This window comes from Hemitrygon akajei, unplaced genomic scaffold, assembly GCF_048418815.1.
Source record: "Hemitrygon akajei unplaced genomic scaffold, sHemAka1.3 Scf000039, whole genome shotgun sequence".
In the NCBI taxonomy this organism is placed as follows: Eukaryota; Metazoa; Chordata; class Chondrichthyes; order Myliobatiformes; family Dasyatidae; genus Hemitrygon; species Hemitrygon akajei.
In genome coordinates this window covers 8538847-8610935 of record NW_027331925.1, presented here as the reverse complement: position 1 = coordinate 8610935, position 72089 = coordinate 8538847, and positions in this window count along the sequence as shown.

The following is a 72089-nucleotide window of genomic DNA, read 5'->3' as shown; positions in this document are numbered from 1 at the left end:
GAATCCTTCCCATGACAGAGGTGAAGAAACTGGCTGAGATTCTGTGAGATGTTTCACCTGCACGGAGGGTGCCCGGTCTTTCCCCGCCGTGGATCGGGGCCTGTTGTCGGGTGTTACCTCCCAGACCTGTCTCCTGATGCTGGGAGCCCGGATCTGACCCGCAGCTGCTGCCGACGGCTCTCCGGTGCTCTCTCCGCTCCTCTGTGCAATCGGACAGTCTGAAGACCAGGGGACAACCAGGCGCAAAGGTGAGTTCGTGCTTTAGAAAATAGGAAACAGGGATAGGCGTGGCCATTCGGCCCCTTGCGTTTGTTCTGCCTTTCCCTCCGATCATGGCTGATCTTTGACCTCAGTGACACTTTCCTGCTAAGTTCCCATCTTCGCTCATCCTTTCAATATTCCTTCTGAATTTAGAAAACTTGCAGAAAAAATCCAAAGATTCGCCGCACTCCTCATCTAAGTCCTGTCAGCTGACATCGGATTCTGAGTCTGTGACCCCTGATTCAACACCCTGTGAGGAAAAACGTCATTCCTGCCCCCACCCTGTCAATACCCTGTGAGACTGTGTCTGTCTCAGTCAGACCACTTGTTATTTCTCCACTTTTGAGACAGGCTCAGTCAGTGTTATCTCTCCGAGGATACTACCGCAACCCCAAAATCAATCTCTGAAATCTTCTCTTAATTCCCTTCATCCCACAGGCTGACTCCGGGAGGGAGACCAGACCTGTGCACAGTGTTCCATGTACGCTCTCACCAGGACCCCATATACCTTCAGAGGAGATCTTTATTCTTGTATTCAAACCTTCCTTCCCATTCAATGCTCTTCATTTAATATCGAACTCAAACAGTGAGCAGACACAACACAGCCTCAGCCATGAATTTAAAGGGCAGGTGTTGCAACAGTTTGAGCTTCATACCGGGGCCCACGGAGCAAGCAGGGTGTCACAAAGGGAGGAATGTGGGAGTGTTGTATGTCTGAGCCCAGCTGTGTGTGTCTGTGTATCAGAATCAGGTTTAATATCACCGGCATATGTGGTGAAATTTGTTGTTTTGTGACAGTAGTACATTGCAATACATAGTAATAAAAAGTATAAATTACAATCGGTGAGTATAAAATTAAATTAAATAAATAGTGCCAAAAAGAGACGGAGATCGGAGTCCTTAATGATGGATGCCACCTTTTTGTGGCATCATCTTTTGAATGTGTCCTGGATGCTGTGGAGTTCAGTGCCCATGAAGGAGCTGGCTGAGTTTACAACTTTCTGCAGCATTTTCCGATCCCGTGCAGTGGCCTCTCCACACCAGGCAGTGATGCAACCAGTTAGAATGCTCTCCACAGTACATCTGTAGAAATTTGCAAGTGTCTTTAGTGACAGACCGATTCCCCTCAATCTCCGAATGAAATATAGCCGATGTTGTGCCTTCATTGTAACTGCATCAATATGTTGGGCCCAGGATAGTTCCTCAGAAATGTTGACAGGCAGGAAATGGAAACTGCTCACCCTTTTCACTTCTGATCCCACGATGAGAACTGGTGTGTGTTACCTCGACTTCCCCTTCCTGAATCCACAATCAATTCCTTTGTCTTCATGATGCTGAGTGCAAGGTTGTTGCTGTGACACCACTCAACTTGCTGATCTATCTCACTCCTGTACTCCTCCTCGTCACCGTCTGAAATTCCTCCAACAATAGTTGTGTCATCGGCAAGTTTATAGATGAGCCTAGCCACACAGACGTGGGTGTAGAGAGAGTAGAGCAGTGGGCTGAGCACGCATCGTTGAGGTGTGCCAGTATTGATTGTCAACAAGGAGGAGATGTTATTTCTGATCCACACGGACTGTGGTCTCCTGGAGAGAATCCAGTTGCAGAAGGGTACAGAGGCCCAGGTTTTGGAGCTTGTTGATTACAGTTGAGGGTCTGATTGTGTTGAATGCTGAGCTGTAATCAGCAGCCTGACTTGTGTATTGCTTTTATCCTGGTGATCTAAGGCTGAGTGTGAGCCAATGAGAACAGTTGACAGATTGTGGTGATTGGCAAATTGCAGTGGGACCCTGCACACGGACAGGAGTTGATTGACCATGACCAACCCCTCAAAGAACTTCATCACAGTAGTCAGCGTCACTGGGCGATAGTCGTTGAGGCAGGTCACCCTGGTATTTTTGGGCACTGGTATGATGGCCAAAGTTTTGAAACGTGTGTGTGTGTGTGTGTGTGTGTGTGTGTGTGTGTGTGTGTGTGTGTGTGTGTGTGTGTGTGTGTGTGTGTGTGTGTGTGTGTGTCTTTGCACGCTTGAGCAGAGAGACAGCGTATTTGAGGCTTTGCAGTTAGATGCAGGAATATTTCCAGTAATTGGTGTGCCTCAAAAGACGGTTCACAGTGTTGGGCCGACCATTCAGATCAGAACAAAATAATTTACCCAGCAGAGTGAGCTCACAACCCACTCTTGTGTTTCAGAGAGTTATTTACAAATTGAAATGTACAATTTAAAATGTGCAAAGTAAATTTATTATCAAAGTAAAGGCATGTCACCATGAAAATCCTGAGATTTGAGTATATTGTGAATTCAGTAAACTCCAGAACCATTATAAGATGAATGAAAGATCGCCCCCAACAGGACAAACAAAACAACAACATGCAAAAGACAACAACATTCAAATACAAAAGAAAAAAAAATAAATAACCAGGAAATAAACGAACATGAGATGAAGAGCTGTTGATTGTGTCCATCGGTTGTGGGAATAGTTTAGTGATGGGGCAAGTTAATTTGAGTAAAATTATCCCCTCTTGTTCGGTACCTGTTGGTTGAGTGTAATAACTGTTCCTGAACCTGGGGTTGAGGCTCCTGAGGCTCATGCACCTTCTTCCTGATGGCAGCATTGAGAAGAGAGCATGGCCTGGGCGGTGGGGGTCCTTGATGATGGATGCTGATTTCCTGCGACAGCACTCCGCAGAGATGTGCTCAGTTGTGAGGAGAGTTTTACCCGTGATGTACTGGGCCATATCCAGTATTTCTAGTCGGATTTTCCTTTCAAGGGCTTTGGTGTTTCCATACCAGGCCATGATGCAACCACTGAACATGCTCCCCACCACACATCTGTCGAAGTTTGTCAGGGTTTTAGATGTCATTCTGAATCCACGCAAGTTTCTAAGCAAGGACAGACAGTTCCTGCTTTCTTGCAATTGCACTTGTATCCCGGGCTCGGGACAGATCCTCTGAAATGTTAATATTGTGGAATTTAAAGTTGCTGAACGTCTCCACCTTTGAGCCCCGATGAGGATTGCCTCATGGGTTCCTGTTTCCTCCTCCAAAGTCCATAACCAGTTCATTGCTCTTGCTCTCATTGAATGGGAGGCTGCTCTAAGACCATAAGAACAAGAGAGACAGAAGCAGAATTAGGCCATTTGGCCCATCAAAACTGCTCCGCCACTTCATCATGGTAAATCCATTTTTCCTCCCAGCCCCATTTTCCTGCCTTCGCCGCGTATCCTTTCATGCCCTGACCGATCGAAAGTCTATCAACCTCTGCCTTAGCAAAAGGAAAAGCAGCATCCGTCATCAAGGCAAGATGAGGTGAGGCACCTCCCACTCCATACCCATCCATTTCTGTCGCTCCACCCTCCCCACTCTCTTGCCTACAAACCTCACTTTCACTCCTTACACCATTCTCTTCTCTCTCTCCCCTCACTCTCCACTCTCAACTTCTTTAACACTCTCTTGTCTCTCATACTCTCTCCCCACACCACCTCTCTCCCGACTCTCTGCTTCACTCTTCCCTAGTATACCTCACTCTCCTACTCTTAAACCCTCTCTCCCCACCTCTCCCCTCTCTCTCTTTCACTCTCACCCCTCTCTTCCTTCCCTCTCCCCTTCCCCTTTCCCCCTCACTCACCTCACCCCCTCCCCTCTACCCACCCTCTCCCTCACCCCTTCTCCCCCACTCTCCCGCACCCTCCCCCTCTGCACTCCCTCTCTCTGGGGGTGAAATGACGGTTATATTTGGAAGTGAGTTGTCCACTCGCAGTACTTACAATGAACAAGAATGTCAGTTAAAATAATGTGAAACATGAGATCGTAAAGTCTTCATTCTTTAGATCGATGAGACCTTGAACATGCAGATGTGAACTATGATGGAGCGTAATGAAGTATTTTCTGAAGATGAGCGACATGTTTCAACTGGCAAAATAAAACATGTTTGAAAATGTTTTCAAGAATAATCGAACCTACATCAGTGTAAAATCCTCCCTATCCACCACAAATTCAGAAAGGGTTAACTTTAGCTTTGCAACTGACTCGTACGGTTAGGCAGGAAATGAAGTGCCAGTTGTTTAAAAATTGTATCAGTGTTGGATTTCTGCCTTCGGACCGGAAATGCGATTGGTCGTAATGATTTTCAGAGTCTCCAGGGCCGTCATCGGAAACCAGAGTCTCTGACCGGCACAAAGGGGGTGAGACTTGTGACTGTATCAGTGATTCTGTGCTCTGTTTACACTTATTTAGTAGATTGTTCGTATCACTTGTTCCTTCATCAATTCCTTCACTCTTTGTTTTAGACTTGGGATTGTGTTTTTCATTATATATTGTACTTCTCACTTACTGTAATCCAACAAACAATCCCGCAGCATCCTCGGGAAGTTCCCACTCCCCACTGATCGAATCCTCTCATCTTGCAGATCTCGGTCCGACTCGTCCACTCTTTATTATTTTCCATAGAGGTTGCCTGACCTGCTGAGTTCCTCCAGCATTTTGTGTGTGTTGTTCTCCATTACACCTCCTCCTCTCTGTTCCTTTCTTTTCCCATTTCCTGCACCTCTCTCCCTTCCTCCATTCTTACCCATCTCTCCCACGCGCTCTCACCCTGACTGTTCATTGCAGTCTCTCTCTCTCCCCCTTTATCACTCTCTCTCTTACTCACACACAAACCTCTCCCCTCTGTTATCACACCCGCACTCTCCTCCGCTCCAGCCCTCTCCATCTCTCCCACCTCCATGCTAGTCCACTGCTTCCTTTCTCCCTCTCAATCCCACCCCTGTTCCCACTCTCCTTCTCTCCCTCACTCTCTTTCTCTCCGCACCACTGTCACATCTGTCCTTGGGCCACGGAGAGAGGGAAAAGAATTAGACGGAGATGGAGAGGGAGGAGTGAAACTGACCGAGTCAGCAATTGATTGTATCGGCATTGGCTTAATTCAGTGACCCGAGCTCCGCCTTGCTCCCAGACTACATATCCTTCCCTCCATCCGTGCCTTTATAGGGGAGGGGGGAGAGGAGAGAGAGAGAAAGAGAAAGAATGAGAATGAGAATTTCTTCTCCTGTCCGGTTCCACTCAGCCCTGTTTCTCCATCTTCCCAGTATCTCCTGCTAAACTCCCCCTGAGTTTACCCGTTCTATCTCTCCTCCTCCTACACACTTATCTCTCCCCACATCTCCTCATCCCTTAGTCTCCCTCCTCCCTCGCCCCCTTCCCAATTCCCTCAACTGTTTCTCCCTCTTCCCAATGGCCTGATACTTCCCCTCGCCCTCTCCCTCCCTCTCCGCTGAGGGTTTGACAGTGAATCAGAGTCACCGGAAGTTGAGTAAATCCGTGTCCTTTCGGCTGGATGAGGAGGGGGCGGGAGGAATATGTTTCATATGAGTGATGTAGGATTCAGGAAGGTAGGGAGTAAGCAGAGTGTTAGTGTGAGAGTGGTGTAAGGCGGAGGGAGTGGGGAGTAATGGAGGAGAGTGAGGGGGAGGGATAGTAGAGTTTGGGATGAGAGAGGAGAAGCGGAGAGAGACTAGCGAGAGGAAGGTGAGAGTGAGAAAAGTGACAGAGAAGGACGAGATTCGGGGAAAGCGCGTAAATAGACCCTTCAATCTGTCTGGACAGTTCCACCCGTGTTCACAGAGCCAGTGCTGTTTGCACACGGTTGGAATTTACTCCTGTAAACCTTCTGCACCCACGTGTCGGGTCGGAGCTGGAGAGCTGTGAGACCTGGTATCAACACTCCCCACCCCCTCCATTTCACCAACACAATAGAGCTGGTTACTGACAACAGGAGGTCAGCCGGGGCGATGCAGACATTCCTGTTTACATCAATGGCAGAGGATAAGGGGGTTGAGAGCTCCAATCTCCTGAGAGTGAACACCACTAACAGCCTGTCCTTGTCCAGCCACAAGGACACTATCGCCAAGAAAGCTCAGCGGCATCTCTGCTTCTTCCAGAGGCTGAAGAAAATCGGCGCCTCCTGGACGACCATCATCTATTTTTACAGAACACTTCCTGTGCGGAAACACAGGATTGTCAGGATTGTCTGTTGTCACGGCAACAGCACTGGCCTCCACCGGAAACACTGCAGAGAGCTGTGAACAAGTTCAGTACATCATGGAAACTGTGGACACTGTTTACACATCTCTCTGCCTCAATAAAACAGTCCACGTTATCAAAGACCCCACACACGTCGAACATTCTGACTTCCTGAGAGATGGACCACTAACTTCACAATCTCCCTAATGCAGTGTTGTGATTAATTGGTCTGTATGATTCGTTCCTTTAATTAGTTGTCCCCCTACATTTCGCTAACCCGCACTCCCAGTCTCGAGGTGATGAATTGATCTTTATGGAAAGGATGCGAATCAAAAGTTATCACTGTATCTTCATTCATTGAAAGCAAATGTCCCAATTTATCTTCTCTCCTCTCCTCTTCATTCCCCCCCTCTGCCTGTCACTCTCTCTCTTTCTCTCTCTCTTCCCCTCTCTACCCCTCACCTTTCCCCTCTCTTACGTCCTCTCCCCCCTTCTCCACACTCCTCCGCCACCTATTCTGCAGCACACTAAACGGAAACAAACAGGCCTCTCCCAGAAACCACAAGCCTTTATCTTTTGAGAGAACATTGAATCTTTCAAACCGACGAGAAATTATACAACATCTGTAATCCACTGAGTGTGTAAAACCGTCATCACAGTGCGGGGTGGGGGAGGGGTGCTGGTCTGGACGGGTGGGTGGCGGAGACAGCAAGCTACAGGAAAGGGGCAATTGGGGAGAAAACGAGAGGAAAGCGAAAGGTTAGGCATAAACGGAGTAAGAGACAATCAGGGAAAGATGCAGGTTAGTGACTGTGTAGGGAAGAATGTTTGGAGGTAAGAGTGGGAGGGTGTAAAAGAGTACGGTTGAGGAAAAGAGGAGATTGAGGTATATGTAAAGAGAGAGTGAGAGAGACGGAGAGATAAGAAAGTTAAGGGGGAGAGGGAGAAAGGGAGAGAGACAGAGGGAGAGAGAGGAACGGAGTGTGAGAGAGAGACAGAGAGAGGGGGAGAGCAAGAGAGAGGGAGAGAGACAGGCAGAGAGAGGGTGGGAGAAAGAGAGGGAGAGAGACAGAGAGAGAGAGAGGGTGGGGAGAGAGAGAGACAGACAGAAAGAGGGAGAGAGACAGAGAGAGGGTGTGGAGAGAGTGAGGCAGAGAGAGAGAGGAGGGTGAAGAGAGGGAGAGAGAGAGAGGGTGGGGAGAGAGTGAGAGAGCAGGAGAGACAAAAAGACAGAGAGGGGGAGAGACAGACAGAAAGAGAGAGAGGAACAGAGAGTGAGTGAGAGAGAGAGGAACAGAGAGTGAGAGAGAGACAGAGAGAGGGAGGGAGAGAGAGAGAGGAAGAGAGACAGAGAGGGAGACAGAGTGAGAGGGAGAGATGGAGAGAGGAACAGTGAGACAGGCAGAGAGAGAGGAACAGAGAGAGAGAGGGAGAGATACAGACAGGCAGAGAGAGAGAAGGTGGGGAGATAGTGAGAGAGAGGGAGAGATAGGGAAAGAGACAGAGAGGGAGACAGAAAGAGAGAGGCAGAGAGAGGGAGAGAGGAACAGAGCGTGAGAGAGAGACAGAGAGAGAGGGGGAGAGAGGAAGAGAGAGGGAGACAGAGAGAGAGACAGAGAGGGAGAAAGAGGAACAGAGAGGGTGGGGAGAATGAGAGAGGGAGAGAGAAACAGAGGGAGAGAGACAGAGAGAGAGGGAGAGAGGAACAGTGAGACAGGCAGAGAGAGAGGAACAGAGAGAGAGAGAGGGAGAGAGACAGAGGCCGAGAGAGAGAGAGAGGGTGGGGAGATAGTGAGAGAGAGAGGGAGATAGACAGAAAGAGAGAGGGAGAGAGAGGAACAGAGCATGAGAGAGAGACAGACAGAGGGGGAGAGAGGGAGAGAGAGAGAGGGAGAGCAAGACAGAGAGAGGGAGAGTCAGAGAGAGACAGACAGAGAGAGAGAGGAACAGAGAGTGTGAGAGAGACAGAGAGGGAGAGATGGAGAGAGAGAGAGAGACAAAGAGAGAGGAAGAGCAAGAGACAGAGAGAGGGAGAGTGAGACAGGCAGAGAGAGGGAGAGAGATAGGGGGAGACAGAGCGAGGGAGAGAGACAGACAGAGAGAGAGGGTGGGGAGAGAGGGAGAGAGACGGAGAGGGAGGCAGTGAGAGGGAGAGAGAAACAGAGGGAGAGAGAAACAGTGAGACAGGCAGAGAGAGAGAGAGGGAGAGATACAGACAGGCAGAGAGAGAGAGGGTGGGGAGATAGTGAGAGAGAGGGAGAGATAGGGAAAGAGACAGAGAGGGAGACAGAAAGAGAGGGAGAGGGACAGACAGAGGCAGAGAGAGGAACAGAGAGGGAGAGAGACAGAGAGTGAGAGACAGACAAAGAGAGGGTGGGGAGAGAGTGAGAGAGACAGAGAGAGAGAAACAGATAGAGAGAGACAGAGACAGATAGAAAGAGAGGGAGACAGAGAGAAGGAGGGTGGGGAGAGAGAGTGACAGAGAGGGAGAGACAGTGGAAGACAGAGGGAGTGAGAGATTGAGAGAAAGGGAGAAAGACAGGGGAAGAGAGAGTGAGTGAGAGAGAGGCAGAGAGGTGATGGAGAGAGGGGGTAAGGGGGAGAGAGAGGGAGAGAAAGAGAGGGAGAGACAGAAAGAGAGAGAGGAACAGAGAGTGAGAGACAGACAGACGGAGAGAGGGAGAGATGGAGAGAGAGACAAAGAGAGAGGGAGAGCAAGAGACAGAGAGAGAGGGTGGGGAGAGAGTGAGAGAAAGAGAGGGAGGGAGAGAGACAGAGAGAGAAAGACCGAGATAGACAGAAAGAGAGAGAGAGAGGGAGACAGAGGGAGAGGGACAGAGAGAGAGGCAGAGAGAGAGAGAGGGTGTGGAGAGAGAGTGAGACAGCGAGAGAGAGACAGAGAGAGAGAGGGTGGGGAGAGAGTGAGAAAGAGAGGGGGAGAGGGAGAGTGAGTGAGAGAGAGATACAGAGAGAGAGGGAGAGAGACAGTCAGAGAGAGAGAGGGTGGGGAGATAGTGAGAGAGAGGGAGAGAGAGAGAGAGGGAGAGTGACAGAGAGAGAGGGAGAGCAAGACAGAGAGAAAGAGAGAGAGGGAGACAGAGGGAGAGGGACAGAGAGAGAGGCAGAGAGAGAGAGAGGGTGTGGAGAGAGAGTGAGACAGCGAGAGAGAGACAGAGAGAGAGAGGGTGGGGAGAGAGTGAGAAAGAGAGGGGGAGAGGGAGAGTGAGTGAGAGAGAGAGGGAGAGAGACAGTCAGAGAGAGAGAGGGTGGGGAGATAGTGAGAGAGAGGGTGGGGAGATAGTGAGAGAGAGGGAGAGAGAGAGAGAGAGGGAGAGTGACAGAGAGAGGGAGAGCAAGACAGAGAGAAAGAGAGAGAGGGAGACAGAGCGAGGGAGAGAGACAGACAGAGAGGATGTGGAGAGAGTGAGAGAAAGAGAGGGAGACAGAGAGAGAGGGAGAGAGACAGAGAGAGAGAAACAGAGATAGAGAGAGACAGAGACAGATAGAATGAGAGGGAGACAGAGAGAGGGAGGGTGGGGAGAGAGAGTGAGACAGAGAGGGAGAGACAGTGGAAGACAGAGGGAGAGGGAGTGAGAGATTGAGAGAGTGAGAGAGAGGGAGACAGACAGAGGGGAAGAGAGAGAGTGAGTGAGAGAGAGAGTGATAGAGAGAGGGGGTGAGTGGGAGAGGGAGACAGAGAGAACTGAGAGAGGGGGAGAGAGGCAGAGTGAGAGAAAGAGAGGGAGAGACAGAAAGAGTGAGAGGAACAGAGTGAGAGAGACAGACAGACAGAGGGAGAGATGGAGAGAGAGAAAGAGAGAGGGAGACAGAGAGAGGGTGGGGAGTGAGAGAAAGGGGGAGAGACAGAGATAGAGAGGGGGAGAGAAAGAGCTAGAGACAGAAAGAGAGAGAGCTAGAGACAGAAAGAGAGAGAGAGGGAGAGATGAACAGAGAATGAGAGAGAGACAGAGAGAGAGAAAGAGAGGGAGACAGAGAGAGGGAGAGAGACAAGAGACAGAGAGAGAGCGTGGGGAGAGAGAGTGAGAGAGAGGGAGACAGAGAGAGAGGGAGAGGGAGAGACAGAGGGGGAGGGAGTGAGAGATTGAGAGAGAGTCAGAGGGAGAGGGGACAGACAGAGGGGAAGAGAGAGTGAGTGAGAGAGAGGCAGTGATAGAGAGAGGGGGAGAGAGAGTGAGAGGGAGAGGGAAACAGAGAGAACTGAGAGAGGGGGGAGAGAGAGGGAGAGAGAGTGAGACAGGCAGAGAGAGAGGGAGAGAGACAGAGGGTGGGGAGAGAGTGAGAGAAAGAGAGGGAGGGAGAGAGACAGAGATAGACAGAGAGAGAGGAACAGAGAGTGAGCGAGAGAGACAGACAGAGAAAGAGAGGGTGGGGAGAGAGTGAGAGAAAGAGGGAGGGAGAGAGACAGAGGCAGAGAGAGAGTGTGTGGAGAGAAAGTGAAACAGAGAGAGAGAGGGTGGGGAGAGAGTGAGAAAGAGAGGGGGAGAGTGAGAGAGAGAGGGGGAGAGAGACAGGCAGAGAGAGAGAGGGTGGGGAGATAGTGAGAGAGAGGGAGAGGGAGAGAGAGAGGGAGAGGAAGAGTGACAGAGAGAGAGAGAGACAGAGCGAGGGAGAGAGACAGACAGAGAGAGGGTGGGAGAGAGTGAGAGAAAGAGGGAGGGAGAGAGACAGAGACAGAGAAAGAGAGGGAGACAGAGAGAGGGAGCTGGAAGTAAGCTGTAGCAATGATAGTATCACTGATGGAGAGATTTCTTTGTATGAATTTAAGAAGTCTATTAATAATGCAGGTCAGGTGTCCCCAGGAAAGAGTGATATTTGAAATTGTAATTGTATGTAATTCTCTTTTGTGAAAATATTAAATCCCCATGTGATCCTTCTAGTTAAGGGTCTATATCGTGAATGTCTCATTTATGTAAACTTATGGAATGTATGGTAATCAAGCGCTTGAGTTATATTTTGGAAAGAGTGGTGATAAAGTGTTTTATTAGAGTGGATTTTGGAAGGGTGAAATGACATTAGATTCAGTTTTAGGTTTGGAAGATGATATTCGGAAAGCACAATTAAATAAAGATGTTGTAATAGCAGTATTTCTTGATACTGAAAAGGGAAATGATATGGAAGAAAGGACTTTTGATTAGGAGTAAGGGGGACATTGTATATGTAACGGGGTTTTTTTTCTTTTTCTTTGTTACTGTGTATGTAATCAAAATGGCGTCTTTGTTTGTTACAAGTAGGAATGCTGGCGCCTGTATTAATAGTAGGAATGCTAGGTTCTTTGTTATGATAAGTGCTGGAAGCTTGTTTGGGACTGTAAACTGATTGTTGGCGGGGCTTTTGGGGAGTCGGCGCGATGGAGTGAGAGAGAGAGGACGGGGTGCTGGAAGCTGGGCGACGGTACGGACCCCGAGCGGGGGTCCCCGGCCCAAGGTTTTCGGTGATGAGAGGAGACGGAGACAGAGGAGTGTGGAGCGACTGGTCGACCACCGTGGGGGTCCCAGGAGGCGGGTCGAGGAGTTCGGAGGGGGATCGAATACCAGAAGACTTCAGTAATTGAGCTCCAACGGTTGTGCACGAAGTGGTTTGGACTTTGATAAGTTTGGCGCCTTTTCTTTTTTTTCTCTTATTCATATATACTGTATCGTTAGTAATCGCTTAGTTATAGTAATCTTTATAAATTGTACTCATTTAATCGCATAAGGTGTACTGTGTGTTTTTGGGCGAGGCGGGGACATCACACAGCATCCACACCAGCTGATTACCCAGTTTGGCGGGGCCGAAGGCTGCTCCCCCTAGACGAGAACGAGTTTGAGCGATGCCTGAGGTGACCCAGGGGTTACATTGTGGGTGCGATCGTCCGGGATTGATTTCTGTGGAAGCTGTGTGATCGCCCTCTTTAAATTGTGTCTGCGGCGAAGAGCTGGTGTGCCTTTGTGGGTGTGCGATTGCTGGTTATCTCTGCATGTGTGTTGGGTGGGGTGGCTGCTGTTGGTAGCCCGGAGGTCGTTGTTCGAGTTCCGACTAGCGCTGACGAAATGGTGGTGGTTGCATGGGTTGTCCGTACTGTTTGGAGAGTGAGGAGTGACAGGTTGGGATGTTCCAGCTATGGTGGGCTCCGCCGGGTTGTTGGAATAATGTCCAGCCCTAAAGGAGCGGAGCAGACCTCTCAGTTGTTGGGTGAGTGGCAGTGCTTGGCTGAGGGAAAGCGACAGGGATTGGTTGAAAGTTTGAGTAGGCGGGCTGGTAGCGTTGTTAGAACTGTCGGGCGAAATTACCTCGAAGTGACAGCTGCCATTTCTGGGAAAGTGTGGGAAAATGCGTGTGGTTCGACTGGAAGTCAAATGCCGCAGCTGGGGGGCTTATCATATCCGTGGCAGGAGATTGGTGGGAAGTTTTTAGGGTATCCCTTTTGGTTAGGAGGGCAGATAAATTGCTTGCGGAGACAGGGGGATCTGTCAAGGGGATCAGTTGTTCCGTTGATCCGAGAGATGTCGGGAAACTTAGAGGAGGCCCAGTGGGGGAACGGCTTGGGGTCTCTGGGGGAGCACGTTCCCAGCAATGTACCAAGGAACTCCCGCAAGGAACAGACCCTATTCCTGAAGGCTTAGAGGGACCACGCACTCAGGTGTTGTTACGGATGGATGGAAGTCAAGTTAAAGCCATCCTCGGCACCGGGGCACCGGTTAAGTTGCTGTACAGTTTGTGTTATAACCGCTTTTGGAAGCCTTTACCCTTGATGACATTGACGGCACTGGAGATTTGGGGTACCAGTCCCGGTGATTATAAAGACGACGGTTGTTGGTCAGTGAAAATGGAGTTCTTAGAGGCAAATGTGGAGGTGACTGAGGTTCGTGAATCGTTAATGCTGATGTGTCCGGACCCTGTTGAGACGGGCAGCGTTTCGGTTATGGAGAGAACCAATATCCTGTTGGTGCGCTTGGGGGCCTGCCCGGAGGAGGCGGGTGAGAGCTGTTTGGAGGCATTATCGATGCACCCAGAGTTTCGAGCTGCTTGTGCGGACGTGTGTAGCAGCATTGGGCCAATACCGAATTGAAACAAGAGCCGGTGGTGGTATGGCCTGGAGGAGTATCTGAGGGTGAGACCTTCTTAGTGGACGCTGCGAAATACCACCAGGGAGGGGAGTTGACTGCTGAAGACACCTCGGTGAGGCAGAGGTTGTGGCGACTGGCCCCTACAGCGTGGCAGACGTAGGCAGCGTGTGTGTGGATTATATTGGGCCATAGAGGCGATGGCCTATCTGAGTAGTGCGAAGAGGTTTACGGTGCTGGATCTGAGGAGTGGATGTTGCCAGATCCCGATGAGTGAGGCCGCCAAGGAGAAGACGGCGGTTAAGTTTCCTAGGAGTCTTTCCGGTCCGAAAAGATACCACAGGGTATCTCCGGAGCCCTTGCAACCTTCCTGCAGGGCATGTGGAAGACCATGGGGTTGTGGAGGCGTTTGGAATTTTGACGTATGTGGATGATCTCCTGGTATTTGGATTTGCCTCAGGAGAATATGAAGTGAGGTCGTTGCAGGAGCGGCTGAGAACTACAGAATTAGTGTTTTCTGGACACGTGCCAGGGCTGGCGAAGGTCGCAGCTCGTGAGTGTCTGTCTCTACGGAATCAAGTTTGAAATGAAGACTGAGAGACCGGAGAGAGTGATCTGGACCCATTTGAAAGATGTACAAGTTGGAGAGAACGAAGAAAGTTGTTTGACTGAGGGCCACAGCAAACTGAGAGCCTGGAGAAGGTAGTTTGCGGAGGTGAAGAAATTGCGGACAAATCATGGAAGGGGGAAGCGGTAGCTTGAAGGGAACCTGAAGATGATAATCTCAATTGCAGGAGGCTGAAGAGACTGCAGGAGCAGTGCAGGCCACGTGTTTCTGTTTGGAGAAGATCAAACAGCAGCTACTGATCGAAGAAATGAGGATGAATACGGATTCAAAGGCTGATGGCTGGATGTGTGGTACATGCTGCCTTTTGCTGACTTTCCCTCGATTGAGGAAGAGACCTTTGGCCCTTCTTCCACTGAGTCAGGTGTAGTGGGGAGGGTTAGCTGTGTGCAGTGTGGGGTATGAGTGAGAGATTGAAAGAGGAGTTGGTAGTGGACCCAAGGTATCCCCAGCTGTGTCCTAGCCTAAGGGTTTAGGTGAGGGGGGTACGGAAGTCTCAGAAGGGTTAGGGAACGCCCAGATAGTTGGCCTATATAGCGCCTAAGGAACAAGGCGTGAGGTTTACTGTGTGGGGAGAAGATGTCACTGCTTGTGCTTGGGTTACGGTGTGTTAGCAGGAAAGGTGACGAGTTATCTAATAGTCATGAGGACATGACTTTTATTTAGTGGGGGGAGAGTGTAACGGGGTTTTTTTTCTTTTTCTTTGTTACTGTGTATGTAATCAAAATGGCGTCTTTGTTTGTTACAAGTAGGAATGCTGGCGCCTGTATTAATAGTAGGAATGCTAGGTTCTTTGTTATGATAAGTGCTGGAAGCTTGTTTGGGACTGTAAACTGATTGTTGGCGGGGCTTTTGGGGAGTCGGCGCGATGGAGTGAGAGAGAGAGGACGGGGTGCTGGAAGCTGGGCGACGGTACGGACCCCGAGCGGGGGTCCCCGGCCCAAGGTTTTCGGTGATGAGAGGAGACGGAGACAGAGGAGTGTGGAGCGACTTGTCGACCACCGTGGGGGTCCCAGGAGGCGGGTTGAGGAGTTCGGAGGGGGATCGAATACCAGAAGACTTCAGTAATTGAGCTCCAACGGTTGTGCACGAAGTGGTTTGGACTTTGATAAGTTTGGCGCCTTTTCTTTTTTTTCTCTTATTCATATATACTGTATCGTTAGTAATCGCTTAGTTATAGTAATCTTTATAAATTGTACTCATTTAATCGCATAAGGTGTACTGTGTGTTTTTGGGCGAGGCGGGGACATCACACAGCATCCACACCAGCTGATTACCCAGTTTGGCGGGGCCGAAGGCTGCTCCCCCTAGACTAGAACGAGTTTGAGCGATGCCTGAGGTGACCCAGGGGTTACATATAATTTTTCTGAGTTTTTTATTTGGACGGACTGTGCAAGTACGGGTCGGCATGTTATGTTTGTGTTTCTATGAGATAGAGAATGTGATCCCACAAGGCAGTATTTGTAGCCCTCCGTTATTTAATTTTATGATTAATGATATTTTCTCTGAGATGAGAAAATGGGATACCCTGGGTAAATCACAATATACAGCTGACGTAGCTTTATAGATTAGAGGTATTAATTGCAATTTACAATTAATAGGTCAAACAGTGGGCAGATTGATGAGGATTTTAAGCTTTCAGTCGTTAAAACGCATTACGTGGTTTACAAACAGGATTAATAGACTTGCACTAGATTTTAAATTATATGATTAATATCTTGAGGAAGTGTCAGTGGTAAGATTTCTCAGTATGTGGATGGATAATAAGCTGACATGGAAGCACCTATCAGTAAAATAATTGATAAATGTAAAGGAGCTTTAAATCTCCTCAGACATCCATGTAGGTATTCTTGGGTGCAACATGAAAATCTTTTTTGACCAATTATATTTGTTTAATTTGATCTGTTCTTGATTATGTCTGTGTGGCTTATGGATCAGCTTCATCTTCAAATAAAAAATGTTTGTATGTGATACAATTACAAACTTTAAGATTGTTTTCTAGTGCAGTAATGTTGTCTCCTGTTTTGGCTTTACTGATTGCAATGGGACAAATGCCCTCAAAGTAACAGAGGTTCAAGTTGATGTCAACATACTGGATTAATTTGCGGGGGCAAGGAAATGATCATCCTGTTAAAGGTGTGCTGGAGGACAGTTGGGGACATCACAAGAAGAGTGTTTTTTGTTTTGGGTGTCTGTGTTCTTACCACGCTGGGAATATGGGTGTATTTCATGATACAATATGTCCCACTGTAGCTTTCTCTGTAACCCCGCCTTGTTTTTTCCAATGACTTCAGCTGATTTTAGTTTACACGATAGGATTCGGTTCTGCCTGAGAGTCTGTTGGTTCATCAGTATATTAATGAAAGTTATTATCATACAGTAACCATTTTTACAGATGAATCAAAAGATTAAGTTAACTGGGAATGTTGGTGTGGCTGTTTTTGTGTGCCTGAATTGCAGGTAATGATAAAGAAATGACTTATAGCCATTTATCAGCATAGGAAGCAGAATTCCTTCCCAACAGTATCGGCTTACAGTGGGTGGAGGAAATTGGTCCTTATAATTTGCTCAGAATACATTTCAGTTTTGATGAGTCTTAAACAGGTCATTCTGGCAGTAGGTCAGATTGACTGTTGAAAACTCCTCAAACGGTATTTCATATATAAAGTTTGATTCATATGTCTGCACATTATGGGCCCTGAACATCACACTGTTGAGGGAAATGATAATGTTGACTGTTTAGCACCAAAAGCTGTTAAATGTTAAGCTGCCGATATAGACCTTCCACTTAGCAAATGAGAAGCTAAAGGGCTGGTAGTGTTAAGAATTAGGGGCTTATGGCAAGACGTAGGATAATGGACATAAGGACAGACACCTTTACATAATACATAAACCTGTTGGGTTTATAGAAGAAGGGCTTAAAACAAGGGAAGGAATGATATTGACATGACATAGTAATGTCCACACTATGCTTAATTATGCCTTGTAACTAATTGGAAAACTTCATTCTGTGTCGTGTACATTTTGTCATTATGAAACTGTCGAAACGCTATTTCAATGTGAAGCGTATAAGGCTGAAGAAAAATCAAATGCAGTCTTCAGTACAATCTTTGCGAGGGTAGATAGTTTTCAGATGAAAACTATTAAATTATGGGACTGACTTTAAATCAATTCACAGTTTGAGCTGGAAAAGGCATGTAATAATTGTGTTAAACCTAAGGAAATGACATATAGGGTAACAAAGGTGAGTGGGATGTTGGATTATTGGGATGCTCTTAAATCCAACAAAAGGCAACGAAAAAAGCCAGAAGAATGGTCAAGACGAAATATGAGGGCAAACTGACCAATAATATAAATCAGGATACTAAAAGTTTAGTTTTCAGTTACATGAAGAGTGAAAGGGAGATGAGAGTTGAACTGGACCACTGGAAAATGATGCTGGTGAAGTAGTAATGGGGGACAAAGAAATGGCAGATGAACTGAATGAACAATCTTCAGTGTCTTTTCCGGCCAGCAACGCCCCCACTTGTCCCATTTAACCTGTCTCATTACGGGTGGACTTTAGGACCCGGGGGTGCTCAGGACCCGCCGCCCGCAGCTGCTGCTGAATGCCCGGTGTTTCTGTTCGGTTGACGGATGCGGTGAACGAGTTAAAATTAATCGATCGACAATTCTCATGTCATGTTTATTTCACTCCAGAAAACACTACAGCACAGAAAACAGGCCATTTGGCGCTTCAAGTCTGTGTGGAAACCTTATTCCGTTCGTCCCATTGACCTGCACCCAGTCCGTAACCCTCCAGACCTCTCCCATCCAGGTATCTATACAATTTATTCTTAAAACTTAAGAGTAAGCCCGCATTTACGTCAGATGGCAGCTCGTTCCATACTCCCAACACTCTCTGAGTGAAGAAGTTCCTCCTAATGTTCCCCCTAAAGCTTTCCCCTTTCACCCTAAAACCATGTCCTCTCGTATTTATCTGTGCTAATCTAAATGGAAAGAACCTACTCGCATTTACTGTCTATACCCCCCATAATTTTGTAAACCTCTATCAAATCTCCCCTCATTCTTCTACGCTTCAAGGAATAAAGTCCTAACCTGTTCAATCTTGCCCTGTAACTCAACTCCTGAAGACCTGGCAACATCCTAGTAAATCTCTGAACTCTTTCAATTTCTCCAACCTCTCCATGGATACCTCATGTCTGAACTTTCTGAACTAACCTCCCATGTGGGACCTGGTCAAAGGCCTTACTAAAGTTCATGTAGACAACATCCACAGCCTTTCCTTCACCTACTTTGCTGGTAACCTCCTCGAAAAACTCTTCAAGATTCATTAAACACGATCTACCATGCACAAAGTCATACTGACTATCATTAATCAGCCCTTGGCTGTCCAAATACTTGTAAATCCGATCTCTCTGAACATCTTACAATAACTTACATACTACTGATGTCAGGCTCACTGGCCTGTAATTACCTGGTTTACTATTGGAGCCTTTTTGAAACAATGGAATAACAAGAGCTACTCTCCAATCCTCTGGCACTGCACCCGTGGCTGAGGACATTTTAAATATTTCTGTCAGGGCCCCTGCAATTTCTACACTAGTCTCTCTCAAGGTCCAAGGAAATATCAAGTCAGGCCCGGGGGATTTATCTACCTTTATGCGCTGTAAGGCAGTAAGCACCTCCTCCTCTTTAATCTACAAATGTTCCATGACACTACTGCTTGTTTCCCTTCCTTCCATATACACTATGTCAGTTTCCTGAGTAAATACTGATGCAAAAAAACTGTTTAAGATCTCCCCCATCTCGTAAGGCTCCACACATAGACGACCACTCTGATCTTCTAGGGGACCAATTTTGTCCCTTACTATCCTTTTACTCTTAATATACTTCGAGAAACCCTTCAGGTTTTCCTTCACATTATCTACCAAAGCCACCTCATGTCTTTTTTTCCTTCCTGATTTCCTTCTTTAGTATTTTATTACGTTTTCTATACTCTTTAAGTAACTCATTTGCTCTTTGTTGCCTCTACCTGCTATACACTTCTCTCTTTTTCTTAACCGGATTGCCAATATCCCTGGAAAACCAAGGTTCCCTATGCCTGCTAACTTTGCCTTTAATCCTGGCAGGAACGTACAAACTCAGCACTCTCAAAATTTCACATTTGGAGGCCTTCCACTTACTGAACACATCCGTGTCAGGGAAAAAAAACTTATCCCAATCCACTCTTCCTAGATCTTTTTTCATTTCCACACAATTAGCCCTTCTGCTATTTAGAACCTCAACTCGAGGACCAGACCCATCCTTATCCATAATTAACTTGAAACTAATGACATTATGGTCACTGGACCCAAAATGTTCGCCTACACATACTTCTGTCACCTGACCTGTCTGGTTTCCTAATAGGAGATCAAGTATAGCATCCTCTCTCGTAGGTACCTCTATATATTGATTTAAAAAACTTTCCTGAAAACATTTCACAAACTCCAAGCCATCTAGCCATATTACAGTTTTTTGGAGTCCCAGTCAATATGTGGAAAGTTAAAATCCCCTACTATTACAACTTCCTGTTTCTTACATCGGTCTACTATCTTTTTATTAGTTTTTTATGCATTTTCTACATCGCTACAGATAGAAAAAAAATCCCAAATCAAAATGAAGAAAATTAATACAGTGCAAAAATAAACATACAATAATAAAATAATACAAAAAAGATAATTGAGAAAGCACCCAAATTGAAGACATGTAAAATTTGTATCCTCCCCAAGCCCCGCAACAACAAAAAAACTCCAGTCCAACCACAACTCCAGTCCATAAATCAGGACATTCAAACCCCCAAAACTGTAAATAAACTTAAAAACAGAAAATAATAATGCCTAGTACCAAAAAAAAAGAGCTGAAAGCAAGGGACCGAAAAAGAAACGTTAGTTAAGAGGAAGGGTATGAAAGTAGGTCTACTATCTTTATACAGATTTGCTCCTCCAATTCTCTCTGACTATTGGGCGGTCTATAATACACCCCTATTAGTGTGGTCACACCTTTCCTGTTCCTCAGCTCCACCCATATGACCTCTGTAGACAAGCCCTCCGGTCTGTCCTGTCTACACACAGCTGTGATATTTTCCCTGACTTGTAATGCCACTCCTCCCCCTTTCATCCTTCCCCCTCTATCATGTCTGAAACAACGAATATTCTATCATGTATAATCCTTAGGTGGGAGGTTATCTTTTTGTATTAATGTATTAAAAATAAATTATAAATTCTACCAATGAGAATTACAAATTCTCTTACTAAAGGATTCATATTCAAAATAGTATCCAACAAATCAGATTCTTGCATATATGGAAACTTAGATAATTATTTTTGTAAAAAATGTCTAACCTGAAGATATTGCAGTAAGTATGTATGAGAGAGAGAATATTTGCTAATTAACTCTTCAAAAGTCGTCAATCGACCATCACAAAATAAATGAAAATAAAAATAAACAAATCTGCAAAAAAAAATAGATCCCCTTAATCACTAAAAATTAAACAAGATTGGGAGAGAGAACTTAATATGACCTTTGTTAATGAAGATGGTCAACTCTTCTTTAATATGTGCCAATCAGCGTTTAATTCAATTTAAAATTCTTCACTGTTACTATTTAACAAAGGAGAGACTATCCAAAATATTTCCTAACATAGACAATTATTGCGATAGGTGTAAAACTGAAGTAGCCACTTTTTCACATATGTTCTGGTCATGTTCTTCATCAAAATCTTTTTGGAAATCTTTATTTTCTACAATTTCTGAAGCTCTGAAAATTAATTTACAACCTAATGTACAAACCTTTGATTTCTGTCTATACATGCAGTCCTCGCATGAACTTTATCCTCCTCCACCTCACTATCTGCTCTAACACTCTGGTTCCCCTCCCTCCGCAAATCTTTTTTACCCCTCCCCCGAGCAGCACTTGCAAATCTACCCTCAAGGATGTTAGTCCCCCTCCAGTTCAGGGGCAAACCGTCCCGTCGGAACAGGCCCCACCTTCCCGGGAACAAAGCTCAGTTGCTCAGAAACATGAGGCCCTCCCTCCTGCACCATCTCCTTAGCCACGTATTTAGCTGCACTCTCCGCACATTTATATTTACAGGGACTTTACTCCTGACGCTGGTCCCGGGACCCGACCCGTTTACAGACCCGGAGCAGATTCTCAGCCACTGGTTTCCATCCCAGGTCGCGAAGAGAGGATAAAGTTTCCCCGTGAATTTGTTCCCAGTGAAGGTGTGGAGATGGGACTTGGTCTCCGCGTTGTAAAATGAAACTGTCCCAGACTCGTAACTGAGATAAACTCCCACCCTCCCGGGGATGGGACCGGCAGGGAGATGGGACTCGGGGGAGGGGCGAACGTCATAATCCCAATGTAACACGTCATAATACCGCCCGATGACCCACAATCCGGTCTCCGGACTCAGACTGACCCGTCTCTTCCTCTCCACAGACTCTGCCGCGACTCCCAGACACCAGACCCGATTCCCCGTCACCTCCACCTCCCAGTAATGTCTCCCCGATGTGAATCCCTCCGATCCCAGCACACAAGCCCGTTTTGTGAATCTCTTCCCGGTGTCAGGGAGATTCCTCCAGGTCCAGGTCCGTCTCACACTCTTTCGATCCTCAGACACCTCGAGACACGGATTTGCCGTTTCCACATCCAGGGTGACAGAGACTGGGGGGAGAAGCAGAGAATTAGAGAGTCCCCGGGGATCGGGGTGAGACTCGGGCAGCGCGGCCCCGGGGATCGGGGGGAGACTCGGGCAGCGCGGCCCTGGGGATTGGGGGGAGACTCGGGGATTGGGGGGGGGGGAGACTCGTGCAGCGCAGCCCTGGGGATCGGGGGGGAGTCTCGGGCAGGACGCCCCCGGGGATCGGGGGGAGACTCGGACGGCGCGGCCCCGGGGATCGGAGGGGAGACTCTGGGTGCGCGGCCCCGGGGATCGGGGGGAGACTCGGCCAGCGCGGCCCCGGGACCGAGGGAAAGGCCGCGAGGCCTCAGGCGCGGTCGGGTGTCCGACATGAACCTTTCCCCTGATTTCCCGCGGTCGAGGTCCTTCTGCAGCTGTACAGGGCCCTGGTGAGACCACACCTGGAGTATTGTGTGCAGTTTTGGTCTCCAAATTTGAGGAAGGACATCTTGCTATTGAGGGAGTGCAGCGTAGGTCCACAAGGTTAATTCCCGGAATGGCGGGACTGTCATATGTTGAAAGATTGGAGCGACTGGGCTTGTATACACTGGAATTTAGAAGGATGAGAGGGGATTTGAATGAAACATATAAGATTATTAAGGGATTGGACGCGCTGGAGGCAGGAAGCATGTTCCTGCTGATGGGTGAGTCCAGAACTAGAGGCCACAGTTTAAGAATAAGGGGTAGGCCATTTAGAACAGAGATGCGGAAAAACTTTTTCACCCAGAGAATGGTGGATATGTGGAATGCTCTGCCCCAGAAGGCAGTGGAGGCCAAGTCTCTGGATGCTTTCAAGAGAGAGTTAGATAGAGCTCTTATAGATCGCGGGGTCAAGGGATATGGGGAGAGGGCAGGAACGGGGTACTGATTGTGTATGATCAGCCATGATCACTGTGAATGGCGGTGATGGCTAGAAGGGCCGAATAGCCTACTCCTGCACCTATTGTCTATTGACGCGACGAAAGCGGATGGACAACTAATGTCTCCCCAATGGTTTTCCGCTGGACCAGGGAAACATCCTCCCTCACTCCTGCCTGTTGACCCCTGAAAGAATTTTGTGTTTCCATGAGATCTCCTCTCATTCTTCGAAACTGGGAACAGAGAACATAGAGCAGTACAGCACAGGAACAGGCCCGTCATACAATGTTCACATTCATTTGTGGGTGTGAAGTGGGGGAGTGTGATGGTTTGAGACAGGAAAGGAGGTGATAATGGGAACCAGCAGGGGAGAGATGAATGGCAGATTGAACCAGGAGGGGGAGGGGTGGGAAGCCTGTGGGTGAACTGTGTGTATAGACGTAATGAGAAGCTAGAGGGGGCAAAGATGGCAGATGAAGATGACTTTGTCCCCTTTCCCACAACCCCATCCCCATCCCCCGCAGCCCCTCATTAGGACAGGGGATGAATTTGCAGGGACCCTTAAGCAACACAGGTACTGATGAAGTGTTTCAGTCTGAACCGTCGACTGTTTACTCTTTTCCATAGAAACTTCCCTGCCTGCTGTTCCCCCAACAATTTGTGTGTGTTACTCTGCTTTAAATATACTCAATTATTTGGCCTCCACAGCTGCCTGTGGCAGATTCACTATCCTGTGGATAAAGGAATTCCTCCTCATCTCTATCCTAAATGGACATCCCTATAGTCGGAGGCTGGGCTTACCGTTCTCGACCCACCCACATCCTCCCAACATCAACTCTTTCCAGACAGGTGTCAGAGAGATCTGGCGAGACCCTTCATCAGGACCTGTGTAGCTTGGATTACCAGCATCTGCAGATTTACTACTATTTGATTTTTAAACATTTTGATTAGTCAGAGTCTCAAAAGTTATGGGGAGGAAGCGGGAGAATGGGGTTGAGAGGGATAAGAAATCAGCCATTTTTTGAAACTCCTGTGAGTACAGGCCCAGAACCATCAAACGCTCCTCATATGTTAACTCTTTCATTCCTGGAATCATTCTTGTGAATCTTCTGGACCCCCTCCAATGCCAGTACATGTTTTCCGATAGAAGGAATGCAAAACTGCTCACAATACTCCGTGTGGTCTGACCAATGCCTTATAAAACCTCAGCATTACATCCTTGCTCTTGCATTCAAATAAGACCATAAGACAAAACAGCAGAAGCCGGCCATTCGGCCCTTCGTATCTGCTCCGCCATTTTATCATGAGCTGATCCATTCTCCCATTTAGTCCCACTCCCCCACCTTCTCACCATGACCTTTGATGCCCTGGCTACTCACATACCTATCAATCTCTGTCTTAAATACACCCAATGACCTGGTCTCCACTGCCGCAAGAAATTCACAGATTCACCACCGTCTGGCTAAAAAAATTTCTTCGCATCTCCGTTCTGAATGGGCGCCCTTCAATCCTTAAGTCATGCTCTCTCGTACTAGACTCTCCCACCTTGGGAAACAACTTTGCCACATCCACTCTGTCCATGCCTTTTAACATTCAAAATGTTTCTGTGAGGTCCCCCCTCATTCTTCTAAACTCCACGGAGTACAGTCCAAGAGCGGTCAAATGTTCCTCATATGTTAACCCTCTCATTCCCGGAATCATTCTAGTGAATCTTCTCTGAACCCTCTCCAATGTCAGAACATCCTTTCTTAAATAAGGAACCCAAAACTGCACACACTATTCCAGTGATGTCTTACCAGTTCCTTATAGAGCCTCAACATCACATCCCTGCTCCTATACTCTATTCCTCTAGAAATGAATGCCAACATTGCATTCGCCTTCTTCACCACCAACTCAACCTGGAGGTTAACCTTAAGGGTATCCTGCACGAGCACTCCCAAGTCCCGTTGCATCTCAGAACTTTGAATTCTCTCTCCATTTAAATAATAGTCTGCCCGTTTATTTCTTCTACCAAAGTGCATGACCATACACTTTTCAACATTGTATTTCATTTGCCACTTCTTTGACCATTCTCAAAATCTATCCAGGTCTCTCTGCAGACTCTCTGTTTCCTCAGCACTACCGTCCCCTCCACTTATCTTTGTATCATCAGCAAACTTAGCCACAAAGCCATCTATTCCATAATCCAAATCATTGATATACAACGTAAAAAGAAGTGGCCCCAACACGGACCCCTGTGGAACACCACTGGTAACTGGCAGACAACCAGAATGGGATCCTTTATTCCCACTCTCTGTTTCCTGCCAATCAGCCAATGCTCTATCGACGTACGTAACTTTCCCGTAATTCCATGGGCTCTTATCTTGTTTAGCAGCCTCATGTGAGGCACCTTGTCAAAGGCCTTCTGAAAATCCAAATACACAACATCCACTGCATCTCCCTTGTCTAGCCTACTTGTAATTACCTCAAAAACTTTCAATGGGTTTGTCAGGCAGGATTTTCCTTTAAGGAAACCATGCTGAGTTTGGCCTATCTTGTCATATGCCTCCAGTTACTCCATAACCTCATCCTTGACAATTGACTCCAGAAACTTCCCAACCATTTCTCAAGCTAACAGGTCCATAATTTACTGCTTGATTCCTTGCCTCCTTCTTAAATACCAGAGTGGCATTTGCAATCTGCCACTCCTCTGGAACCATGCCAGAATCTATTGACTTTTGAAAGATCATTGCTAATGCCTCCGCGATCTCCACAGCTACTTCCTTCAAAACACGAGGGTGCATTCCATCTGGTCCTGGAGATTTATCTACCCTTAGACTATTCAGCTTCCTGAGTACTTTCTCTGTCGTAATTGTGACTGCGCACACTTCTCTTCCCTGACACCCTTGAGTGTCCGGTATATTGCTGATATCTTCCTCAGTGAGGACTGATGCAAATACTCGTTCAGTTCCTCAGCCATCTCCTTATCTCCCATTACAATTTCTCCAGCATCATTTTCTATCTGTCCTATATCCACTCTCACCCGTTTTTTATTCTTTATATACTTGAAAAAGCTTTAAGTATCTTCTTTGATATTATTTGCTAGCTTCCTTTTATACTTCATCTTTTCCTCCTTAATGGCCTTCTTAGTTTCCTTTTGTAAGCTTTTAAAAACTTCCCAATCCTGTCTTCCTACTAATTTTTGCTTCCTTGAATGCCCTCTCCTTTGCTTTTACCTTGGCTTTGACTTCGCTTGTCAGCCACGGTCGCAACCTTTTTCCATTCGAAAATTTCTTCTTTCTTGGAATATATCTGTCTTGCACCTTCCTCACATCTCGCATAAACTCCAGCCACTGCTGCTCTGCCGTCCTTCCCGCTAGTGTCCCTTTCCAGTCAAATTTGGCCAGTTCCACTCTCGTACCACTGTAATATCCTTTACTCCACTAAAATACCGACACATCAGATTTCGGCTTCTCTTTCTCAAATTTCACAGTGAACTCAATCATGTTACGATCACTGCCTCCTAACGGTTCCTTCACCTCAATCTCTCTAATCACCTCTGGTTCATTACACAACATCCAATCCAGTACCTCTGATCCCCTCGTGGGCTCAACAACAAGCTGTTCTAAAAAGCCATCTCGTAGACATTCCACAAATTCTCTCTCTTGAGATCCAGTGTCGACCTGATTTTCCCAATCCACTCGCATGTTAAAATCCCGCACAATTATCATAACACTGCCCTTCTGGCAAGCCTTTTCTATTTCCTGTTGGAATTTGTAGTCCACATCACTGCAGCTGTTAGGAGGCCTGTAGATAACTGTAGAAATCCTTTTACCCCTGCGATTTCTTAGCTCAACCCAGAAAGATTCTGCACCTTCCGATCCTATGTCACCTCTTTCTAATGATTTAATATAATTTCTTACCAATAAAGCCACGCCACTCCCTCTGCCTACCTGCCTATCCTTCCGATACACCGTGTATCCTTGGACGTTCAGCTCTCAGAGACATGCATCCTTTAGCCACGTCTCAGTGATGACCACAAAATTATACCTGCCAATCTGTAGCTGTGCAACAAGATCATCCACCTTATTCCTTATGCTGTGTGTATTTAAGTATAACACCTTAAGTCCAGTATTTGGTACTTTTTGTTTTGATTGCACTGCAACTCATCCCAGTGGCTGCAAATTTGCCCCATCACCTGCCTGTCCTTCCTGACATCTTTACTGCTCACTATCTTAGATTTATTTCTCTTTTCTCCCTCCTCCGCTCTATCATTCCGGTTTCCCATACCCCTGCCAAATTAGTTTAAACCCTCCCTAACAGCTCTATTAAACATTTCCGCTATGGTTCAGGTGTAAACCGTCCTTTTTCAACAGGTAATAGATCCCCCAGAAGAGATCCCAATGATCCAAGAATCTGAAGCCCTGCCCCCTGCACCAGTCTCTCAGCCACGCATTCATCTGCCTGATCCTACTATTCTTGCCCTCGCTAGCACGTGGCACAGGTAGCAATCCTGAGATTACTACCCTGGAGGTCCTGCTTCTCAGCTTATTCCTAACTCCTGTAAATCTCTCTTCAGGACCTCCTCCCTTTTCCTCTCTATGTCATTGGTACCAACATGTACCAATACAGCTGGCTGATCGCCCTCTCCCTTCAGAATATTCTGGACCCGATCCGAGACATCCCGTACCCTGGCACCTGGGAGGCAGCACACCATGCGGGTATCTCTACCAGGCTCACAGAATCTCCTGTCTGTTCCCCTGACTATGGAATCCCCTATCACTACCGCATTCCTCTTCTCCCTCCTTCCCTCCTGCACAACAGCGCCAGGCTCAGTGCCAGAGACCCGGTCACCGTGGCCGTCCCCTGTCAGGTCATCCCCCTCCACAGCATCGGAAACGATATACTTGTTGCTGAGGGGGGCAGCCACAGGGGTGCTCTCCACTATCCGGGCATTTCCCTTCCCTCTCCTGACAGTCACCCAGTTTTCTGACCCCTGTAGCCTAGGGATGACTACCTCCCTGTAGCTCCTGTCTATCACCTCTTCATTTTCTCTAATAAGCAGTAGGTCATCAAGCTGCAGCTCCAGATCCCTAACACGGTCTCCGAGGAGCTGAATCTCGGTTCACCTGGTGCAGATGTGGCTATCAGGGAGGCTGGAGGTCTCCCAGGATTCCCACATCTGACACCCTGAACAAAGCACTAACCCTGCAGACATGCTACCTAATTCTACAGGAATGAAACAAAGAAAGATAATTCTACTCACCCACTTACTTCGCCAAGCACACGGACTTTTTAAACCGTTTGCTAATGTGCCCTGCTGTTCCCCCGTCCGTCCGGGCCAATTTGCCAAGGGGGAATAAAAAGAGTCGGTGCCTCGCTCTCTCCTCTTGCCGTTACCGCCTAAGCCCATTGAGCCAAAGCCCTACACTCTGCTGCCACCCACTCCGCTGCCCGCTGTATAGGGTGGTCATCTTTTTAAACTCTCCGCGCTGTCCTGCGCAGTCTCGCCGTTCTTGTACGCAAAGTTATTTTTTAAACTGCCTTCCTTCAGAATTTAGCTCCCACACCGCCCTTCTTGTCCCAATCTAAAAAAACACCTTCAGTCCTGTATTCATCAGCCTATTCCACACTGTCCACATGAAATTCAGCAAGGCCTTTGATGTCGATGATAGGCCACACTTGGAGCATTGTCTGCATTTCCAGTTCCCGAATATGGGGAGGAATTACACTGGACAGGAGGCTTCAGGAGGATGTTACCAGGACTGGGGGCTTGGGTTAAAAGCTTGGGCTATTCAGCTGTAGTGTAGGATGTTCAGGAATGACCCCTTATCGAGGTAAATAATTCATAAGGAGCTTAAATAAAGTTTCTTTTTCCAAGAAATGGGAGTACAGAACCAGACGCCTCAGATTGAAAGTGAGACGGGAAATTTTTCTGAGTGGTCTATCGGGTAACATTCTCACAGAGAGGGAGGTTGGTAAATGGAATTTGCCCTCAGACGCTGTAGAAACAGGTAAAAATCAAATATTTTAAAATAAATTTGGGCAGGTACACAGATGGGAAATGGTTAGAGGGATGGGGTGGGGGGCAAACACACACAAATGGGCCATGCTCAAGAAGACATCTTAGTCTTGCAGATTGATGAAGTGGGCCGTGGGGTTCAACATCCATCAAACCCTCACAGATCATCCTGCTGATGAATCTCACCCCGGAGTCTGTCTGTGAAGTGTTGATGTGACGTCACGTCAGAGGGCAGCTCAGTGTCACAGAACAGACAGACCGGGTAAGGACGGCAGATTTCAATCCTAAATGGGAATTTGTGCCTATTTCTGTGGCCGTGTGTCACACTCTGATAGTGTGTGTGTGTGTGTGTGTGTGTGTGTGTGTGTGTGTGTGTGTGTGTGTGTGTGTGTGTGTGTGTGTGTGTGTGTGTGTGTGTGTGTGTGTGTGTGTGTGTTGATTGTGGTAAATATCCATGTGGTGTGTATACACATTGAAGGAGAGTGTGCACATTGAAGAATTTGTATGTTACAGTGTGTCATCACATGTCTGGTGTGTGTTGACAATGTGTCACACTTGATTGAGTTGTTTAAATGAATAAATGACTGTCTCTGAAGAGACTGGTTTCCAGGTTACTGAGGGACATAACAACGTACATTGCTGAGGCTCTGACTACAATCTGCCAGTCCTTCCTGTGTGTGTGTGTGAGGGAGCTTTGCCAGGCCGGTTATGCTGTGTGTGCTTCTCCCGAGAGGAAATCTTGACCCATGTCAATGCTTGTTGGTGTGTCCGAGCTCATTCTCACAATGCTTCAATGTAGTGGTCTGATCACCATAAGACATAGGAGCAGAATTAGGCCATTTGCCTATCGAGTCTGCTCCGCCATTCAATCATGGCTGATCCTTTTTTTCCCTCCTCAGCCCCACTACCTGGTCTTCTCCCCGTAACCTTTGATACTGTGTCCAATCTAGAACCTATCAAGTTCTGCCTTAAATACACACAACTAGTTCCACAAATTCACCAGCCGCTGGCTCAAATTTCTCTGCATCTGTTTTAAATAGACGCCCCTCTATCTTGAGGCTGTGCCCGCTTTTCCTAAACTCCACCGCCATGGGAAATATCCTTTCCACATCTACTCTGTCTGGGCCTTTCAACATTCGAAAGGTTTCAATGAGATCCCCACCTCATCTTTCTAAATTCCAGCGAGTACAGACTCAGAGCTATCAAACGTTCCTCGTATGATAACCCTTTCATTCCTGGAATCATCCTTATGAAATGAACCTTCTGCAATGCCAGCACACCTTTTCTTAGATGAGGAGCCCAAAACTGTTCACAATATTCAAGGTGAGGCTTCACCAGTGCCTTATAAAGCCTCAGCATCACATCCCTGCTCTTGGATTGAATGCTAACATTGGATTCTAAACCACAGATTAATATCCAGGAGCAACAGGCTCCAGGACAGCTTCTTCAACCAGGCCATCAGACTGATTTTTAATCCTCATGTATATGAATGAATGATGTAAGTAATAAAGTCAATTCAATTCAAATCAATTTCTTGTTTATTTTTTTCATCCCAATCATTCTTTTAGTTCCTCTCTGTAGATATTTAAAAGCTTCCCAATCCTCTGTCTTCCTACTAATTTTTGTTTAGTTGTATCCCCTCTCTTTTGCCTTGACATTAATTTGTCTTCCCTTGTCAGCCACGGTTTTACTATTTTGCCATTTGAGTATTTATTTATTTTTGGAATACATCTATCCTTCACCTTCCTCATTTTCCCAGAAACTGACACCATTTCTGCTCTGCTCTCATCCCTGCCAGCATCTCCTTACAATTTGCTTTGGTCAACTCCTCTCTCAGACCACTGTAATTTCTTTTACTCCTCTGAAATACAATGTCAGACTTTACTTTCTCCTTATCAAATTTCAAGTTGAACTCAGTCATGTTGTAAGCACTGCCTCCTAAGGGTTCTTTTAACTACTCACCTCTGGTTCAATACATAACACCCAATCCAGTAGAGCTGTTCCCCGAGTCGGCTCAACGACAAACTGCTCTGGAAAGCCATCACAGTGCATTCAACAAACTCACTCTCTTGAGATCCTTTACCAACCTGATTTTCCCAATTGCCCTGCATGTTGAAATCTCCCATGATTATCATAACATTGTCCTTTTCATCAGCCTTTTCTATTTCCAGTTGTAATCTGTGGGCCTCAATCCACTGACTGTTGGGAGGCCTGTATATGACTGGTGTCAGTGTCATTTTTACTTTTGCAGTTCCTTACCTCAACCCACAATGATTCAACATCTTCCAATCCTATGTCACATCTAGCTGCTGATTTACCAGCAGAGCCACACCACCCCATCGGCCTTCCTTCCTTCCTCCGATACATTGTGTAACCTTGGACATTCAGCTCCCAACTACAGCCATCCTTCAGCCACGTTTCCGTGATGGCCCAAACATCATACCTGACAATCTGTAATAGTGTAACAAGATCATCCACCTTATTTCTCCTACTCCATGCATTGAGATATAACACTTTGTGTACTGTATCTGCTACCCTTTTTAATTCTGCATTGCTAATGCACTGATACTCACCATGCTGGCTGCAATTTTCTCCTCTCATCTGTCCGCCCTATCTGACAGTCTGACTGCACGCTTTCTTTGCATTTTACCATCAGTTCTATCACTTCACTCCACTTCCAACTCCTCACCTCACCAAATTAGTTTAAACCCTACCCGACAGCTCTATCAAACCTCTCTGTGAGAATATTGTTCTCCCTCGGGTCAAGGTGCAACCCATCCCTTTTGAGCAGGTCATTCCTCCACCAGAACAGATCCCGATGATCCAAGAACCTGAAGCCCTGTCCCCAGCACCATCTTCTCAGCCATGTTTATCTGTCAAATTATCCTGTTTCTACCCTCACCAGCACGTGGCACAGGCAGCAATCCAGAAATTACAACCCTGGAGGTACTGCTTCTGAACTTTCTAACAAGCTCTCCAAATTCTATTTACAGGACCTCTTTGCTTTTACTTCCAATGTCATTGTCACAAATTTACCAAAGTATCTGGCTCTTTTCCCTCCCTCTCTAAAATGCTGCGGACACGATTCGAGGCATCCCTGACCCTGGCACCCAGGAGGCAACATACCATTCGGGTGTCCCGTTCACATCAATAGATTCTCCTGTCTGTTCCCCTGACGATTCAGTCCCCGATCACGACCACTCCCCTCTTCTGCCTCTAACAACAGTGAGAGATGCTGATCCGGAAGGGGGAAGACCTGCATCAGTCAGAGTCTGCACTCACAGGGCACATGAAGGACTTGTGTATTTTCCTATCAATCCCGGTCACCACACTGATACCTGCTTTTATTCCCTACAATATTATTGTCAGTATTAAATTCCCAGTTCCTCTGGAAGATCCAAACTGATGTCCTGGTGTGTTAGTGCATTTGCCTGGGATCAGGACACAGTGGTTCATCTGCCAGTCCCATGTATTGGTTGTATTGTGACCCTGTGCTGGTGTGTTCAATGGTCTGACATCTCCAGCTGACCATGTGACAGTGATGCCTCCCAGTCGGTGGGGTTGATGTGAAATAAACTTCAGTTCCCCTTCAGCCCAGTATTACAGACAATCTTCGCCTCAAATTGGAACTAAATTGAGCTTCATAAACAAGAGGAAATGAATCTTTGTAAGTTTTACCTCGATGAATAGCATCAAGCGTTTCTCTCAGCACTGTGTTCAACAAATAGAGGTGATCAAATTTTTCAACCGGTAGGGCCTCATCTGTCACTGACAATTCCTGGACATCATCATTAATCCTGTAAATATTAATCTGCTGGTTATAAATTGCTATTCTGAACTATTTTACAAATCCATTAAGGGTTTCAGTAAAGAGCCTGTCCTACCTTCTGTTCCGACGAGCTTCCTCCTGAAATAAATAAAACACAAATGCAATTAGACTTGGACTTACCGTCCATATCCTGAACTTCATCCAAATCATTACAAGGTGTTGAAATCACTCACACACACGGACAATACAGAACCACCGGGTAACTAACAAGGAAAGTTTCTGAATGTCAGACCGTTACTGAGAGGATGAAACTTACAGGGAAGACAGGACAGGCTGTGCATTTTCATCTGGATATGACGTCAGTGTGATAGGATGGAGGAATTTAAGATCAGTGATGTATGTGATTGTGTGCGGGTGGAGGAAGTTCCTCTATTTATGGGGAGACTTGTGGGTAGATGTAATTCCAGATGGATTTTAACAAATTCCACAAGAAATTTAGTGAAGAGGATGTGGAACTCGCTGCCACAGGAGTGGTTGAAATGGAACAGCAGAGATTGACTGTGATGGGGAAACTGGATAAACAAGTGAGGGACCAGGGAGTTCGGGGCACGGTGGCTGGTTGTGGTGAGTAGGTGGCAGGAGGATTGTGAAGCAGGGAAATTGAGAGGAGAAAATGGGCTGAATGACCTGGTTATGTTTTGAACGATTGAACGTTCATTTAAATGTTATCTGTAAAAATAAAGAGACAATAATGGTTTCCCTAATCTGATGGAAACCGAATACAGAAGATAAGTCTGATGTGTGGGTCAAATTCTTTGTTCTCACTGATTGACAAAGAGACCCTCACACCCACCGCACCAGACACGCTCACAGCCTGTGACTGGAACTGGGAGTTAATGGAAGTTTTAGATGATATTTAATGCAGAATTAAGGACACAGTCAGCAGCTCTGTGTTACGATCAGAGTAAATACTTTTAGAGAAATTTGCATTCTGTCCTGGGGTGTAGAGAAGTTGTGAAAGTCCAGTTTTCGGACAACAACAACCCTGAATAGATGCATCAATTGTCAGGTGAGAAACAGTTTACTGCCATTTGTAAATGCTGTGTGTAGGAGCAAAGCATCTGTTTTCTGTCTGCATTATATTCCGTGTTACGTGTTTATTATGGTAACTCGTCACGTGAGTGGGGACGTGGTAAAAGCGAAGGGAATAAGTTGCGTATTCATACTTTGTTCTGCACAGTTTTGAGCTGGGGACGGGCGGATGTCATTCTGTATTTGTGTTGCAGCTTACTTTACAATGAATTACCCTGAAGTTTCGTCACTTCAAGATTGTATTTTGCTAATGAAGGACTGAAAGCATATCTTGGACATTTTGAACTGTCATTATTGGAGTGATGGGAGGGCGCATCATGCAGGTATAACAACTTGTGTGAGGTCACCAGCAGCGGCAATTGATTTGTTAGAATTGGCCGCTGTGCTGTGTTTATTTCAAATATACCACTGTTCATTTAGTGCCCTTTGACAGAAACAAATTGAAATAGAATCCCTCACCTTGAGAAATATCACACTGTCTTTTTGATCCATCTGTTCCTTTAACTTTGTGATTTGCTCCTGAATAATCCTTATATTCTCTTGAATCTCCCAAAGACTTTTCTCCATTGGGTTGAGATTCCTCTTCTCTTCTTCCCTGAGATCCCTGAGTAAGCTCTGCTCTTTCTCAGTGATAATCTGGCGCAGTTCAGCAAACTGGGCTGTGATGTGGGACTGAAGGCTGTGTGACTCTTCCTGTCGAATGAAAGGTGAAGATTAATATTCTGCACTGCTGTGCTCTGTTTCCTTTTGTCATTAAGTTCGGTCTATCAGAGTCCATGCTACTTCTGAGAGCATTCCCGTCAACACCATTCCCTCACGTTTTCCTGAAACCTATTCTCACTTATTGACCCATAAACTCCCATCTGATTCACACACACCCTCCCCACCTTTACAGGGTTAACGGTAATTAGCCATTCATCCGGCAAGTCCTTGGGATGTGTTGGAATCTCTCGTGGTCACAGGGAGAGCATGCAAACTCCACACAGACATCAGCAGAGGTCAGGATCGAACCCAGGTCACTGGAGCTGCGATACTCGGCTATTCTGCATTAAATGGAGCAAAACTCGACAGTAATATCAGAAATTTCGCTCAGGAAACCTCACCCGAACTCCGGAAATCTTCTTTTTCTGACGCTTCTCCTTTTTCTGGAAATCTGATTTCTTTTTTGTGAGAGAGTCTAAGGAAGATTTTAGCTGATCCTGGAAGTCAGAGAGCGAAGGAAATAGAAACAAAGATGCATCAAAAGAAACAGGTGATCAAACCCGATTATCACACAAAATGCCGGAGGAACTCAATGAGTCAGGCAGCATCTATTCAGGGGAAATAAACAGTCGGTGTTTCGGGATGAGACCCTTCATCAGGACTGGGAAGGAATGGGACAGAAGCCAGAATGAAAAGGTTGGGGATGAGAACCAGCTGACAGGTGACGGGTGAGACAAGGTGAGGGGGAACGTGGGGGAGGGTGATGAAGTGAGAAACTGAGAGGGGACAGGTGGAAGAGGTAAAGGGCTGGAGAAGAAGGAATCTAATACGAGAGGACAATCGACCATGGAAGAAACGGGAGGAGGTTAGGAGTCAGGTGTAGCACTTGTCCCACATGCAGGTGTCAGTGCCAGGAGGGAGATCAGTGGAGAGGAGCGAGTGGATCAGGGCGATACAGTACGGGGAGCGATGCGTATAGAGAGCGGAGAGTTGCTGGGTGAGGAGGTGGGCTCTGGGACGGAGAGATGCTAGAATCCCGTTGGAGATGGGAGATGCAGAGAATGATCTGTTAGTTATCGAGACTCGTGTGATATGTAGGACAAAGGAAATATGTTAAGTATTAAACTAACGTTAGTTTTTACCTTATAGATTTTAACAGCTTCTTTAATCGGCATGAAGCGGTGCTCTGTGTTCCTGCGCGTCTCTACAGACCAGACAGATCAGTGTCTTGTCCGTTTCACAAAACAGCTTCAGTTCTTCCTCATGTTCCTCGCAGTGACGTTTACTTTTCTTCCCTTTCGGATTCAGATTTAGATTTCGAAATTTTTCAGCCAGATTTGCTAAGGCCCGATTCACCCTGAGGGTGCGGTCAGCAAACTCCTCTCTACATTCCGGGCAGGAGTTTCTCTCCTCCCTTTCCCAACACCGTGTGATACAGGAGCGACAGAAGTTGTGTCCACACTCCAGTGACACCGGATCGGTGAAGAAATTCAGGCAGACGGGACAAATTACCTCCTCGGTCCAACTCTCGGCCGGTCCTTTCGAAGCCATGTTAACTCCCGGCACTTCCTGATTCAGAATGCTTTCACTTTCGGGGAGCTGCTGATCTCCTGCAGTACCGCGATTGTCCACTACGCGCGCTGCAGACTCCCGGAATGAACATTCTGCTGCTGGATGTGTTCAGTGGAAATTCTGGCCATTTCTATGTTTAGTGTGGGATCAAAAACACATTAAACAGGCAACAGATAAGAAAACGCGGCCATGGACTGTCTAAACCCTGCTACGAGCGGAGGACGGTTGGCTGTATGGCTACCAACCCATCTCTTAAAAACCCAGTGCGACAAAAACGTCAGCTGAATCTCCAAAGGCCTCATCCCTGCGGTCGGAAGGACCTTCCCCTGGAAGACGATTGAAGTCCTGCGCTGAAAGGAGAAGCCATGTGCCCCCCTGGGGTGGTTCACTACTACAATAACTGTGAGGCTTCCTCAGCCAACCCGGCCACTCCCTGTCCAGTGTAGAGAATCCTTGTAGTCCCAATGGTGTCCCTGTAGACTGGAATGTGTCAGTCGGCAGTATTCCTGTACGAAAGCAGTTCCTAAACTTTTTTTAATGCCAAAGACCAATACCAGTAACCGTGGACCCCAGGTTGGGAACCCCTGCACTCCGGCATCTCGATGTGATGGCAGGCCAACAAGTTTCGAGCTTCTTTCCCCGAGTTGATGATCTTCCAGCAGCACTCGCTGTCCGTTTTCCTGTGCATCCTGGGAACAGCCCGAGGATCAGTGAGCCTTCTGTCACGCAGCTGCTGTGGCACAGGCCCTTGTATCTTTCTCCACAGATCTTCGCCATCCCACAGTCTGCAAAGAGGTGAGTGACCGTCTCGTCTCCACTGCAGTAATCTCGGGGCAGCGCGCTGTGGGAGTGATCTCCGGGCATGCAGCAAGGATCAAACTGGGAGGGGCCCTCTCGTCTCCACTGCAGTAATTTCGGGAAGGCGCGCTGTGGGTGTGATCTCCGGGCATGCAGCAAGGATCAGACTGGGAGGGGCCCTCTCGTCTCCACTGCACTAATCTCGGGGCAGCGCGCTGTGGGAGTGATCTCCGGGCATGCAGCAAGGATCAGACTGGGAGGGGCCCTCTCGTCTCCACTGCAGTAATCTCGGGGCAGCGCGCTGTGGGAGTGATCTCCGGGCATGCAGCAAGGACCAGACTGGGAGGGTCCCTCTCGCCGCCAGACAGGTGAGGTCTTGCTGCCTGTTGGTCAGATCTGGTGATGAGGCATTCTGCCAAATGGTCCGGACTGTCTGCTCAGGGAACCACTCCACTGTGTCCATCCAGTCCTTCTCCTGCAGTAACTGCAGGACATTCCGTGCTGACCACTGTCTGGTGTTCTTGTGGTCAAAGCTGCTGGTCTGAAAGAACTGTCACCAATTTCATTAACACAAGGTTCACATGGAGAAGCTTCCTGACTGAGACAGACACAGTCTCACAGGGTATTTACAGGGTAGGGGCAGGAATGATGTTTCTCCTGGCTGGGCAGTGGAACCGGGGATCACAGACTCAAAATCCGAGATCACCTCAGCAGGACTGAGATGAGGAGAAATTTCCCCAACACAGTGCGGTAAATATTTGGAGTTTTCTCCACAAGTTTCCTAAATTAAACGGACATATTTAGGGGCTTGGCGATGTTGGGAACGTTGCAGGAAGGTGGCGCTGAGGTCAAAGATCAGCCATGTTCTGAGTGAGGGGCAGAACAGTGCAACGGGCCGAATGACAACGCCTGCTCCTGTTTCTTATTTTCTAAATCACGAGTTGACCTTTGCGCCTTGTTCTCCCTTGGCCTTCAGCCTGTCGGACTGCACAGGGGAGCGGTGAGAGCTCCAGAGATCCATCAGCAGCCGCTGCGGTTATTTCATACGCTTGTTATTTATCACTTTTTCCCCGTATTTGCATTTGCACAATTTGTATGTGGTTGTATGTGGTGACTTATCTGTACTCCGATAAGATTTACTTTGAAATTCGAGTTTTGGGAAACTTGCTTTAATTCTGAGAACAAACTGTGACTGACATCTCCAGCTCCCAGCAGCAGCCCGTCCTCAGACACACTCACAGCCAATCAGCGATCACCGTTGGGAGAAGGAAGTCTCCATTGGTTGACGGGTGTCAGTGGGCGGGACACTGAACGCCCGGCCGCGCCGGGGTTTGGAACCGGGACCGAGTGAGGCCGGAGACCGGGAGCTGCGCCTTGGGTTTCGGCTGCACCACCGGCGGGTCGTGAATCCTTTCGAAGGCAGAGCTGAAGAGACTGGCGGAGATTCTGTGAGATGTTTCAGCTACACGGAGGGCGCCCGGCCTTTCCCCGCCGAGGATCGGGGCCTGTTGTCTGGAGATGTCTCGCAGACCCGTCCCTTCCTGCTGGGATACGGGAGCTGCCCCGCAGCGGCTGCCGATGGATCTCCGGAGCTCTCACCTCTCCCCTGTGCAATCCGAACGGCTGAAAACCAAGTGAGAACAAGGCGCAAAGGTAAACGTGCTTTAGAAAATAAGTAACAGGAGCATGCCTGGCCACTCGGCCCGTTGTGCCTATTCCACCCTTTCCTCAGAATAGTCCTTTCTTTTTAAATCTTTTTATTGATTTTAAATAAACATAAATGAAACATGAATACAAAGAGCTTGAGAGTACAGAATTAATAGGTTAAGGTATAAATGCAAATAGATGATGATAACCTCCCAAACTCATAGTGGTTACAAAAAATGGAGAGAATAAGAACCTCCCCCTCAAAAAAATGAAAAAATACCTAATCGACATGGGCCATTGCATTATATCAATTATACACAGTAGCGTCAATAACTCCGCACCTCCATCCAAATAATTAAGGACAATAAAAGTAAGGTTTAGGAAAAGTCAGTTTAGCTTATATGAAAATGTTGAATAAATGGTCTCCAAGTTTCTTCAAATTTAACTGAAGGGTCAAAGACAACACTTGTAATTTTTTCTAAACTCGAACAAGAAATAGTTTGAGAAAACCACTGAAATATAGTTGGAGGATTAATTTCTTTCCAATTCAATAGGATAGATCTTCTAGCCATTAATGTAACAAATGCAATCATCCGCCGAGCTGAGGGGGGATAAACGACTATTATCCACCATTGGTAAACTGAAAATTGCAGTAATAGGATGCGGTTGCAATTTGATATTCAGAACTGTTGAAATAATACCAAAAATATCTTTCCAATAATTTTGCAAACAGGGGCAAGACCAGAACATGTGGGTCAATGAAGCGACTTCAGAATGACATCTGTCACAGGTTGGATTAACATAAGAATAAAATCAAGTGAGTTTATCCTTGGACATGTGAGCCCTATGAACAACCTCAAATTGTATTAGGGCATGTTTAGCACAAATAGAAGAAGAATTGACTAATTGTAAAATTTTCTCCCACTGCTCTGTGGGTATAAGACAGTGAAATTCTTTTTCCCATTCCTTCTTAATTATTTCTGATACTCCTGGCTGTATTTTCATGATCATATGATAAATGATGGCTACTTAACCCTTCTGGCAAGGATTCCGAGATAGAATTTTTTCTGTAATGTCCATTGGACATAAATTCAGAAAAGACTAACATTCAAGAAATTTCTAACTTGCAAGTATCTAAAAATATGAGTTTTAGGTAGGATAGCTGTTCAAAGGACATAAAACCGTTATCTAAAAAAGATCACGAAAACATGTTATACCTTTTGTTTTCCATAACACAAAGACTTGGTCCATAAAAGAGGGCTGGACAAAGAAGTTAGATATAATAGAGCTTGATTATTCAAGCCAAAGAATTTACGAAATTGAAACCATATTCTTAATGTATGTTTAACTATAGGATTAGTTATTTGATTATTCGGTTTAGATAAAGCAAAAGGAAGCGAAGATCCTAAAATAGAAAACAATGAGAAGTCTTGTACAGATTTACACTCCAAATTTACCCATTGTGGGCAAGGTACTGTGACCGATTCTTGTGTCCAAAATATTAAATATTGAATATTAACTGCCCATATAGTAAAATCTCAGGTTTGGCAAAGCAAAACCACCTTCCTTCTTAGGTTTCTGTAAATATTTTTTACTTAATCTACGATTTTTATTTTGCCACACATATGAGGATATTTTGGAGTCAATAATATCAAAAAAAGATTTAGGAATAAAAATTGGTACTGCTTGGAATAAATATAAAAATTTGGGTAATACTATCATCTTGATAGTATTAATTCGACCAACCAATGACAGAGATAATGGGGACCACCTGGTAACAAGTTGCTTGATTTGTTCAATTAAAGGTAAAAAATTAACTTTAAATAAACCCTGATGTTTCTTGGTAATTTTAATACCCAAATAAGTAAAATGATCTGTGACAACTTTATATGGTAAGTGTTTATAAATTGGAACTTGCATATTTAATGGAAATAATTCGCTCTTATTAAAATTCAGTTTGTAGCTGGAAAAGCTACTAAACTGAGCAAGCAAGGATGAAATAGCAGGAATAGATCTCTCAGGGTCAGATATGTATAGTAACAAATCATCAGCATATAATGATAACTTATAAGTCCCTTACCCATGGGTAATACCAAAAATATTAGGTGATTCACGAATATCAACGGCTAAAGTTTCCAAAGCAATGTCAAATAATAGAGGGCTTAAAGGGCAGCCTTGCCTCGTACCACGGGACAACTGAAAAAAAGGAGATCTTTGATTATTGGTAAGAACCGAAGCCAAAGGTTCATAATACATTAATTTAATCCATGTTATAATTTTCAAGCTACAATTAAAATTCTGCAACGTATTAAATAAATATAGCCATTCAAATCTATTGAACGCTTTTTCAGCATCTAAGGAAATGACATTCTGGTATTTTAGATGAAGAAGTTTCAATTATATTAATTACTTTTCTAATGTTAAAAGATGAATAACAGTTTTTAATAAATCCAGTCTGATCTTCAGAGATAATTTGAGGTCATATATTTTCTAATCTAGTGGCCAGAATTTTGGTAAAAATCTTAGAATCCGTATTCAGCAAGGATATTGGCCGATAGGATGCACATTCAGTGGGGTCTTTATCTTTTTTAAGAATTGGAGAAATGGAGGCGTCATAAAAAGATTGTGGTTATTTACCTACAGTTAACGCATCTTTAAAAATTTTACGAAGCCAAGGAACGAGTATAGAAGAAAAGGATTTAAAAAATTCAGCAGCATAACCATCCGGACCAGGGGCTTTGCCTGAATTCATTGAAAAAGGGAGTGGGTTCCCCTTTCCAGACCCTGACCGGGGACTTGTGCCACTCCTCAGGGTTATATATGGAACCTCTCAGACAGGGACAGGGAGTGGGTTCCCCTTTCCTGACCCTGCCCGGGGACTTGTGCCACTCCTCAGGGTTATATATGGAACCTCTCGGGCAGGGACAGGGAGTGGGTTCCCCTTTCCAGACCCTGCCCGGTGACTTGTGCCACTCCTCAGGGTTATATATGGAACCTCTCGGGCAGGGACAGGGAGTGGGTTCCCGTTTCCAGCCCCTGCCCGGGGACTTGTGCCACTCCTCAGGGTTATATATGGAACCTCTCGGACAGGGACAGGGAGTGGCTTCTCCGTTCCAGACCCTGCCCGGGAACTTGTGCCACTCCTCAGGGTTATATATGGAACCACTCGGACAGGGACAGGGAGTGGGTTCCCCTTTCCAGACCCTGCCCGGGGACTTGTGCCACTCCTCAGCGTTATATATGGAACCTCTCGGACAGGGACAGGGAGTGGGTTCCCCTTTCCAGACCCTGCCCGGGAACTTGTGCCACTCCTCAGGGTTATATATGGAACCTCTCGGACAGGGACAGGGAGTTGGTTCCCCTTTCCAGAGCCTGCCCGGGGACTTGTGCCACTCCTCAGGGTTATATACGGAACCTCTCGGGCAGGGACAGGGAGTGGGTTCCCCTTTCCAGACCCTGCCCGGGGACTTGCCTGCACTCCTCAGGGTTATATATGGAACCTCTCGGACAGGGACAGGGAGTGGGTTCCCCTTTCCAGACCCTGCCCGGGAACTTGTGCCACTCCTCAGGGTTATATATGGAACCTCTCGGACAGGGACAGGGAGTGAGTTCCCCTTTCCAGACCCTGCCCGGGGACTTGTGCCACTCCTCAGGGTTATATATGGAACCTCTCGGACAGGGACAGGGAGTGAGTTCCCCTTTCCAGACCCTTCCCGGGGACTTGTGCCACTCCTCAGGGTTATATATGGAACCTCTCGAAGAGGGACAGGGAGTGGGTTCCCCTTTCCAGACCCTGCCCGGGGACTTGTGCCACTCCTCAGGGTTATATATGGAACCTCTCGGACAGGGACAGGGAGTGGGTTCCCCTTTCCAGACCCTGCCCGGTGACTTGTGCCACTCCTCAGGGTTATATATGGAACCTCTCGAAGAGGGACAGGGAGTGGGTTCCCCTTTCCAGACCCTGCCCGGGGACTTGTGCCACTCCTCAGGGTTATATATGGAACCTCTCGGACAGGGACAGGGAGTGAGTTCCCCTTTCCAGACCCTGCCCGGGGACTTGTGCCACTCCTCAGGGTTATATATGGAACCTCTCGGACAGGGACAGGGAGTGGGTTCCCCTTTCCAGACCCTGTCCGGGGACTTGTGCCACTCCTCAGGGTTATATATGGAACCTCTCGGGCAGGGACAGGGAGTGGGTTCCCCTTTCCAGACCCTGTCCGGGACTTGTGCCACTCCTCAGGGTTATATATGGAACCTCTCAGGCAGGGACAGGGAGTGGGTTCCCCTTTCCAGACCCTGCCCGGTGACTTGTGCCACTCCTCAGGGTTATATACGGAACCTCTTGGACAGGGACAGGGAGTGGGTTCCCCTTTCCAGACCCTGCCCGGGGACTTGTGCCACTCCTCAGGGTTATATATGGAACCTCTCGGACACGGACAGGGAGTGGGTTCCCCTTTCCCAGGCAGACGCCCGAAGGTGTCCGGGAGCCACCAGAGGGGCTGATGTAATACAAGCCATGGCACGGTGGGTCACTGAGGTAAGGGAACACATTTGAATGACAGTCCGACTGCACGCGGATTTTGGTGAATTTACCCGATAACTACAGAAAAAAGGAGAATCCCTTGCGTACTTTACAGCTCGTTTTAAGGATAGGTGAGAGTCCAATGCCGGCAAACCCCTGGACAGATCAGTATGTCCAGCTGGCAGTGCAGACTTTTCTAAACTGTCTCAGACCCAAGCCTGCCCACTCCTTTAAGTTAACTAATCTCAATTCGCTGTGTCAGACCTGGCCCCAGTTGACATAAATTCTGATGAATATGGACTCTTTAAAGGGACTGGGGAAAAGCGAGAGTGTGCACAGAGAACCGGTAGTGAGGAGATGGAGTTCGGGTCCCGACGAAGAACCCGGAACGCAGGATCATGCGGACGGTGCAGATGAAGAGGACACTTGGCTAAGGACAGAGACGGGGTTTGTAGAAAGAGGGGACATTGGGCCAGAGATTGTCGCACTGCAATCACAGACAAGAATAATAAGGGGCAGGAAGAGAGCCCAGATCACAGTAATACTCAACAGAGTACCACATTTACTCTCCACAATCCCGAATTGTCCCGGAAAGGGCAGGCCAGATGGGATGGATCACAGTAGTACTCGACAGAGTACCACATTTACTCTCCACAATCCCTTTGGTCCCAGATAGGACAGGCCAGAGGGGACGGATCACAGTGATACTCGACAGAGTACCACATTTACTCTCCACAAGCCCTTTGGTCCTGGATAGGGCAGGCCAGAGGGGACGGATCACAGTGATACTCGACAGAGTCCCACATTTACTCTCCACAATCCCTTTGGTCCCGGATAGGGCAGGCCAGAGGGGACGGATCACAGTGATACTCGACAGAGTACCACATTTACTCTCCACTATCCCTTTGGTCCAGGATAGATCAGGCCAGAGGGGACGGATCACAGTGATACTCGACGGAGTACCACATTTACCCTCCACAATCCCTTTGGTCACGGATAGGGCAGGCCAGAGGGGACGGATCACAGTGATACTCGACAGAGTACCACATTTACTCTCCACAATCCATTTGGTCCTGGATAGGGCAGGCCAGAGGGGACGGATCACAGTGATACTCGACAGAGTACCACATTTACTCTCCACAATCCCTTTGGTCCCGGATAGGGCAGGCCAGAGGGGACGGATCACAGTGATACTCGACAGCGTACCACATTTACTCTCCACTATCCCTTTGGTCCAGGATAGATCAGGCCAGAGGGGACGGATCACAGTGATACTCGACGGAGTACCACATTTACCCTCCACAATCCCTTTGGTCCTGGATAGGGCAGGCCAGAGGGGACGGTGATACAGGCGGCTGTGATCAGGCTCACCACACAGGCAGGCTCTTTTCTCACTGCTGTAATCAGGTAGAAGGTACAAGAGCCTCAGGACTCGCCCCACCAGGGTCAGGAACAGTTACTACCCCTCAACCATCAGGCTGTGGAACAACACTGGATAACTGCACTCACCTGCTGTCCATAGAGATGCTCCCACAACAAATCATCGTACTGGACTGTCTCAAAATGAGTGAAATACGAGGTGGTTAGACAGAGACAAATCACATTCCTGTCTCAGAATTAGAGAAATACAATCTCACAGGATATTTACAGTGAAAGGGCTGGAATGATGTTTCCCATAAGGTGTGGAATCAGTGCTCATAGACTCAAAATCCGATGTCAACTCGGCAGGACTGAGATGAGGAGAAATTTCCTCACCCAGAGTGCAGTGAATCATTGCAATTATCTTCACAAGGTTTCTAAATTGAATGGACATATCCTGGGGCTCAGCGGTGATGGAAAGTTGCAGGAAAGTGGTGCTGAGGTCAAAAGTCAAACATGTTCTGAGTGAAGGGCAGAAAAGGCGCAAGGGGCCGAGTGGCCACGCCTTCTCTATTCTTATTTTCTGAAACGCGAGTTTACCTTTGCGCCTCACTGTTTCTTGTCCTGTCAGATTGAACAGGGAGCGCTGAGAGCACCGGACATCTATCGGCAGCCGCTGCGGTTATTTCATGTTCTCGTTGTTTATTTGCATTGGCGAAGTTTGTTGTCTTCTGCACTCTGGTTGATCTTTCAGTGATCCAGGTATAGTTACCGTTCTGTAGCTTTGCTCTGTATGTTCGTAGGAGTTGTATGTGGTGACTTATATGTACTCTGTTAGTTTTTGGAATAGTCGCTTGGGGAATCTGAGGTGGAGGCTTATTCAAAATTATACTTAGATATTATCCAACCAATGTTTATTTGACAAGGGTTAATTCTGATATTGAAACTAACTGTTCTTTTTGTGGTTTATATCCAGAGGATTTATTTCATTTGTTTTGGGATTGTGAATATGTTAAAACATTTTGGGTTGATGTTTGTCAATTTATAGATCAATATATTAATGTGGATTTTACTTTTTGGTTTGAAAATGTCTTATTTGGGTTTACTAATAATACCAAATCTCACAGGGATCATTTCTTTATCATAAATCTTTTGTTAATTTACAGCAAATTTTATATCCATAAATGCAATCACAGCAATTAGAAACCTTCATTTATATTTTTACGTCAGACTTCAAGATATATGTTTATACTCTGAAAACTTCCCATAACCAGAAAGCTGTAAAGACTGTACAAATCTGTCAACGTTTTGGGTTATCTCTGTAAATGTTCCTGTTTTGTGACTCCTCTTAGATATAGTTCCTTCTGTCCAACATTATTTAGAGTGGATTTCCTTGTTTATTTGTATATTTAAAGTTAATAGTTATATATTCGTTGCTGCTTTTGTGTGATTCCCTGGCTTTGTTAGCATATGCTTAGTGTTTCTGTTTTTGTTTGTGCTTAATAAAAATTTAAAAATTAATAAAAAATACTTTGAGCCTCGGGGAACTTGCTTGATTCTGAAAACAACAGTGACTGACATCTCCGGCACCCGGCAGCAGCCCGCCCTCGGATACACTCACAGCCAATCAGAGACCGCCGCTGGGAGAATCTTGCCTCCATTGGCTGAGGAGTGTCAGTGGGCGGGACGTTGGGCGGACCGAAGTTTGGAATCGGGAACGAGTGGACCCGGTGAGAAACCCGAGATTGGGAGCAGCTCCCCGGGTAAAGGCTGCAACAGCGGCCGGAGTTTTGAATCCTTCCGATGGCGGAGGTGAAGATTCGGGCGGAGATTCCGTGAGATGTTTCAGCCACACAGGGGGAGCCCGGTCTTTCCCCGCCGTGGATCGGGGCCTATTGTCCGGAGTTTCCTCCCAGACCTGTCTCCTGCTGCTGGGAGACGGGAGCTGGCCCGCAGCGGCTGCCGATGGGACTCCGGTGCTGTGAGCGCTCCCCTGTGCAAAAGGACAGGCTGAAGGTCAAGGGAGAACCAGGCGCAAAGGTAAACTCGGACTTTAGAAAAAGGAAACACGAGCAGGCCATTCGGCCCTTTGTGTCTGTTCTGCCTTTTACTCAGAACATGCCTGATCTTTGACCTCAGCGCCACTTTCGCGCAACGTTCCAGCATCGCAGAGTCCCAAAATTTGTCCTTCGAATTTAGAAACCTTGTGGAGAAAATTCCAAAGATTCGCTGCCCTCTGGGTGAGGAAATTTCTCCTCATCTCAGTCCTGCTGAGGTGACCTCGGATTCTGTGACCCCCATTCCTCACCACAGCCAAAGGAAACATCATTCCTGCCTCTACCCTGTCAATACCCTGTGAGACTGTCTCTGTCTCAGTTAGACGGCCTTTTATTTCTCTAATTTTGAGACAGGCCCGGTCAGTATAATCTCTCCGAGGACACTACCTCACCTCCTAAATCAATCTGGGAAATCTCTTCATTCCCTTCATCCCACAGGCTGACTCCGGGAGGGAGACCAGACCTGTGCACAGTGTTCCATGTATGCTCTCACCAGGTCCCCATATACCTTCGGAGGAGATCTTTATTCTTCTATTCAAACCTTCCTTCTGATTTAATGCTCTTCATTTAATATGGAACTCAAACAGTGAACAGACACAACACAGCCTCAGCCATGAATTTAAAGGGCAGGTGTTGCAACAGTTTGAGCTTCATACCGGGGGCCACGGAGCAAGCAGGGTGTCACAAAGGGAGGAATGTGGGAGTGTTGTATGTCTGAGCCCAGCTGTGTGTGTTTGTGTATCAGAATCAGGATTAATATCACCCGCATATGTGGTGAAATTTGTTCCTTAGTGTCTGCAGTACATAGTAATAAAAACTATAAGTTACAACAAGTATTTATAAAATTAAATTTGAAATGTCGTGCAAAACTTGAGGGAAAATACTGAGCGGGTGTTCCTGGGTTCTTTGTCCATTCAGAAATCTGATGGAGGGGAAGAAGCTGTTCCTGAACTGGTGAGAGTGTCTCCAGGCCCCTGTACATCCTCCTTGATGGTAGCAATGAGAAGAAGGCATGTCCTGGGTGATGGGGGTCCTTAATGATGGATGCCACCTTTGTGTCCTGGATGCTGTGGAGCCCAGTGCCCATGAAGGAGCTGGCTGAGTTTACAACTTTCTGCAGCATTTTCCGATCCTGTGCAGTGGCCTCTCCACACCAGGCAGTGAAGGAACCAGTTAGAATGCTCTCCACAGTACATCTGTGGAAATCTGCAAGTGTCTTTAGTGACATACCGATACCCCTCAATCTCCGAATGAAATATAGCCGATGTTGTGCCTTCATTGTAACTGCATCTATATGTTGGGCCCAGGATAGTTCCTCAGAGATGTTGACAGGCAGGAAATGGAAACTGCTCACCCTTTTCAGTTCTGATCCCACGATGAGGACTGGTGTGGGTTCCCTCGACTTCCCCTTCCTGAATCCACAATCAATTCCTTTGTCTTCATGATGTTGAGTGCAAGGTTGTTGCTGTGACACCACTCAACTTGCTGATCTATCTCACTCCTGTACTCCTCCTCGTCACCATCTGAAATTCCACCAACAATAGTTGTGTCAACGGCAAGTTTATAGATGAGCCTAGACACACAGACGTGGGTGTAGAGAGAGTAGAGCAGTGGGCTGAGCACACATCGTTGAGGTGTGCCAGTGTTGATTGTCAGCAAGGAGATGTTATTTCAAATCCACACAAACTGTGGTCTGGTGAGGATCCAGTTGCAGAAGGAGGTAGAGAGGCCCAGGTTTTGGAGCTTGTTGATTACAATTGAGGGTCTGATTGTGTTGAATGCTGAGCTGTAATCAGCAGCCTGACTTGTGTATTGCTTTTATCCTGGTGATCAAAGGCCGAGTGTGAGCCAGAGAGAATTGTTGACAGATTGTGGCGATGGGCAAATTGCAGTGGGTCCATGCACATAGACAGGAGTTGATTCTAGCCATTACCAACCACTCAAAGCACTTCATCACAGTAGTGAGCATCACTGGGCGATAGTCGTTGAGGCAGGTCACCCTGGTATTTTTGGGCGCTGGTACGATTGTCGACGTTTTGAAACGTGTGTGTGTGTGTGTGTCTACATGTGTTCGCACGCTTGAGCAGAGAGACAGAGTATTTGAGGTTTTCCAGTTCAATTCAGGAATATTTCCATTAATTGGTGTGCCTCGAAAGATGGGACACAGTGTTGGGCCGACCATTCAGATCAGAACAAAATCATTTACCCAGCAGACTGAGCTCACAACCCGCTCTTGTGTTTCAGAGTTATTTACCAATTGAAATGTACAATTTAAAATGTGCAGAGTAAATTTATTATCAAAGTATAGGCACATCACCATGTATAATCCTGGGATTTGATTATGTTGTAAATTCAGTAAACTCAAGAACCATTATAAGATGAATGAAAGATCGCCCCCAACAGGACAAACAAAACAACCATGTGCAAAAGACAACAAAATTCAAATACAAAAGAAATAAAACTAATAAATAACCCAGAAAGAAACATCAAGAACATGAGATGAAGAGCTGTTGATTGTGTCCATTGGTTGTGGGAATAGCAAAGTTTAGGGATCTGGTCTCAATTTAGAAAATTTTTTGGTTTAGCAAATTTTTCATTATCATCTCCCATTCTCCTTAATTATTTTTTTTTAATCCCTTCCATGACTGACAAAGTCTTTAAGGATTGGGATGAACTAGGTATTAACTGTTTTTGGGACTTGTTTATCTCAGGATCTCTTGCATCATTTGACCAATTGTCAAATAAATTTGCACTCCCAAAATCACATTTTTACAGATACCTTCAAATTAGAGATTTTCTATGTTTCCAATTAGCTACTTTTCCTATAGGTCCTGATAAAAATTTACTGGACGATCTTTTAAATTTAAAACCTTTTGTTAATGGTTCTATAACTTGTTGATTGATTCTAGACAAGACTTTTTAGATAAAATAAAAAAAGTTTGGGAGGATGACCTAAATTGTCAGATTTCTGATGATAGATGGAATAAAATTCTTAAGCGGGTTAATAAATCATCTTTCTGTGCTCGTCATTCTCTTCTACAATTTAAAGTGGTTCATAGAGCTTACATTTCTGAACAGAAGCTCTCCAGTTTTTACCCGAATGTTTCTCCACTTTGTAATAAATGCAACTCTGCTGATGCCTCTTTAATTCATATGTTTTGGTTTTGCCCTACAATTGAAAAGTTTTGGCGGGAAGTATTTCATACCTTCTCTCAACTTTTTAGGGTCCAATTTGACCCAGATTCCCTTACTGCCTTGCTTGGTATTATTGCAAATGAAGATATAACTTTAAATACTCCTAACCTACAGGTTTTAGTTTTTACCTCTCTTTTAGCAAGAAGAGCAATCTTGCTTAAATGGAAGGAGTCAACCCCTCCTACACATCTTCAATGGCTTCGTGATATTATGTCGTATTTAAATTTAGAAAAGATCCGCTGCTCAGTCTTAAATTCGAAACAATCTTTTTATGTTTTTGGGACCTTTCCTAAATTACTTTTCCAATTTATAAAGTTTAACAGTGCACAGACTTTTATGTATATTTTTATCTTCTCTTCTTAAGTGAATATGTTTTTTTTTCTAATTATCCATTGTCATCCATCAGCTTTTTTCTTTGGTAGTTGGTAGGGGGTTGACTTTTCTTATATATATAAAAAATTTCTTTTACGATGTATGACCTATCTTTAAATTTTTGATTACAGAGTGATATAACTTTATGTGTTATGCTATAACATTTTGATTAATTTTATTACAATATATGAATGTACACAAGTTATGTTGAGATGTATCTATGTGTTGCACTCTGTAAATCTTTTCTTTTCTTTTGAATAAAAATATTGTAAAAAGAAAGAAGGACCTGTTGGTTGAGTGCAATAACTGTACCTTAACCTGGGGTTGAGGCTTCTGAGGCTCATGCACCTTCTTCCTGATGGCAGCATTGAGAAGAGAGCATGGCCTGGGTGGTGGGGGTCCTTGATGATGGATGCGGATTTCCTGCGACAGCACTCCGCAGAGATGTGCTCAGTTGTGAGGAGAGTTTTACCCGTGATGTACTGGGACATATCCAGTATTTCTAGTAGGATTTTCCTTTCAAGGGCTTTGGTGTTTCCATACCAGGCCATGACGCAACCACTGAATATGCTCCCCACCACACATCTGTCGAAGTTTGTCAGGGTTTTAGATGTCATTCTGAATCCACACAAGCTTCTAAGCAAGGACAGACAGTTCCTGCTTTCTTGTAATTGCACTTGTGACCCGGGCTCGGGACAGATCCTCTGAAACGTTAACACTGTGGAATTTAAAGCTGCTGAACGTCTCCACCTTTGAGCCCCGATGAGGATTGCCTCATGGGTTCCTGTTTCCTCCTCCAAAGTCCAGAACCAGTTCATTGCTCTTGCTCTCATTGAATGAGAGGCTGCTCTTGGACCATAAGACCATGAGAGACAGAAGCAGAATTAGGCCATTTGGCCCATCAAAACTGCTCTGCCGCTTCATCATGGTAAATCCATTTTTCCTCCCAGCCCCATTTTCCTGCCTTCGCCGCGTATCCTTTCATGTCCTGACCGATCGAAAGTCTATCAACGTCTGTCTTAGCAAAAGGAAAAGCAGCATCCGTCATCAGGGCAAGATGAGGTGAGGCACCTCCCACTCCATACCCATCCATTTCTGTCCCTCCGCCCTCCCCACTCTCTTGCCTACAAACCTCTCACTCCTTACCATTCTCTTCTCTCTCTCCCTCCCCTCTCTCAACTTTCTCAACTCTCTCCTCTCTCTCTCTCACACACACTCTCCTCCCCTCCCACACTCTCTCCCCACACTTCCCACTCTCTCCCAAATCTCTGCTTCACTCTTTCCTCCCCAGTATACCCCATTCTCCTACTCTTGAACCCTCTCTCCCCACGTTCTCTTTCTTTCACTCTCATCCCTCTCTTCCCTCCCTCTCCCCTTCCCTCTTCCCCTTTCTCCACCCCTCTCCAGTCTCCCCCACTATACCCCCTCTCTAAGATCAATGATTCTGTGCTCTGTTTACACTTATATAGTAGATTGTTCGTATCACTTGTTCCTTCATCAATTCTTTCACTCTTTGTTTTAGACTTGGGATTGTGTTTTTCATTATATATTGTACTTTTCACTTACTGTAATCCAACAAACAATCCCGCAGCATCCTCGGGAAGCTCCTACTCCCCACTGATCGAATCCTCTCATCTTGCTGATCTCGGTCCGACACGTCCACTCTTTATTATTTTCCATAGAGGTCGCCTGACCTGCTGAGTTCCTCCAGCATTTTGTGTGTGTTGTTCTCCGTTACACCTCCTCCTCTCTGCCCCTTTCTTTTCCCATTTCCTGCACCTCTCTCCCTTCCTCCATTCTTACCCATCTCTCCCACGCGCTCTCACTCCCTCTGTCCCTCTCTCACCCCAACTGTTCATTGCAGTCTCCCTCTCTCCCCCTTTATCACTCTCTCTCTCTCACACACAAACCTCTCCCCTGTATTACTCTCGCAATCACTCCCACACTCTCCTCCACTCCAGCCCTCTCCATCTCTCCTGCCTCCACGCTAGTCCACTCCTTCCTTTCCCCCTCTCTCTATCCCACCCCGTTCCCGCTCTCCTTCTCTTGTTTGCCCAAATTTCACGTAAAATTGTTCTCCTTCTCTGCCTCCCCAGCCTCTATCTTTGCTCACGTTCTTACCCTCCACCTTCCTTCCTCCTTCCCTCGGTGCCTCTCTTCACCCTCTATCACTGCACCCACTCGTTCATCCCACTCTCACCCTCTTCAACCTACTTACCCGCACTCTCCCATTCTCCCCCCACCCCTATATTCTACCCTTTGTCTCTTAACATCTCTCTCCCTCACTCTGTTTCTCTCTTCGCCACTGTCACATCTGTCCTTTGGCCACAGAGAGAGGGAAATGAGTTAGACGCAGATGGAGAGGGAGGAGTGAAACTGATCGAGTCAGCAATTGATTGTATCGGCATTGGCTTCGTTCAATGAACCCAGCTCCGCCTTTCTCCCAGACTGCATATCCGTCCCTCCATCCGTGCATTTATAGTACACTGACAGAGAGAGAGAGAGAGAGAGAGAGAGAGAGAGAGACAGACAGACAGACAGACAGACAGACAGACAGACAAGAGAGGGAGACAGAGAAAGACACAGAGAGAGAGAGAGGGAGAGACAGAAAGAGAGAGGGGGAGTGAGGGAGAGACAGCGAGAGAGGGAGAGAGAGAGAGAGGAACAGGGAGAGACAGACAGAGAGAGGGAGACAGTAAGGGAGAGACAGCGAGAGAGGGAGAGACACAGAGAGAAGGAGACAGAAAGGGAGAGAGGGAGAGACAGCGAGAGAGGGAGAGAGAGAGGGGAACAGGGAGAGACAGACAGAGAGAGGGAGACAGAAAGGGAAACAGAGTGAGTGAGAGAGGGAGACAGAGAGAGAGGGGGGGAAGAGAGACAGAGAGGGAGAGGGAGACAGAGGGGGAGAGAGAGAGGGTGTGGAGAGAGTGAGAGAGAGAGACAGACAGACGAGAGAAAGTGAGTGAGAGAGAGTGATAGAGTGGGGGAGAGACAGAGAGAGAGAGGGAGACAGAAAGAGAGTGAGAGAGAGAGGAAGGGGAGAGGGAGAGAGAGAGAGGAGGAGAGAGGAGGGGGAGTGAGAGAGGGAGACGTATAGGGAGAGGGAGATGGAGAGGGTGAGAGTGAACTTCCTCTCCTGTCTGGTTCCATTTAGTCTTGTTTCTCCATCTTCCCGGTATCTCCTGGTTCTCAACTTCCCCCGAGCTCTTTACCCGTTCTATCTCTCCTCCTTCTACACACTTACTTCTCCCCACATCTCGTCATCCCTTAGTCTCCCTCCTCCCTCGCCGCCTTCCCAATTCCCTCAACTGTTTCTCCCTCTTCCCAATGGCCTGATACTTACCCTCGCCCTCTCTCTCCCTCTCCGCTGAGGGTTTGACAGTGAATCAGAGTCACCGGAAGTTGAGTAAATCCGTGTCCTGCAGAAGCAACAGCAGATAAAGCCTTTCGGCTGGATGAGGAGGGCGCGGGAGGAATATGTTTCACATGAGTGATGCAGGATTCAGGAAGGTAGGGACTAAGCAGAGGGTGAGGGGTCAATGTGAGAGTGGTGTAAGGCGGAGGGAGTGGGGAGTAATGGAGGAGAGTGAGGGGGAGGGATAGTAGGGTTTGGGATGAGAGAGGAGAAGCGGAGAGAGACTAGAGAGAGGAAGGTGAGAGTGAGAAAAGTGAGAGAGAAGGACGAGATTCGGAGAGTCTGGAAAGTTCCACCCGTGTTCACAGAGCCAGTGCTGTTTGCACACGGTTGGAATTTACTCCTGTAAACCTTCTCCACCCGCGAGTCGGGTCGGAGCTGGAGAGCTTTGTGTTCTGGTATCAACACTCCCCACCCCCTCCATTTCACCAACACAATAGAGCTGGTTACTGACAACAGGAAGTCAGCCGGGGCGATGCAGACATTCCTGTTTACATCAATGGCAGAGGATAAGGGGGTTGAGAGCTCCAATCTCCTGAGAGTGAACACCACTAACAGCCTGTCCTTGTCCAGCCACAAGGACACTATCGCCAAGAAAGCTCAGCGGCCTCTCTGCTTCTTCCAGAGGCTGAAGAAAATCGGCGCCTCCTGGAAGACCATCATCTATTTTTACAGAACACATCCTGTGCGGAAACTAGTCGTGTTGTCACGGCAACAGCACTGGCCACCACCGGAAACACTGCAGAGAGCTGTGAACAAGTTCAGTACATCATGTAAACTGTAGACACTGTTTACACATCTCTCTGCCTCAATAAAACAGTCCGCATTATCAAAGAACCCACACACGTCGAACATTCTGACTTCCTGAGAGATGGACCACTAACTTCAAAATATCCCTAATGCAGTGTTGTGATTACTTGGTCTGTATGATTCGTTAAGTTAATTAATTGTCCCTTCACATTTCGCGACCACGCACTGCCAGTCCCGAGATGATGAATTGATCTTTATGGACGGGATGCGAATCAAAAGTTATCACTGTATCTTCATTCATTGAAAGCAAATGTCCCAATTTACGCTCACCACTCCTCTCCTCTTCTCTCTCCCCCCTCTGCCTGTCACTCTCTCTCTCTTTCTCTGTCTCTCTCTCTCCCTCTCTCTCTTCCCCTTCTCTCTACCCCTCTCCTTTCCCCTCTTCTTCCCCCACTTACGTCCTCACTTACCCTCCCTCTCCCCCCTTCTCCACACTCCTCCGCCGCCTATTCTGCAGCACACTAAACGGAAACAAACAGGCCTCTCCCGGAAACCATAAGCCTTTATCTTCTGAGAGAACATTAAATCTTTCCAACCGACGATAAATTATACAACATCTGTAATCCACTGAGTGTGTAAAACCGTCATCACAGTGCGGGGTGGGGGAGGGGTGCTGGTCTGGACGGGTGGGTGGCGGAGACAGCAAGCTACAGGAAAGGGGGAATTGGGGAGAAAACGAGAGGCAAGCGAAAGGTTAGGCATAAACGGAGTAAGAGACAATAAGGGAAAGATGCAGGTTAGTGACTGTGTAGGGAAGAGTGTTTGGAGGAAAGAGTGGGAGGGTGTAAAAGAGTACGGATGAGGAAAAGAGGAGATAGAGAAATTGAGGAATTGTTTATGTATAGAGAGAGAGTGAGAGAGAGAGAGACGGTGAGATAAGAGAGTTAATGGGAAGAGAGAGGGAGAAAGGGAGAGAGAGAGGACTGTGGAGCCGAGTAGAGTACCGGGGCAAAGGTAAACATCATCTTTGAACTGTCCCACACTCACCTTGAAATCACATCCTCTGGTAATTGAGATATTCACCTGGTGAACGAACGATGTCGGTTCTCTTCTCTCAGATTTCTACTCAGCCTCAGTCTGCCTCTGGTCTCCCTTCAGCCCCCATCGCTACAAAGGAAACAACTGAAGCCTCTCCAACATTTCATTCCCTCTAATCCATGAGGCAAACCCTCCATTTCCAGAACATTAACTCTCACCCGATCCTCCCTCTGCCGTAACAGGGTTAGAGCTCCTCCTGTTGTCAGCCAACGACCAGCGGTTCTGTGGTGGCGATAGAGTCACCCGGATGGTGAGATGTGTCCAGGTGCCAGGGACAGGGATGACTCCAATCAGGTCCCTGGCATTCTAAAGGGGGAGGGCGAGCAACCAGACTTATTGGTACAAAAAGAAGTAGAGTCTGTGTGGATAGAACTGAGGAACAGTAAGGGCAAAATGACCCAAATGGGTGTTGTCTACAGGCCACCAAACAGTAGCATGGATATTGGGTGCAAGTTGAATAGGGAGTTAAAATTGGCATGTGGCAAAGGTAATGTCGCAGTAGTTATGGGGTATTTCAACATGCAGGTGAACTAGGAGAATCAGGTTGGTGCTGGACCACAGGATAGGGAGTTTGTAGAGTGCCTACGGGATGCATTCTTGGAACAGCTTGTACGAGAGCCGACCAGGGACAAGACTATTCTGGATTTAGTGTTATGTAGCTGAGCGAAGGGCGCTGAGTAGGCTACGGTCAATTATGGATAACTCTGAACATCCTCTACATAGCACCATCCAGAGACAGAGAAGCAGTTTCAGCGACAGATTACTATCGATGCAATGCTCCTCAGACAGGATGAAGAGGTCAATACTCCCCAATGCCATTAAGCTTTACAATTCTACCGCCAGGACTTAAGAACTTTTTAAAAGCTATTATTAATGCTTTTTGAGATAGTGATTTAGATGCATATCATATTTTTTTTACTGAGTTAAGTATTGTATGTAATTAGTTTTGCTACAACAAGTGTATGGGACATTGGAAAAAAAGTTGAATTTCCCCATGGGGATGAATAAAGTATCTATCTATCTATCTATCTATCTATCTATCTATCTATCTATCTATCTATCTATCTATCTATCTATCTATCTATGTAATGAACAGGATTTGATAAGCGATCTCGCAGTAAAGGAGCCATTAGGAGGTAGTGATCACAATATGATAAGCTTTTATCTGCAATTTGAGAAGGATAAGGGCAGCTCGGAGGTGTCAGTGTTGCAGTTGAACAGGGGAAACAATGCAGCCATGAGGGAGGAGCTGGCCAAAGTTGACTGGACGGATAGCCTAGCAGATAAGACAGTGGAACAGCAATGGCAGGTATTCTTGGGAATAATGCACAAGGTGCAAAATCAGTTCATCCCCCAGAGAAGGAAGGATTCAAAGGGGGGAAAGGGGCCTCAGTGGTTGACAAAGGAAGTCAGAGATTGCATAGCATTAACAAAAATAAAATATGACAGAGCTAAGGTGAGTGGGAGGACAGATGATTGGGAAGTTTTTAAGGAACAACAGAACTTAACTAAAAAGACAATACGGGGAGAAAAAATGAGGTTCGAACGCAAGCTAGCCAGGAATATAAAGAAAGATAGCAAAAGCTTTTTTAGGTATGTGAAGAGAAAGAAGATAGTTAAGAACAATGTTGGGCCCTTGAAGAATGAATTGGGTGAAATTGTTATGGGAAACAGAGAAATGGCAGAAGAATTTAATGAGTACATTAGATCTGTTTTCACTAAGGAAGACACAAGCAATCTCCCAGATGTATGGATGGGCCAAGGACATAGGGTAACAGAGGAAATGAAACAGATTGACATTCGGAAGGAAACGGTGATGAGAAGACTGATGGGACTGAAGGCTGACAAATTCCCAGGTCCAGATGGTCTGCACCCTAGGGTACTAAAGGAGGTGGCCCTGGAAATTGCGGATGCATTGATAATCATTTTCCAATGTTCCTTAGATTCAGGATTAGTTCCTGAGGATTGGAGAATGGCTAATGTTGTCCCACTTTTTAAGAAAGGAGGGAGGGAGAAAACAGAGAACTATCGACCAGTCAGCCTGACATCGGTGGTGGGAAAGATGCTAGAGTCCATTATTAAGGATGAAATAGTGGCATATCTGGATAGCAGTGATAGGATTGGGCCGAGCCAGCATGGATTTACCAAGGGTAAATCATGCTTGACTAATCTGCTAGAGTTTTTCGAGGATGTAACCAGGAAGTTAGACGGGGGAGATCCAGTGGATGTAGTGTACCTCGATTTTCAGAAGGCATTTGATAAGGTCCCACATAGAAGATTGATGGGTTAAATCAAAGCTCAGGGCATCGGGGGAAAGGCATTGACATGGATAGAAAACTGGTTGGCAGATAGAAAGCAAAGGGTAGCGGTGAATGGGTGTTTCTCAGAATGGCAGGTGGTGACTAGTGGGGTGCCACAGGGCTCGGTATTGGGATCACAGCTGTTTACCATTTACGTTAACGATTTGGATGAAGGCATAGAAAATAACATGAGCAAATTTGCTGATGATACTAAGCTGGGTGGCAGTGTGACATGTGATGAGGATGTTAGGAGAATTCAGGGTGACTTGGATAGGCTGGGTGAGTGGGCAGATACTTGGCAGATGGCGTTTAATGTGAATAAGTGTGAGGTTACCCACTTTGGGAGTAAGAACAGGAAGGCAGATTATTATCTGAACGGTGTAGAGTTGGGTAAGGGAGTAATACAAAGAGATCTCGGAGTCCTTGTTCATCAGTCACTGAAGGTGAATGAGCAAGTGCAGCAGGCAGTGAAGAACGCTAATAGAATGTTGGCCTTTATTACAAAGGGAATTGAGTACAAGAGCAATGAAATCCTCTTGCATTTGTACAGAGCCCTGGTGAGACCACACCTGGAGTATTGTGTACAGTTTTGATCTCCAGGGTTAAGGAAGGACATCCTGGCTGTAGAGGAAGTGCAGCGTAGATTCACGAGGTTAATTCCTGAGATGTCTGGACTGTCTTACGCAGAGAGGTTAGAGAGACTGGGCTTGTACACGCTGGAATTAAGGAGATTGAGAGGGGATCTGATTGAAACATATAAGATTATTAAGGGATTGGACAAGATAGAGGCAGGAAATATGTTCCAGATGCTGGGAGAGTCCAGTACCAGAGGGCATGGTTTGAGAATAAGGGGTAGGTCATTTAGGACAGAGTTAAGTAAAACCTTCTTCTCCCAGAGAGTTGTGGGGGTCTGGAATGCACTGCCTCGGAAGGTAGTGGAGGCCAATTCTCTGGATGCTTTCAAGAAGGAGCTAGATAGGTATCTTATGGATAGGGGAATCAAGGGATATGGGGACAAGTCAGTAACCGGGTATTGATAGGAATTGATCAGCCATGATCTCAAAATGGCGGTGCAGGCTCCAAGGGCCGAATGGTCTACTTCTGCACCTATTGTCTATTGTCTATATTGGCATCAATGACAGGTAAAAAATGTCAGCAGGTCCTGAAAAGAAATTTTGTGAGTTAGGTAACGGGTTTGGGAACCGATGTGCTACCGCCGAGGATGAGGTAGTTGGTTTGTAAACAGAGACAGTATGTTGTGAGACTGCTGGCAATGAGAGGCTGCTGATAGGGCAACCTGGCAGTCGACAGGATGAGTTGCAATGGAACAGACCCACAGAATCTAAAAGGCTGAACACAGGACTGAAGGTATTACATTTGAATGCGCGCATTGTACAAACTGACGTGGAGGAAGAGCTACAGACTGGCATACATGAGGTTGTGGGCATCAATGAAAGCGTGGCCCTGTTGGTAAACATAATAAAATCAAACCATCAGAAAGAGCTGGCATAGGGTCGGAAGGTGCAGAGTCGTTGTGGGTAGAGCTAAGGAACTGCAAGTGCAAAGAAAACCCTGGTGGAAGGTATGTGCAGAACCCCAAACAGTAGTAAGGATGTAGTCTACAAACTACAACGGGAGATAGAAAATGCAAGTCAGCAGGTCAACGTTACAATAGTCATGTGGGATTTCAGTACACAAATCGATTGGGAAAACCCGGTTGGTGCTGGATGCCCCGAGGGAGAATTTCTAGAATGCCTGCGAGGTGGCTTCAGAGAGCAGCTCGTGGTTAAGCCCACTATCGCCAAATCATTTTGTTTCCTCGCGGCCCGATACCGGTCGGCGGCCTGGTGGCTGGGGACCACTGCACTAAGGGATCTGCTATTCAGGATAGGGTGCGATGCAATGAACCGGGATTGAATTTGCAATTTGAGAAGGGGAAGCACAACGTAGATGCAGTGTTGCAGTGGAATGAAGGAAACTGCAGACCTTTGGCACCGATAACGTCAAAGCAACAATGGGTGGAATTTCTGTGGCCTCTATTTCCTCATCTCTGTTCATGTCCTTTGCAGATTTTGCAACAAAGCCATCAAATACATCATCCAAGTCATCGCCATATATCAGAGAATAATCGGTCCCATCACAGACCCCTGTGGAATTCCATTGGACATCTGCAGCCAGACAGAAAACGCTCCATTTATTCACACGTTCTGCCTCCTGTCAATCAGCCACTGCTTTATCTGTGCTGGACTCTTTCTGTAATATCATGGGTTCGTAGCTTGTTAAACAGCCTCATGTCTGCCACCTTTTCAAAGGCCTGAAATTCAAAGTACACAACATCAACCGATTGTCCTTTGTCTATCCCGCTTGTTATTTCTTCAATGAATTTCAACAGATTTGTCAGGAAACTATGCTGACTCCGGCCCTTTTTATCATTTGCCCAAAGTTCCCTGAGACATCATCCTTAATAATCGAATCCAACATCTTCCCAAACACTGAGGTCAGACCAGCTGGCCTTCAGTTTCCTTCCCTCTGCCTCTCTCGCTTCCTGAAGAGTGGAGTGACACTGTTGTACTCCCCTTCCTCCGGAATCCCTCTTCCACACCACACTGTTCCTTATTCTTCACCTATTTCCTATTCTTCCTTATCTCTCTTCATCTCCCCACTCTGTCTTCTCCCTCTTTCAATCCCCACTCTCCCCTCTCTCTCTCTCTCTCTCTCTCTCTCTCTCTCTCTCTCTCTCTCTCTCTCTCTCTCTCTCTCTCTCTCTCTCTCTCTCTCTCTCTCTCTCTCTCTCTCTCTCTCTCTCTCCCCCATAATCCCTTTTCTCTTTTACTACCCCATCTCTTCTGTCTCACACCACACTCTCCCTTCTCTGCCTCACATACCCTCTCTCCGTTTCTCTCCCGGACCCCACACTCCCTTCTCTCTTCTATTCCCCTATCTCCCTAATCTGTCTCCCAGGCCCCACTCTCCTGTCTTTCCTCTCCCCACTCTCACTTCGTTCTCTTCCACTTCACACTTACCTTTCTTTGTCCCACTCTCCATTTTCCCTTCTCACACTCCCCGTCCCCACTTTTCCCACTCTCTGACGCACTCCACATCCTTCATTCTCTCCCACTACACACTCACCCTCTCTCTCACTTCTCACTCTCCCTTCTTTCACTCAAACCGCAAAAGATACCTTCTCGCTCACATCCTTCCCACTCTACCTCCTCTCTCCCACTCCTTACCCTGACTGTTCGCTTTCGCTCCATGTTCCACTTTCTCTCTCTGCAACTGGTCCCTCTCTCTCATACTCTCCACTCCTTCCCTCTCTCACATTACCCGATCCCCCTACGTTCCCTATCATTGCACACAGCCCCTTCTCTGTGTCTGCAACTCCCCACGCTGCCTTCCCTCTCTCCCACTGCCCAACCGCCCTCACTCTCCCTCTCTCTTTCCTACTCCTCACACTTCATTCTCTCTCTCTGTTCTCTGTCCCCAATCCCCACGTTCCCACTCTCACTCTCCTGACTCTGTCCCCCACTGCCCGCACTCGCTTTTCTTTCTCACATGCACACTGCCCGATTTCTCTCTCTTTTCCCACTCTCCCTCAATTTCTTCTCCTACTCCTCAATCTCCCATCTCTATTTCTCTCTATACTTCACTTCTCCCCACTCTCCCTTCCCTTTCTCCCACTCTCCCTTCCCTTTCACCCCACTCTCCCTTCCCTTTCTCCCACTCTCCCTTCCCTTACTCCCACTCTCCCTTCTCCCCACTCTCCCTTCCCTTTCTCCCACTCTCCCTTCCCTTTCTCCCCACTCTCCCTTCCCTTCTCCCACTCTCCCTTCTCCCCACTCTCTCTTTCCCTTACCCCCACTCTCCCTTCTCCCCCACACTCCCTTCCCTTCTCCCCACACTCCCTTCCCTTCTCCCCACTCTCCCTTCCCTTTCTCCCACTCTCTCATTCCCTTACCCCCACTCTCCCTTCCCTTCTCCCCATCTCCCTTCCCTTCTCAACACTCTCCCTTCTCCACATTCTCACTTCCCTTTCTCCCACTCTCCCTTCCCTTTCTCCCCAATCTCTCTTTCCCTTACCCCCACTCTCCCTTCTCCCCACACTCCGTTCCCTTCTCCCCACACTCCCTTCCCTTCTCCCCACTCTCCCTTCCCTTTCTCCCACTCTCTTTTTCCCTTACCCCCACTCTCCCTTCCCTTCTCCCCACTCTCCCTTCCCTTCTCAACACTCTCCCTTCTCCCCATTCTCCCTTCCCTGCTCCCCATTCTCCTTTCCCTTTCTCCCAACTCTCCCTTCCCATTCTCCCCATTCTCCTTTCCCTTTCTCCCCACTCTCCCTTCCCTTCTCCCCACTCTCCCTTCCCTTTTTCCCACTCTCCGAGTTCATTCAGCTTGTTTGTACGTCTTGATTTGACCACAGCATCTGCAGTGGACTTTGGGTTCAGCATCTCATAGCTCTTGGCTGGACACAGAGCACAGGGGAGAATGTTCTGGAACAAGGGGAAGAAAGCCAGTGCAGGCATCCGGAATAAGATCCCCTGGTGGACGGATGAAAGGGAGGGGTTTGAGAGCCTGGCCAGCATGCTGGCAGACCACGGGAAACCAGTGGACCGGTCGGAGCAGTTAGACCCCCGTGGCGAGAAGCTGGGCCACCACGTGTTCTCCCTCCTTAAGGAATCAGGGTTCCCCAAAGCCAGGGGGAGTCAAAGGGGTGTCTACCGGTTGTTTGCGTCCCTGCTGAGACACCAGGTCAGGATTACCGATCACATTCAGCACTGATGTGGTGAGAAGGACAAGGAGCCGGAAGAGCTCCGGCAGCGCTGCTGCACGCTGCGGGAGGCAGCACAAGCTGCCCAGACCCGAGCCAAGGAGCTCGGGGTCGGGGGAACTGAAGCCGCCCGCAGGCTCACACAACTGCTGCACGCTGCGGGAGGCAGCACAAGCTGCCCAGACCCGAGCCAAGGAGCTCGGGGTCGGCGGAACTGAGGCCGCCTGCAGGCTCACACAACTGCTGCAGGCGCGGGCAGCCCGTCGGTCTGGCTGCAGCCGGACCCGCTGACGATTCGAGCCCTGGTCCAGCGCGGCGACAAGCTGGACGCGTGGCTGGGGGATGGGGACATCCGGCTGGATAGCGACGGAGAGGTGGAGCCCGAGGAGCCTAGGTCCCACAACCACCCTTCCCCATTCTCACCCGAGCTCCAACATGCCCGACCCGTCACCACGCGGTCCCAGGTTCACCCCAGCGAGGAAGGGGAGGGGGGGGGACCAGCCCAGACCTACCCCTGGTCACTTCGAGACCACGGAGACCCGGGACTTCTCCCCCAAGGAGCCGACACAACTGGCGGATCGGTACCGCCAACGACCAGGCGAGCACCTCGCGGCCTGGCTGCTCCGGCTGTTGGACGAGGGTGGCCCAACCTCAGCCTCTCCCATCAGGAGGCAAGCGCCCTGGGAAGCCTCTCTGACCAGCAGAGCATAAACAATGCGCTGCGGGCGCCACAAACATGAGACAGCGAGGGCACTACCCTTCGGGTTCGGGTAGTGACCGCGGTGAGAGCCCGATATCCCACCCTTCTGGAGTGGGATCTCCACAGGCGGCCGCAATGGGGTACGGTCAGCCAGGGCACTACCCTGCGGCATCGGGTAGTGACCGCGGTGAGAGCCCGATATCCCACCCTTCTGGAGTGGGATCTCCACAGGCGGCCGCAATGGGGCACGGTCAGCGAGGTCACTACCCTGCGGGATCGGTTACTGACCGCGGTGAGAGCCCGGTACCCCACCCTTCTGGAGTGGGATCTCCACAGGCGGCCGCAATGGGGTACGGTCAGCGAGGGCACTACCCTGCCTGATCGGGTACTGACCGCGGTGAGAGCCCGATATCCCACCCTTCTGGAGTGGGATCTCCACAGGCGGCCGCAATGGGGTACGGTCAGCGAGGGCACTACCCTGCGGGATCGGTTAGTGACCGCGGTGAGAGCCCGGTACCCCACCCTTCTGGAGTGAGATCCCCACAGGCGGCCGCAATGGGGTACGGTCAGCGAGGGCACTACCCTGCGGAATCGGGTACTGACCGCGGTGAGAGCCCGGTAGATAGATAGATAGATAGATAGATAGATAGATAGATAGATAGATAGATAGATAGATAGATAGATAGATACTTTATTCATCCCCATGGGGAAATTCAACTTTTTTCCAGTGTCCCATACACTTGTTGTAGCAAAACTAATTACATACAATACTTAACTCAGTAAAATATATGATATGCATCTAAATCACCGTCTCAAAAAGCATTAATAATAGCTTTTAAAAAGTTCTTAAGTCCTGGCGGTAGAATTGTAAAGCCTAATGGCATTGGGGAGTATTGACCTCTTCATCCTGTCTGAGGAGCATTGCATCGATAGTAACCTGTCACTGAAACTGCTTCTCTGTCTCTGGATGGTGCTATGTAGAGGATGTTCAGAGTTATCCATAATTGACCGTAGCCTACTCAGCGCCCTTCGCTCAGCTACCGATGTTAAACTCTCCAGTACTTTGCCCACGACAGAGCCCGCCTTCCTTACCAGCTTATTAAGACGTGAGGCGTCTCTCTTCTTAATGATTCCTCCCCAACACGCCAGCACAAAGAAGAGGGCGCTCTCCACAACTGACCTATAGAACATCTTCAGCATCTCACTACAGACATTGAATGACACCAACCTTCTTAGGAAGTACATTCGACTCTGTGCCTTCCTGCACAAGGCATCTGTGTACCCCACCCTTCTGGAGAGGGATCCCCAAAGGCGGCCGCAATGGGGTACGGTCAGCGAGGGCACTACCCTGCCGGATCGGGTAGTGACCGCGGTGAGAGCTCGATATCCCACCCTTCTGGAGTGGGATCTCCACAGGCGGCCGCAATGGGGTACGGTCAGCGAGGGCACTACCCTGCGGGATCGGGTAGTGACCGCGGTGAGAGCCCCGTACCCCACCCTTCTGGAGTGGGATCTCTACAGGCGGCCGAATGGGGTACGGTCAGCGAGGGCACTACCCTACGGGATCGGGTAGGGAACGCGGTGAGAGCCCCGTACCCCACCCTTCTGGAGTGGGATCCCCACAGGCGGCCGCAATGGGGTACGGTCAGCGAGGGCACTACCCTGCGGGATCGGGTAGTGACCGCGGTGAGAGCCCGGTACCCCACCCTTCTGGAGTGGGATCTCCACAGGCGGCCGCAATGGGGTACGGTCAGCGAGGGCACTACCCTGCGGGATCGGGTAGTGACCGCGGTGAGAGCCCGATATCCCACCCTTCTGGAGTGGGATCTCCACAGGCGGTTGCAATGGGGTACGGTCAGCGAGGGCACTACCCTGCGGGATCGGGTAGTGACCGCGGTGTGAGCCCGATATCCCACCCTTCTGGAGTGGGATCCCCACAGGCGGCCGCAATGGGGTACGGTCAGCGAGGGCACTACCCTGCGGGATCGGGTAGTGACCGCGGTGTGAGCCCGATATCCCACCCTTCTGGAGTGGGATCCCCACAGGCGGCCGCAATCGGGTACGGTCAGCGAGGGCACTACCCTGCGGAATCGGGTACGGTCAGCGAGGGCACTACCCTGCGAGTTCGCGTAGTGACCGCGGTGAGAACCCGAGATCCCAACCTTCTGGAGTGGGATCTCCACAGGCGGCCGCAATGGGGTACGGTCAGCGAGGGCACTAGCCTGCGGGTTCGGGTAGTGACCGCGAAAAGACCCCAAGATCCCACCGTTCTGGAGTGCGATCTCCACAGGCGGCCGCAATGGGGTACGGTCAGCGATGAAACTACCCTGCGGGTTCGGGTAGTGACCGGGGTGAGACCCTGAGATCCCACCCTTCTGGAGTCGGATCTCCACAGGCGGCCGCAATGGGGTACGGTCAGCGAGGGCACTACCCTGCAGGTTCGGGTAGTGACCGCGAAGAGACCCCGAGATCCCACCGTTCTGGAGTGCGATCTCCACAGGCGTCCGCAATGGGGTACGGTCAGCGATGAAACTACCCTGCGGGTTCGGGTAGTGTCCGGGGTGAGACCCTGAGAACCCACCCTTCTGGAGTGGGATCTCCACAGGCGGCCGCAATGGGGTACGGTCAGTGAGGGCACTACCCTGCGGGTTCGGGTAGTGACCGCGGTGAGATGCCGATACCCCTCCCTTCTGGAGTGGGATCTCCACAGGCGGCCGCAATGGCGTACGGTCAGCGATGACACTACCCTGCGGGTTCGGGTAGTGACCGCGGTGAGACCCCGAGATCCCATCCTTCTGGAGTGGGATCCCCACAGGCGGCCGCAATGGGGTACGGTCAGCGAGGGCACTACCCTGCGGGATCGGGTAGTGACCGCGGTGAGAGCCCGATATCCCACCCTTCTGGAGTGGGATCCCCACAGGCGGCCGCAATGGGGTACGGTCAGCGAGGGCACTACCCTGCGGGTTCGGGTAGTGACCGCGGTGAGAGCCCGATATCCCACCCTTCTGGAGTGGGATCTCCACAGGCGGCCGCAATGGCGTACGGTCAGCGATGACACTACCCTGCGGGTTCGGGTAGTGACCGCGGTGAGACCCCGAGGAAGGGTGGGATCTCCACAGGCGGCCGCAATGGGGTACGGTCAGCGAGGGCACTACCCTGCGGGTTCGGGTAGTGACCGCGCTGTGAGCCCGATATCCCACCCTTCTGGAGTGGGATCTCCACAGGCGGCCGCAATGGGGTACGGTCAGCGAGGGCACTACACTGCGGGTTCGGGTAGTGACCGCGCTGTGAGCCCGATATCCCACCCTTCTGGAGTGGGATCTCCACAGGCGGCCGCAATGGGGTACCGTCAGCGAGGGCACCCGGGTTATCAGGGAAAGGGCACTGGTCAACGGCATCTGTCAAGGTGCCTGCGACCGCAACTTCCTCGAAGACACAGGAGTGACCGGTGCCCCAGCAGGATACCCGGTCACTACCTCGCGTCCCGACTTGAGTCAGTCATCCTGCCCCCCATGGCACCAGCCAGCGGTGGGACCGTACGGGAGGCCATCACCCTCCTGGAGGGACTGGAATATATGCTGAGGGGGGCATCCGCCCAGGTCCGCGAGACAGATGCAAGGGCTCCAAACACTACCCCTCCCCACTTTACACGCAGGCAGCTGTACACAGACCTGCTGCGTGCAGGGGTGGACCGTGACAGCATAGATGGCATCCCCACCCCCAACCTATATACCCTGTGGAAGGAGCATTGCAGGGGCAAATCTAGCTACAACAAGACCACCATCTGTCCCGCCACCGAATCCGAGGCAGGGGGCGCCCCCATCCCCCAGACCGCCCGGCCAGACCATGCCCACACCAACCCACCCTCTGCACCTCACTTACCTGAAACTGCCTCGCCTGCCCTCAGGACAGTACTCAGAGATTTCCTGAGACAGGAAATGTCCCACCTCAGCCATCAAGGCGCCTCACCACAGGGTTGGCAGACCTTCTCCCCGCCCAGCCCCCCCCCCCCCATAGGATGAAGGCCAGGGCCCCCCGGCGCATTTGCTCTCTCGCCCTCTCCCGCCCGGGGGACCTGAGGCCACATATACCTGTCGTAGTACATTGGGGAAAGGGAAACACGCAGAGGTGGATGGCACTTGTCGATACAGGAGCCCAGCACACCATCCTCCCAGGCAATCCCACCGGAGAGCGCGCTACAGCCCCTTCGAGCGCCAGCTACTAGCCTGTTACCTGGCGTTCATCGACACAGAACACCAAACAGGCCCCGACCCTGTCGTCCTCCGCCATAATGCGATGGGTCAAAATTGGGAGAAATGTGAGTTTTTCTGTGATGGTGCATCAGTCTCCGAGTTACATTTTTGACAATAAAAGGGCAAAGGCCGTGGTGAGGAAGTAGGTGATTTACTGGAGGTTATATGGAGATAATATTGGAAGGGATATCAAACTTGGAATTGTTTGGGATAGGATTTAGAAAATGGCGGTTTTGTGGGGATCATAATATTCCAGTGTTGATTAATGAGGGCAAAATGATTGTTACTGAAACCGGGTAGGTTGTGTTACTGGCTGGGTCATTTGCTGAGATTCATAATCAGGATAATTTAAGTGAAGAAGTTAAACAATGTAGGGCTATGTTTTTCAGTGAATACCCTGATGTGTTGGAAGTCAGCTGTAGCAATGATGGTATCACTGATGGAGAGATTTCTTTGTATGAATTTAAGAAGTCTATTAATGATGCAGGTCAGGTGTCCCCAGGACAGAGTGATATTTGAAATTGTAATTGTATATAATTCACTTTTGTGAAAATATTAAATGTTTGAATTGTGCATCTACTTTCCTCATGGAAAATGGAAATAGTAGTGCCTATTCTAAAACCTGGCAGATCCCCATTTGATCCTTCTAGTTAAGGGCCTATATCGTGAATATCTCATTTATGTAAACTTATGGAATGTCTGGTAATCAAGCGCTTGAGTTAGATTTTGGAAAGAGTGATGATAAAGTGTTTTATTAGAGTGAATTTTGGAAGGGTGAAATGACATTAGATTCAGTTTTAGGTTTGGAAGATGATATTCGGAAAGCACAATTAAATAAAGATGTTGTAATAGCAGTATTTCTTGATACTGAATAGGGAAATGAAATGGAAGAAAGGACTTTTGATTAAATTAGGAGTGAGGGGGACATTGTATAATTTTTTTGAGGTTTTTTTTGGATGGACTGTCCAAGTACGGGTCGGCATGTTATGTTTGTGTTTCTATGAGATAGAGAATGGGATCCCACAGGGCAGTATTTGTAGCCCTTAATTATTTAATATTATGATTAATGATATTTTCTCTGAGATGGGAAAATGGGATACCCTGGGTTAATCACAATATACAGATGACGTAGCTTTATAGATTAGAGGTATTTATTGCAATTTACAATTAATAGGTCAAACAGTGGACAGATTGATGAGGATTTTAAGCTTTCAGTCGTTAACACACATTACGTGGTTTACAAACAACATTAATAGGCTTGCAAATGATTTAAAATTATATGATTAATAATAGTCTGTGCGGAAACTTTATTCCGCTCGTCCCATTGACCTGCACCCAGTCCGTAACCCTCCAGACCTCTCCCATCCATGTATCTATCCAATTTATTCTTAGAACAAGAGTGAGCCCTCATTCACCATGTCAGATGGCAGCTCGTTCCACACTCCCAATACCCTCTGAGTGAAGAAGTTCCTCCTAATGTTCCCCCTAAAGCTTTCCCCTTTCACCCTAAAACCATGTCCTCTCGTATTTATCGTTCCTAATCTAAATGGAAAGAACATACTCGCATTTACTGTCTATATCCCCCATAATTTTGTAAACCTCTATCAAATCTCCCCTCATTCTTCTGCGCTTCAAGGAATAAAGTCCTAACCTGTTCAATCTTTCCCTGTAACTCAACTCCTTAAGACCTGGCAACATCCTAGTAAATCTTCTCTGCACTCTTTCAATCTCTCCAAACTCTCCATGGATACCTCATGTCTGAAACTTCTGAACTAACCTCCCATGTGGGACCTTGTCAAAGGCCTTACTACAGTTCATGTAGACAACATCCACAGCCTTTCCTTCACCTACTTTGTTGGTAACCTTCTCGAAAAACTCATCAAGATTTATTAAACACGATCTACCATGCACAAAGCCACACTGACTATCCTTAATCAGCCCTTGGCTGTCCAAATACTTGTAAATCCGATCTCTCAGAACATCTTCCAATTATTTACCTACTACTGATGTCAGGCTCACTGGCCTGTAATTACCTGGTTTACTATTGGAGCCTTTTTTAAACAACGGAATAACATGAGCTACCCTCCAATCCTCCGGCACTGCATCCGTGGCTGAGGACATTTTAAATATTTCTGTCAGGGCCCCTGGAATTTCTACTCTAGTCTCTCCCATGGTCCGAGGAAATATCAAGTCAGGCCCGTGGGATTTATCTACCTTTATGTACTGTAAGGCAGCAAGCACCTCCTCCTCATTAATCTACAAATGTTCCATGACACTACTGCTTGTTTCCCTTTCTCCATATACACTATGCCAGTTTCCTGAGTAAATACTGATGCAAAAAAACTATTTAAGATCTCCGCCATCTCGTAAGGCTCCACACATAGACGACCACTCTGATCTTCTAGGGGACCAATTTTGTCCCTTAGAATCCTTTTACTCTTAATATACTTGTAGAAACCCTTCAGGTTTTCCTTCACATTATCTGCCAAAGCCACCTCATGTCTTCTTCTTTTCCTTCCAGATTTCCTTCTTTAGTATTTTCTTACGTTTTCTATACTCTAAGTAACTCATTTGCTCTTTGTTGCCTCTACCTGCTAAACACTTATCCCTTTTTCTTAACCAGATCGCCAATATCCCTTGAAAACCTCTATGCCTGTTAACTTTGTCTTTAATCCTGGCAGGAAAATGCAAACTCTGCACCCTCAAAATTTCACATTTGGAGGCATTCCACTTACTGAACACATCCTTGTCAGGGAAAAAAAAACTTATCCCGATCCACTCTTCCTAGATCTTTTCTCATTTCCACAAAATTGGCCCTTCTGCAATTTAGAAACTCAACTCGAGGACCAGACCTATCCTTATCCATAATTAACTTGAAACTGATGACATTATGGTCACTGGACCCGAAATGTTCGCCAACACATACTTCTGTCACCTGACTGTCTGGTTTCCTAATAGGAGATCAAGTATTGCATCCTCTCTTGTAGGTACCTCTATATATTGATTTAGAAAACATTCCTGAAAACATTTCACAAACTCCAAGCTATCTAGCCCTATTACAGTGTGGGAGTCCCAGTCAATATGTGGAAAGTTAAAATCTCCTACTATTACAACTTCCTGTTTCTTACATCGGTCTACTATATACAGACTTGCTCCTCCAATTCTCTCTGACTATTGGGCGGTCTATAATACACCCCTATTAGAGTGGTCACACCTTTCCCGTTCCTCAGCTCCACCCATATGGCCTCTGTAGACAAGCCCTCCGGGCTGTCCTGTCTACGCACAGCTGTGATATTTTCCCTGACTAGTAATGCAGAATCAGATTCTTGCATATATGGGAACTTAGATAATTATTTTTTGTAAAAAAATGTCTAACCTGAAGATATTGCAGTAAGTGTGTATGAGAGAGAGAATATTTGCTAATTAACTCTTCAAAAGTCATCAATCGACCATCACAAAATAAATGAAAATAAAAATAAATAAATCTGCAAAAAAAACAGATCCCCTTAATCACTAAAGATTAAACAAGTTTGGGAAAGAGAACTTAATATGACCTTTGTTAATGAAGATGGTCAATTCTTCTTTAATATGAACCAATCAGTGTTTAATTCAATTTAAAATTGTTCACTGTTACTATTTAACAAAGGAGAGACTATCCAAATTTTTTCCTAACATAGACAATTATTGCGATAGGTGTAAAACTGAAGTAGCCACTTTTTCACATATGTTCTGGTCATGTTCTTCATTAAAATCTTTTTTAGAAATCTTTGTTTTCTCCAGTTTCTAAAGTTCTGAAAATTAATTTACAACCTAATATACAAACCTTTGATTTCTGTCTATACATGCAGTCCTCGCATGACCTTTATCCTCCTCCACCTCACTATCTGCTCTAACACTCTGGTTCCCCTCCCACTGCAAATCTAGTTTAACCCCCTTCCCCCACGCCCCCCGAGCAGCACTAGTAAATCTACCTGCAAGGATGTTAGTCCCCTTCCAGTTCAGGGGCAAACCATCCCATCGGAACAGACCCCACCTTCCCGGGAACAAAGGCCAATTGTCCAGAAACATGAAGCCCTCCCTCCTGCACCATCTCCTTAGCCACGTATTTAGCTGCACTCTCTGCACATTTATATTTACAGGGACTTTACTCCTGACGCCGGTCCTGGGACCCGACCCGTTTACAGACCCGCAGCGGAACCGGAGCAGATTCTCAGCCATTGGTTTACTACAACCGCAGTCCGGAAGAAAGGATAAAGTTTCCCCGGGAATTTATTCCCAGTGAAGGTGTGGAGATGGGACTTGGTCTCCGCGTTGTAAAATGAAACTGTCCCGGACTCGTAACTGAGATAAACTCCCACCCTCCGTGGGATGGGGCCGGCAGCGAGACGGGACTCGGGGGAGGTGAGAACACGGATCATGTCATAATCCCGATGTAACACGTCATCAATCCGCCCGATGACCCAGAATCCGGTCTCCGGTCTCAGTCCGAACCCTCCCTTCCTCTTCTCAGACTCTGCGGCGATTCCCAGAAACCAGAACTGAATCCCCGTCACCTCCACCTCCCAGTAATGTCTCCCCGATGTGAATCCCTCCGATCCCAGCACACATTCCCAGTGTGTCAATCTCTTCCCGGTGTCAGGGAGATTCCTCCAGGTCCGGGTCCCTCTCACACTCTTCCGATCCTCAAACACCTCGAGACACGGACCCGCCGTTTCCACATCCAGGGTGACAGAGACTGGGGGGCAGAAGCAGAGAATTAGAGAGTCCCCGGGGATCGGGAGGGGGAGACTCGGGCGGCGCGGCCCCTGGGATCGGGGGGGGAGACTCGGGCAGCGCGGCCCCGGGGATCGGGGGGGGGGGGGGAGACTCGGGCAGCGCAGCCCCGGGGATCGGGGGGAGACTCGGGCGGCGCGGCCCCGGGGATCGGGGGGAGACTCGGGCGGCGCGGCCCCGAGGATCGGGGGGTGACTCGGGCGGCGCGGCCTCGGGGATCAGGGGGAGACTCGGGCAGCGCGGCCCCGGGGATCGGGGGGGGGGGGAGACTCGGGCAGCGCGGTCCCGGGGATCGGGGGGAGACTCGGGCAGCGCGGCCACGGGGATCGGGGGGAGACTCGGGCAGCGCGGCCCCGAGGTCTCCTCAAGGGTTTTCCGCTGGACGGAGAGCAGAGA